We start from the raw sequence: 72,089 nt of genomic DNA on the forward strand, positions 1-72,089 counted from the left end.
GTGGTAGTGCTCAGAAGTGGTTCAGCACGTGCTTGGGGGAAAGAGACCATTCTGAATCCTGTAATGTAAACTGAGGCAGTGCTGCAGAGTGAAGGTGTACAGAGGCAACGTGAAGGGGCAGTGAACCCCCTCTGCAGGAACATGCAGGAACCTTCTAGCTCCTGGCAGAGGCCCTACCCACAAACCAGGTACAGGAAACACCACTCACAGTTGCTGCTGATGTTGGATGTGGTACTGATTGTAATCCAGAGCCTCACCAGGTAAATTCTGAGCCTCCAAATCACAACCTAAGCCCCAGAATTTGATTGAGGTGGGTTGTTAATCACTTGTAGAAGCTCAGGAATGTGGCCAGAGAAGTATTCCAGGTTTTTAAAAGGGAAGGTAGAAAGTTGGGTGCATATAGGGGAATGTATTTGACTTTGTAGCTCTGGCTGTCCTGTAACTCACTATGTAGACCAGGCTGGCCTAGAATTCAAGAGTGCCACTTAACTCTGTCTCCCAAGAGTAAAGGCATGTACCACCTCCTCTAGCCTTTGAATTTTGAGACAGGTTTCACAAACTGCATAGCCCAGGCTGGCCCAGAGCTCCTCCTCATCCTGTCCTAGTCTCCCTCCTTGGTGTACTGTCAAGTCTGTCTTGGGGAAACGCTTTTTTGTTTAGTTTTGTTTTGGTTTTTTGAGACAGGGCTTATGTAGCCTTGGCTGTCCTGGACTCACTCTGTAGATAAGCCTGGGCTCGAACATCTGCCTGCCTCCCGAGTGCTGGGACCACAGGTATGCACCACAGGTGTGCACCGCCACGCCCAGCTTGGAGAAATGTTTTATCAGTTCAAGTCTGGCTGCATTTCTGATAAACACAGGGCTAGTCTTCCGATTTATCTACCTGATATATCACAATGCAAAAAAAAAAAAAAAAAAAAAAAATGTAGTTTTAACAATGAAGTCTGTGGTCAGGGGCAAGGGAAGGAAGGAAAGCAACAGGAGTGAGAAGATTCTGGAGAGCAGGTTAGTAAAACCCTCGGGGAACACATTAGGGTCACTACTGCTTAAAGTGGCTTCTAGGTAGTAGCCAAGCTGGGATATGAATTCTGCTACCAGAAGAGGTCTGTGAAAAATGACAACTGTGATTTGGCCCCAGAGTCAGTGTCTATCTTGTCTGTCTCTCACACCCACCCACGGTCAGGTTATATAGTTTATTCTGACAGCAACAAACAGACCACGGTGACCAGCAGTTTGGGGCTGCTAGCCTTACGGAAAGTGTTTTTCACCCCATGCTCCACCTTTACCACACTGGGGCAAGTACTCTCGGATTAAAGCGGAAGGCACCCCGGCCTTTGAGTGCCACGAGGGTCCAGTGAACACAGGATGTCCCCATACAGCCCAAGTCTGTGGTGGGGGGAAAAAAGACAGGGCAGCTGTTGTTTGTTCTGTTAAATTTTATTGGCATCACGTTCGTCTCTTTACAGAAGAACTCAGCCTACACCCTAGAATGTAGACCTTTGGAGAGGAAGTGCTCCGGGAAGCAAGCCATGATGCAGGGCAGGACCTCAGGAGGGGACAGACTGCCAGGGCTCAACCCAGGAGACAGGAGGGTTAGTGCTGGGCCACACTTGGGTGGGGTGGGAAAAGGAGGATGGGTCTGCTAACCTACAGGTACCACAACCCTGAAAGGAGCGCCTTCTAGAACAAAGGTAGAGTCACTAGGACAGGTCTGGTGGGTTCTCCTTTCCTCTTCGAGTAGGACAGATCTAAAGGGCATCATAAGGGGTTGAACAGAAGAAGAAGGGGGGAAAAAAAAGAAAAGGGGAAAAATGAGAAGTTTAATTTTTGAAGTAACAGCAATTTATCCATTGTATATACTACTGTATTATGCAAATCAACCTTTTGGAAAATTTAGACACAGAAGGGAACTGTCCAGTTCAGTTTCACCCTCTGGAGAGATGAAAAGCTTTTTTGGCTCTTAAGTCTGTGATAAAGGCGTACATAATTCTTGTGTCTACTGTACAGAATACTGCCACTAGCTGGACTTCCAGATCTGAGTCTCTAACACTCTGTATCCAGACAGGGTTCAACCCTCCACCTTGCACGCCTGCGTTAGAGGACTTAAACACACAATCCAGGAATTCCTTACACTAATTTATACATTTTAATTGGTTGCATATATTAACATGTACTATAAGATACTTTTCTAAGAAGCATTACATAATAAATGGATACTGTAAAAAGATCTGATTAGTTAAAAGTAACAAGCATTAACAGATACATACAAAACAGCCTGTTCAGAATGGAGCGTGGGCACCAGCCTTCCCACAGGACCTTCAAAGAGGGGCAGGGGCAAAAGACCACAAGACCGTTAAAAAAAAAAAAATCAGATAATTAGACACAGATGAACTGTGAACAGTTCTCTCACTTTCCAGTGGACAAAAAGAGTACGTTTTCCATGCCCACTGCACCCCAGAGCACCCAGGGTCTTCGCCATATGCCATACACAGGGCTCGTGGTGGGCAGCTACCCGGGAGTCCTGACTGGCACAGGCTGGAGTTTGCTTGCTGTGTGTGTGTGTGTGGGTGTGTGTGGTGGATAGCTGTGTTTGGTGAAGTTTCTTTTGGCAGCTGGATGTGAGAGATCACGTTGTTCTGTTTAGAGGAATAGGGACGCATATTGAAGGCCTACGTGTGTGTTCTTGGTCTGCGAAGGACTCTGTGCTCTGTGCTCACTGCCCCCTCAACAACTGCAGCTCTCTGCGGAAGCCTTGGCCCGGTCATTCTTGTCCAGTTTGATGGGCTCAGGGAATTCATTGTACAGCTCCACTTCTGTTTCCTGGACAGGGAGGGGGAGAGAGAGGTTGATGACGTGGGCCACAGAAACAGAACCTGACGATCGGTCAGCAGGAGCCACAGCTACATCGGGTCCTGCTCATGGCTCCATGGCCCCAAGAAGCTCCCCATGCCACACCTCCCACTGAGCTTTCTGGGCCATTGTCCTGGAGCTTGATTCTTTTTCTTTCCCACATTTTGCAGGCTGAGGGGCAGAACTGAGGGTGATACCATCGCTGTGTTGCATGAACAGGTAAGATGGACTTTGGTTGGCCACTGTCATCACTTCCTGGATTAGCCCTTCTGTGAGGAGTAACTGAGTGCATACACCCCAAGCCCTAGGGTCCACCCCTTACTTAGGAAACAGTATTTTATTTTATTCACAACAGCTTAAAAAAAAATCTGTTGACTACATCCTAAACACAATGAAGAGCTTTACTGGCACATGCCTGTGAGCCCAACACTCAGGAGGCAGAGGCAAGTGGATCTCTGAGTTTGAGGCCAGTTTGAGGCCAGTCTCGTCTACAAAGCGGCGAGTCCAGGACACTAACAGTATATAGAGAACCCTGTCTCAAACAGATACACTTTCTTTACTGGGGATCCTACATACCAAGTGTGCAATGTGGTGGTCTTAGTGCACTTACAAAACTGTACCACTACCACATATGCTCACAACACTCATCACCCCTAAAAGAAACCCTGTGCTAAGTAAGCAGAAGCTCTTTCCCTAGAAACCAACCTTTTTTCTCTCCCTTCCCCTCTAAAGGCAGCAGTGGAAACCCAGGTAAGCACTCTGCAGTGAGCCATACTTCACCCTACACCTGTCTTGTGGTTTTTGCTGTTGTGCTAAACGCAGGTCTTCCTCCCGCAATCCTCCTGCCTCTACAAGGGTGACGGTATGTGTACCATGTCCCACTTTAGCAAAGTCTCCTTTTAATGGACTTCTAAGATAGCAGGTCTCAATTTGAAACAGGCTTCATTTCAGACTCTGTGTTACAGCCTTGACCTACTCCTCAGCTGAATGGCATCTGTAGTAGATGAACCACCCAACTTTTGTTTAGACACATCCGTTTGTGAACATTTGTGTTGTTTTGACATTTTGGATATTGTAAGCAGAATAAATTTATATTCCTGTCAGCACTAAGACATATATTTAACACAAAAACCAAAGAATATGGATGCCAGCCTTGGACAGAATGGGTGTCAACCCCGGAAGCCGCTATGCTGAAGCCCTAACCTTCAGTGCGCCCATGCTAGAGAATTCAGATTAGATCAGGATTATACGTGGCATCTGCTCTCACAGGCCTTTCTATTTTCCTCTTTAGACATGGTCTTATAGTATCCTAGGCTGGCCTTGAACTCCTAAATCCTGCCTCCACCTACTGCTGGGATGACAAGGCATGCGTTACCTTGTGGTCCTGGAGGTGGATCCCAGGGTCTCATGCATATCAGGGGAGCTCTCTATCCACCTGAGCTCAAGCTCCAAGGCTTATTGTGTATGTTGTTACTGAGACACCCAGAGGGCTTAGCACATTTGCTCTTTGAGCAGAGCAGCCCTGTGTGGACATAGCAAGATGACAGACATATATGTGCCAAGAGTCCTCCATTCCAAACCCTCTCGTAAAACTGTGACAACAAAATAAAAAGTCTTGTGTATATAAGCTGTCTGATCTGTGGTATTTTGTTATGGCCCACCCAAGAAGTAAATACAATCCCAGCAAAAAATCTCAACAGGCTTTTCAGCTAGGCTGGGAGGGGGTGGTGCAGTATCAGAACTAAAGACACTGAAATAAAGACAGCCAGGTAAAACTGTGTTCTCAACACCCTTGGGATCACACATCTGACATATCTGAAGAGGAACACGAATGCAATTAAACCAGAGTCACACTTCATGGGGACAAAGGCTATCCCAACACGCACACTCACTCAAGGTTATAGCCAGACCTTTAGAATGCATCTGTCAGATAAACTTCTGTTGTTAGACACAAGGTCTTATACATCCCATAGTGGCCTCCACCTCCCAAGTGTTGGGATTATATATTCCATGTTCTACCACATCTAGTCTTCTTTCCTGTATAGCCCAGGATGTCCTGGGACTGGCCATTCTCCTTCTTACCTCAGCTCCCTCCGTGCTGAGATTATAGGCAGGTACCACCATGCCCAGCTAAGATGGCCTTTTCTTCCTATAGCCAAAGGCTATCAAAGATGAGAGTTGGGGAGGGGGAAAAGCAGAAAGGGAGGAGACTCAGCAAGAGAACATAAGGTCACTCTGGGCACACTGCCAAGGGCTGCCTCTGAAAGGACCGCATGTGCTGTCAGGATCCTTGGTGAGTCAGTGACCTAAGGAGCCCCATTCTAAAGGCATCCTGGTCTGGAGAACTCAAAAGGACACCTAGTTTCTCTTTCTAGTAAAGAAAAGATGAACTATTAAAATGTACAACAAACCTCATGAGCACATGCTGGCCATTCAGAGAGGAGCACAGTAGCCAGCTGAGGAGGAGAGGCTCAAAGTGACAGTGCTATGAATGTGAAGGTGGCAACTGAAAGAGCAGGCAGAGCTGACATCCACAGATCACTTTTTAAATTCCCCCTAATATGTACCCCAGCTCTGCCGTGGGCCCCCGTGGGACTGGGGCAGAATCTGCCATGACCTATCTGCCCCGAGAAGCACCCCAGCTAGGGAAGAGCATCAGACATCACTCGAGGGCCCTGGAGACCCACCTGTTTAAGGGCATTCCGAGCAATTGTCTGGAAGGCCTGCTCCACATTGATGGCCTCCTTGGCACTGGTCTCAAAGTAAGGAATGTTGTTTTTGCTGTAGCACCAAGCCTGTGCCCTCTTTGTGGCCACCTACAGAGGGAGGAGAACACTAATGACGAACAGCAGACAACGACGCAGCAGTCCTCCCCAGAACAGGTACACAGTTGTGAAGAGGTCTGGGAATGAGGAGGTTGTGGCCTATACACCTGCCAGTGAGAGGGGTCCAACCTGGAGCTGCCTCTGTCCGCAGCCAGACCTTGCGGCCCTTGTGGCACAGGCTAATCCTGGGAGGAGGAGAGTGATTCTCCTGGGTCCATAGCCCATCTTGGCCCCCGTTCCCTCATTCATCTAAGCTCACCTATGCAGAAGTAACAAGTGGCACAGACTTTGCAGTGCTCACCCCTTAGCTCTTTCCTTCCCTTGCCCCAGCCAAGAAAGAGACAAACTTTGGAAAGGGAAAGAGATGTCAGAAATAAGCCGAGCTATAATTAACAATGCTATGTTCCAACTGAGATGCTGTGCAGAATTACAGCAGAGCAAGACAGGCCCACAGCACCCTCTACCCTTGAAATGAGAACAATTCCTTCCTCTAAGGTACAGCAGGGGAACAAAGGCTCTGAGAATAAACATAGCCCTGCATCAGAGCTGACTCGGGGCAGCTGAGGGCCAGGCACTCCCGCCTCACCTTCCCAGTTCTCTGAACCTAGCAGAGAGGCCTCCACACTCCTGGGCAGAGGAGCAGGCTGTGCTGGGTTGCCACTCTTACTCAGTGCTTACTTGTCTGTTCTCGAGGTCGATCTTGTTTCCCAATACAACAAAAGGGAAGTTCTCGGGATCCCGGGGGCTGGCCTGGATGAGAAACTCGTCTCTCCAGCTGTCGAGGGTCTTGAATGTGTTGGGGGCAGTCACATCAAACACGAGAACACAGCAATCTGCACCTCTGTAGAAGGCCACACCAAGAGACTGGAACCGTTCTTGTCCTGCTGTGTCCCAGATCTGCAAGAAACAAAACCCCTGGTTTTCAGGCTGTGCTGGTGTGTGCATGTGTGTGCACACATGTTTTGGGGGAGGAGAGTTGGCATGAGTCTCCTCTCTTCTCCCAGGTATGTACAAAGAGCATGAAGCTACAGCCTCAAAACTTACGTATTCCAGAAACTGTCTACAGGCTTGTTCACTGTGCTTTATTTGAGTGCTGTATATAGCCTAGGCAGGCCTTGAACTTGCAGTGCTGCCTCAGCTTCCAGGGTGTTGAGATTATAGGCATGCACTACCACAAGCCTCTAAGTGCTAGGATTAAAAGCGTGTGCCACCACGCACAATGTCATTTCTTTAATCAAAAAGCAGTGTTTTTTTTTTGTTTGTAACTCAAAACAAAACCAAAACTAAACAAAAATCCTGAGAAAAAGGTCTGGAGTAGAAGCTAGCAGCAGGTCCCACTGGTTAAGGCCTTGTCTCCTGGGCTTTCTGAGTGCCTGTACTAATGCCACCGGTTCAGTCACAGTATTGCACCCTGACCTGGCTTCTTCCGTGACAGTGTCAGAAATGTGACTGGCACAACACAGCTGTCACTATTCCACTTGCCGTTACAATGTATAACTCCAACCCTGGTTTCCTTAAGGTAGGACCCAATGTGGAGCCACACCTGAGGCCTCAACTAGCAGCAGGCCATGACTCTAAAAGGCATTTATGGATTTCCTTCCTTAGTGACTATTCCTAGACAGTCTAATAACTGCTCACATGGGATTAGGTATTGTAAGGAATTCGGAGATTACCTAAAGTTATACACAGGGATTTCCTTACATTCAATGTACACATGACAAATCAATTTTATTTACAACATTTGTTTTCATTTTTTTTTTCTTTTTTCTTCTTTTGGTTTTTCAAGACAGGGTTTCTCTGGCTGTCCTGGAACTCACTCTGTAGACCAGGCTGGCCAGATCGTACTGCCTCTTCCAAGTCCTGGGATTAAAGGCCTGTGCCTCCACTGCCTGGCTTAATTTAAAATTTCTAATTATTATTTTATTCTATGAGTGTTTTGCCTGCAAGTATGTCTGTGCACCAGGTGCATGCTTGGTATTCAAGGATGGCAGAGAAGGGTGTCAAATTCCCTGGGACCGTAGTTACCGATAGCTGTGAGTCCCTGGAATTCAAACCAGGGTCCACTGGAAGAGAGTAGCCAGTGTTATTAAACATGGAGCCATCTTTCCAGCCCTTATGTTTACCTTTTTAAAAATGGGATCTAAAGTAGCCCAATACTGACCTTGAACTCACTCTATAGCTGTTGACCACCTCAAGGACAAACCTGAAGCTCTGGACAGGACATAAAGGTTGCACCTCAGTGAGGAAGTGCTTCAGATGAGTCCTGAGTAGACACACTTGCTCCACACTGCTGGAGATGGAACCCAGGGCCTCATGTATCATAGCAACCATTTGAAACGACTCTTTTAACTCTATAAACTTAGTTTTGTTTTGTTTGTTTGTTTTTTTAATCTTTTTATCTGCCTGTGGTGGGGTGCTTGTGGAGGCCAGAGGAGAAAGAACCTGTGCTTTCAGTATCAGAGCTCTAATTCTAAAAACGATCTGCTCACTACACCATTTGTTTTTTGAAGGGTTTTTCAAGACAGGTTTTCTTCTGTGTAGCCTTGGCTGTCCTGGACTCACTTTGTAGACCAGGCTAGCCTCGAACGCAGAGTGATGGGCCTACCTCTGCTCCCCAGTGCCGGGATTAAAGGCGTGCGTCACCATGCCCAGCTGGCTATGCCTTTTGGACACTCCCCCACTGCAGCCATTGCAGTGGTGCTACGGTTAGCTGGCAACCTCAGGGCCATGCCTTTCTTGTCCCCTCTTTGGTCTTTTGAGGGTGGGTTTCACTGTCGCTCATGTACATTTCTTATTTATCCTTCCTGGAAGTTGAGCTTTCTGGATCTCTGAATTGGTGCAATGTCAGTTCTGGGAAATTCTTGGCAAATTTTATCTTTATTCTGCCTGTAACTGTGTGTGGGCCTGTGCTGGAAGTATATATAACTCAATGGAAGAGTGCTTGCTGCATATGTGTAAAACCCTAGGACAAAAATAAAAAGCAAGTGAGTGAGACCTCACTGAGCCTGCTTTTCCCGGTTTCCCTGTTTCTTTGTTGCAGATCTTTTCTGCTATGTCCAATCTACTGGTAACTGAAATTTCCAAAGTTTTAGAAGCTCTATTCATTTTCTCAAGTTTCTATTGCCTGTTTGCTTTCTTCTCTGCAGATGTAAGATTATGCTTTTGTTTTCAATTAGAATCAGTGAACAGGGGGCTGGAGAGATGGCTCAGAGGTTGAGAACACTGTCTGTTTTTCCAAGTGTCATGAGTTCAGTTCCCAACAACCACATGGTGGCTCACAACCATCCATAATGAGATCTGGTGCCCTCTTCTGGCCTGCAGGTGCACATGTGGGCAGACTACTGTATAAATAGTAAATAAATAAATCTTTCTTTAAAAAAAAAATCAGTGAACAGGGCTATAGTCAAGAGCTCTGTGGCAGAGTGCTTTCTTATCATGTGGGAGGTTCTGGGCTCAGTCCCTAACACTGCCCACCCCCCAATGAGAGGAGGAGCTCTAGTTAGCTGGGTCTGATAGTTAAAACCTGTAGTCCTAGCACTTGGAAAACAAAACAAAACAAAACAAAAAAAGCAAGAGTTTGAGGGCAGCCTAGACTAGACAGTGAATCTCCACTAAAAATAAATCAGTTATCCTTGATGGCCCTGAACTGCTGGGATTATAGCCAGTGAACCAGACCTGACTCCTTCATCTAAGTAAAAGGCACTCTTAGAGACCAAGGGGCTCAGCACTGGGTTCTTCTTTTGTGCTGCCGCCTTCTCTTTTCTCAGTAAATTTGTTAGGCTCACTGCAGGCTCTGCCCCATCACTCAGAAGCTGCCACCTCATCCCAGGCTCTCCTGGATGCTTCTGGGTCTCCAGGGAGGCTCACTTGAATCTACCTGGTGGGATGCACTGCAGCAGTGAGCGTGGCTGGATTCTCACTTCCCAACCATGTGACTGATGCACAGAACCACAGTGCAGTTCCTGTGTTGTGGCCAGCCCCTGTTCCCTCCCTCCTCTGCTGTTGTGGACCTCACCAGCCTAGCTGCCCATCCTGCAAGTCACCTGTTCTTTAGGAGCTCTCAGAGCTGCTGTGTGGTTTCGTGCAGTCTCAAGCTCCTTTGTGTTTGTCTGTCTGGTTTTGTTGTTTTTTCTAAGACAGGGTCTCACTACGTAGCTCTGCATGTCTTTTACTATATAGACTAGGCTGGCCTCATAGAGATCCACAGAACCCACAAGATGGGTACCACTAAGCCAGTACCAGGTTGTTTTTGCAACCCTGCCCAACCCCTGCAGCTTACTGTGCTTCTACAGTTTAACAGTGCCTTCATTTATTTTGGTTGGTTTTGTTTTGCTTTTTTTTTTTTTTTTTTTTTTGGTTTTTCAAGACAGGGTTTCTCTGTGTAGCCTTGGCTGTCCTGGACTCGCTTTGTAGACAGGGCTGGCCCCAAACTCACAGTGATCCGCCTGCCTCTGCCTCCCGAGTGCTGGGATTAAAGGTGTGCGCCACCACCGCCCGGCTGCCTTCATTTATTTTGATTATTATTATTATTTTTTTAGGTTTTTGAACTTCTAAATTTTCCATATCCTCATTTTTAAAATAGCAACTTTTTCCATTTTGGTTTCAATCCCCTCTGCCCTTTTTTAAAAAAAAAGGTAGTCACTGTGAAGATAAGATTTCCTCAAGTGGCCAGAAACACCCTCACTCCAATTTTAAGTGTACCACAGACTAATCTTGGTTTTTGTTAAGAATGATAGACATTAAGAAAGACAGATAGTTTCTGTTAAATTCTTCAAGATAGATTCCTGTTCTTTGAAGAGTATAAACTTCGCTATTACACACATGAAGCTGTATCTGGGTACAAACATCTTTAATTTCAGTTATTAGGGAGGCTGAGACAGATTTTGCAACTTCAAGGTCAGTGCCTGGGCAGCAAAAAAAAAAAAAAAAACCAATACCTTGTCTCAAGATACTAGTTTTAAAAGGCCTGGGGACAAAGCCCAACAGCACAGCACTTAAGAGATCCTAGGTTCATGTCCAAGTTCTCCATCCCCCACACACACCAAAGCAAGCACCATACAAGAGGACAATGCAAGGGGGACAACGCCAAGGGGGCAATGTCTCAAGCCCATGAATCTTACAAGCATTGCCTTTGGCCTGTCTTCCTGGAGACTGGACATGTGTGGAGTGTGGGGGTTGCAGGGAGGTGCTTCTCAACTTTAGCTCCCCATATGGGCAGTAGCTTACATCTCCTGTCTTTTCAAAGCTGAAACTTAAAAAACCATCCCATCCCACTGGGTGCCGTGGCACACACCTGTAAACCCAGCACTCGGGAGGCAGAGGCGGACGCAGACAGATCTCTGTGAGTTCAAGGACAGCCTGGTCTACAGAGTGAGTCCAGGACAGGTAAGGCTACACAGAAACCTTGTCTAAAAAAAAAAAAAAAAAAAAAACCAAAATGAAACAAAGAAACCATCCCATCCATGGTAGGAGTCTCTGAGCCTATCACAAATTTCACTTCCTCTCTGCTCTGGAAATTTCCTTTTCTCAAATCTGGTGTCAGTAACTTCCACTCAGGTACTCTGAAAATCTTCAGATGTATGTGCATATGTGTAGGTGTGCAGGAGAAGCTGACTTATATTACATCCATCCTAAAATGTGAGCCAATTAAGAGTTCTTACCAGAGCCGGGTGTGGTGGCGCACGCCTTTAATCCCAGCACTCGGGAAGCAGAGGCAGACAGATCACTGTGTGAGGCCAGCCTGGTCTACAAAGTGTGTCTAGGACAGCCAAGGCTATACAGAGAGACCCTGTCTTGAAAAACCAAGAGTTCTTACCTTTGTGCTAGGTGTGATGCAGAAGCCTATAATCCCAGCACTCAGGAGGCAGAGGCAGAGGCAGAGGCAGAGGCAGAGGCAGGAGGATCAGACATTCAAGGCCACCATCCTCTGCTACAAAGTTTTAGGCCAGCCTGGCCTGCACCTGTTGTCTCCCCAGACCCACAAAGAGTAAATGAAATGCTACACACATTTTGTTTTTCAAGACAGGGTTTTTCTGTGTAGCTGTGGCTGTCCTGGAACTCACTCTTTAGACCAGGCTGGCCTTGAACTCAGAGATCAGCCTGCCTCTCCTGGAATTAAAGGCGTGTGCCACCACTGCTCTGCTGAAACACTAACTTTAAAAAAGAAAAAGAAAAAAGGGGTTTTAAGTATAAGGACCTGAATTCTGATCCTTACCACCTATATAAAAGCCAGGTACAATAAAATACCTGTAATCCCAACCCAGAGGAAGCAAAGAGGGGAGCACTGAGGCCTACTAGTCAGCTACTGGCTCATAAACAGCTTTAACTCCTGTTCAGAGGACCTGACAACCACGTTCTCTGGCCGCCACAGGCAAACGCCCATACACAGAAAACACATTTAAAACAATAAGGCAGGTAGGGGTAGAAAGAAAAAGGTAGTACTGGGAGAAAGCAAGCACAAGGACAGAATGTGGATCCCTAGCACCCAGGTAAAATGCGGAGTGGGTATGGCAGGCCTCCTGGAGTTCTGTACATGAGCAGCATTGACAGAAGATCCCTGGGACAAGCTACCACCCAGACTAGACGAATGCGTACAGTCTGGTCAGGTGGGAGCCTCTGCCTGAATGTGTAAGGCAGAGAATAACAAAGGAGCCAGGCCTGCTGGCACACACTTGTTATCCAAACAGAGGCAGGAGGATCACTATGAGTTCAAGGCCAGCCTGGTCTACAAATCAAGTCCAGGACAGCCAAGGCTACACAGAGAAACCATGTCTTGGGGTGCGTGGAAAGAAAGAAACAAAGGAAGACACCAGACAGCAACCTTTGGCCTTCATACACATGTATGTACACTTGAGTCGCCATACTCAAGCATGCACACACACACACCCTCACCCCTTACCACTGCTTGAAGGCTACATGTGCAAACATTAACTTTTGTTGTCAAGGAGATTAAACTCTAAGCCTTGTACATGTTAGGTCACTCATCTACCACTGAGCCACGTCCTGAACCTAAAAACATTACTTTCAGTCTCCTCCACACACACATTTTCCTGAGCCTTCCTACTTGCCAGGGGCTGCCAGGACTGCAATGGGAAACACTCAATCTGCCTCTAGAGGTAAAAGTGTCAACAGACACTTGAGCTGTGTAAGTTTAAGACTTCCAGATGGATGTGGACATGACTCAAGGGTCCTGCTGGCACCACACACACGTAAGCAGGTCAGTAAGCACATCACATTGAGTGAAGGACTAGCGGGAGACAAAAAGGAAACAATGGTTCTTTCTTCCATCTTTCTGGGATACCATGGTCATATTATACATAAATAGATAAAGTGACGGCTGCAGGAACCCCGACAAGGCTGAAGTAGAGAAGCGAATTATTTCTATTAATCATAGCACCTACCCACACAAAGCGTGCACATAACAACAAAAACAAAAGTGGGGCTAGAGAAATGGCTCTGTGGATAAAGTCCCTGCTATACAAATATGAGGGACCCATGCCCAAATTCCCAGAACCCATCATGTAAAAGCCAGACATTCAAGGGGAGCGTCTATACTTCCAGCACTACAGCAGGAGCATGGAAGATAGAGACAGGGAAATCCCTGTAAGCTCAGAGACAACTAGCCTGGCATACACAGTGGAAAACAAGAACAGAACAAGTCTCAAAACAAGATGGAAGCCGGATATGAGGCTGTACACCTTTAACGCTAGTCATTAGGAGCCAGAGGCAGATGAATGTTTGAGTTCAAGGCCAGCCTGGTATATGCTGATAGTTTTGAGAAACGGTATAAGAAAGCAGGCAGATGTGAAAAACATTTTAGAGTGAATCAACTGGGCCTGCATGAGGGTTCAGCAGATAAAGTGCTTGCCATGTAAGCCTGGTGACCTGTGCTCAACCCTAGAGCCCACGTCAAAGTAGAAAGAGAACCAACTACACAGGCTGTCCTCTCACACATAAGGGAGACTCAATAAGCTAGAGTGTGGCTGCATGGCGGCTTACCTGCATGGTAACGAGCCTGTCATCCACCATCACCTCCTTGGTCAGAAAGTCTGCTCCTATTGTGGCTTTGTACTGGTTACTGAACTTCTTATTCACATACTGGTTCATGAGAGATGTCTTTCCAACACTGAAATTGGAGAAAAACCATAAGTCTAAATAAGGGACTGGAACCAACTTGTGTCTACAATTTTTAAAGCAACCTATCTGGGCTAGGGAGATAGTTTAGTTGGTATAGTACTTGCTTGACACACACAAGGCCCTGGGTTCAACCCCTAGTACTGTAACAGTTAAAAAAAAAAACAAAAACAAAAAACCAAAGCATTTTATCAAAGGAACCTGCCTGTCATAATTGAGAACAGGCGTCTCCCTCTCAGCCAAGGGTAGCACCAACAGTAACAGCACTAACATCACAGACTAGAAGGTTTGTGTTTTCCTGGGAGTGCAGAGGAGGGGCTGACAGGATGGCTTGGCAGGGGTGGTAGTTTGAATGCGATGGCCCCCACAGGCTCATATATTTGAATATGTGATCTCCAGGTGTGTCCCACTGGGGGTGGGCTGTAAGGTTTCAAAACACTCTTTTGAATATTTCAAACTATCCATTTCCAGTGCTTCTGTGTATCTGTCTACCCTCTGCTCTCTCTCAGCCTAGTGCTTGTGAATTAGCTCTTGGCTACTGCTCCAGCACCATGCCCATGCTCCCTACCATGACAGTTAAGGACTCACCCTCCGAAACTGGAGGCCCCATTAAACTCTTCTGTGAGTTGCGTTTGTCATTGTGTCTCATCCCAGAAGTAGAAAAGTGACTAAGACAGCAAGCCCAACAACATGAGTTCAATCCCCAGAATTCACTGCCGGTGGAGGGTTCTTGCAAATTATACTCTGACCTCCACACATGTACCAAGGCATGTGCAACCTCCACATATACACAAACACAAAATACTCCCACACACATGCAAAATAAATAAGTGCAGTTTTTAAAAAAAGTACAGGGAGAGGGGGTTGCACCTAGAGAGATGGCTCAGAGGGTGAGTGCTAACTGCTCTTCCAGAGGTCCTGAGTTCAATTCCCAGCAACCACATGGTGGTTATCATCTGTAATGGGGTCTAATGCCCTCTTCTGGCCTGCAGGTACCTGGTACATGCAGGCAGAACACTGTATGCACAATAAATAAATAAATCTTAAAAAAGAAAAAGTACAGGGGAAGAGGGATTAGCTCTGTAGGAGAGCGCCTTGGATTACAGCACAGCAGTACAAAACAAAAACATAAGCAAAGCCACAGTGCAGATGTCCATCACACACAGAACACAGGTTATAAGTTTCAGTACAGGCAGCTCAAGTGTAGAATTTTGTGAAGAGATCTTGCTGCCATTCCAAACCATCACTGTCATCTCAGGTGTTTAGCAGGAAGAAGCAGGATGTGAAGCTGTTGGTCTTGACATCAGTGAAGATGAGGCTCCAAGCTGATCTGTGAGGTCAAATTCATGAGAAACACTTACCCAGAATCTCCCAGGATGATGACCTTCAGCAACACTTTCTTCCTAGAGGTCATCCTTTAAGCTGTAGAAAGGAGAAGAGCATAGGTGAGCTGAGGCAACACCAAGGCAAACTCTGCCACTACTCCAAGAACAGAACCCCAGCAACCTTAGCAGAACTGTGAGCCCTTGAGCTAGCCTAGACTGCACGAGCCGCAGGGTGAAGGTGCTGCTGTCTTTCAAGTGCTGGATCCATCACTGGCATCAGCAGTTGGGATCAATACTCCAAACAGACTTAAGAGTTCCACAAAGGAGATCTACACTACTTTCTCAGCGAAAGAATTTCCTTCACTCCTTCCTTCCTTCTGTGTGTGGTGCCATCCCTGGGCTGCTGGTCCTGGGTCCAGGCTGCCTTGGCTTCTGCATCAGCTCCTGCTTCCGTGTTCTCACCTTGGCTTCCCTCAATGAGCTTATGACCTGGCATGTGTAGGCCAAATAAACCCTTTCTTCCCCTAGGTACTTCATCACAGCAACTGTAACCCAACTTAGAGACACCCTCCTCTCCCCTCCCCAACTACTGTTTGCTGCTTTAAAACACCTATATACATCTGTATATGTGCTATCTGTAGTCTCTCTTTTCTAACAGTGTGTCTGGTGCAAGTAAAAATTATCAAGCATGGTGTTACAGGATGAACAATACTTTGAAGTGCAACTCTAAGGACACCCCTTTTTAAAAAAACTTAGGCAGCCTTTATTTCCCCTTACCATCCAGTATGTAAAATGCAGAACCTCGGCTCACTCTTCCAGCACTTGTCAAACCTGACAAGGTCTCCTAAGTCAATGACTTATCAGAAAATGAGTGGATTTCAAAAACACTACTCGCCAGCTGAGTACTGTATGTAAACTGGTAAATACTGGTTGCTATTATTTTAATGTGACTAACAGAAAAGAGTCCAGCAGGCAAGAAGAAGAGCAGCAGGCCACAGTGTCAGGGCCAGGTGCTGCCAAATGTCTTTTCAGCGGGTGATAGTACACCCAAGAGCACACAGAAGACACTGTACTGACTGGCCCACAAGCAGTGGAGTCCTATGCCTATGCCCCTTCAAAGTGACTGTTTTCCATTGTCTCTGGCTATAGGGACAGTGTAGAAATGGGAGCGGTATCTTGCCAACTAACGGAGATAAGCTATTTGCTGTGATAAAAATGGAGAACGCTTTGAAATGATTTTTTATGGATCACATTTTGAGGAGGGCGTGGCGTGAAACTGGTGACTTCGTAATACCCAGAAAACATACAGCAAAAACAAAACAAAACTTGTACCACTGAGCTTCCTCCTTGCCCCTCTCAGTCCACTCTGCCCCCAAAGTATGGGCTGGTACCACCCGTATTTAAACAATGTCTCTTTATTTAACGTCCCTGGGGTCAGCAGGTAAGGCACAAGCCTGATGGCCTGAGTGCAATCCCTGGTCCTAAGGCTGGAAGGACAGAACCAACTCCTCTGACCCTCAAATGAATGTTGAGACATGCATATACATACACACAATAAAACAAATGTAATAACAACAAGCCTTTCCTATCTTAGTGTCTTTCAATCAAGATCAACCATCAGAAAAGGTCTGGCTTATTTTCACTGCCCAAAGCTATGTTTGAGGCTAGCCTGGTCTACAAAGAAAGTTCCAGGACAGCTAGGGCTATTACACAGAGAAATTCTGTGGGGGGGGGGGGGGGGGGTGGAAGGCGGAACACACACCCACACACCTGGCTGTGGAGTTACGGAGACCAACAACATCATATCTGCAGAAAGGATACTGACTATTCCATGACTCCAAAGTCACAGAAGCCCTGACTAGGTGACTTAGCAACCAAGCACACCTCCTTCAGGACAAGTGAGACCACATTAAATTCTGTTTACTTTCTTGAATTTATTGTTCAGCTACTTATGTAAAAATAAATTTACACCCAGGAAAACTGTACACAGAAAAGGAAAGGGAACAGAATGGCAGATGCAGGCTGGCAAGATAGCTCATCAGCTAAGAGCCTGACAAGACTGAGCTCAGTGCCTGAGACCCATATGATGCAGTGAACCCATCCCATGACCTCCACAAATCACATGAATGCCTCCCAGGCCTCCAAAATACACTCCAGACAATAAATATAAATGGAATAAACAACCGGAGGCTAAGGGACTGAAGTTGAGTGGAACTAACCACCCGGTGGCGGTGGTGGTGGCGCATGCCTTTAATGCCAGCACTTGAGAGGCAGAGGCAGGTGGATCTCTGTGAGTTCCAGGCCAGTGTGGTCTACAAAGTGAGTCAAGGTCAGCCAGGGCTACACAGAGACACCCTGTCTTGAAAAAATAAAATAGAACAGAACTAGGAATGGTAGTAAAAACTTTTCACTGATTCAAACAAACAAAAAAAGATCACACTAGTGGCTCAGCTACATTTTCTTTCTTTTTTGTGGGTGGAGGGGCGGTCAAGACAACGTTTTTCTGTGTAGGCTTGGCTGTCCTGGACTCGCTTTGTAGACCAAGCCGGCCTTAAACTCAGAGATCTGCCTGCTTCTGCCTCCTGAGTGCTGGGATAATAGGCACACGCCACCACCATCGGCCAGAATCAGCTACACTTTCTAGACTGCTCAGAAAAATTGAAAAACCGAGTGAGAACTGGTTCTGAGAGGGCAGGAATGAAACAACAGCAGCCAGGGGAGAAAGAAGGAAGGGAATGAGCGGGTGGCTTTGGCTACGTCACTGCCTTAAAAATAAGTCATTTTGTGAAGAGAGCTTGAAAGGCGGAACTCAGCCATTGGTCTGAGTTTGTGTACCTCTTCTATGACTGTGCAATTTACCCACTAACTCTGAACCCAAGTTCCATGCTCCCAGGGCACCAGGACCTGCCCATAGTTTTCCTTCAGGTCAAAGTGTGTGCCTTCTGAGGGGTCTTGGTAATTCTGAGATGTTTAAAAAGCCAAGCTAGCTTCCAACCTCCAACCCTCCGGTGCCCATTACTCTTTCTGTACCACCCGGGCAACTGAGGTTCCACATATGCTGTGGCACTCTGCTAGCTTGACAGGGGAGGTGGAACAGCACAAAGCTCAAGAGTCTGCCTGAAAGATAGCCATGTTGCCACTCTCTTAATGAAGCTGTTGCCTCCACCTCCACGATTATGTTTTTTCACTTGTTTTTGAGACGCTAAAATGTATGAAGACTTATAATACACAGTACAATGGTCATGCCTAATTTGTATATTCCAGGAATTTTATGTATCTGTAGTTTAATTTAGAATTATCATCTCTGAAGAAATTCAAGAGGAAAACACTACTTAAAAGCTTCAAAAGAAAGTCAGGCATGGTGGTACACACCTGTAATCCAAACACACAGGGAGGCAGAGGCAGGTCTCTGTGAGTTCAAAGGCCAACCTGGTCTATAAATTGAGTCCAGGACAGACAAGCCTACACGGAGAAACCCTGTCTTGCAGGGGTGGGGGGGGGGGGGGGTGGGGAGGGGCAGAAAAACAAAAAACAAAAACAAAAAAGAAAGAAAAGAAAAAAGCAAAAACAGAAACAAAGCTTCAAAAGGAACTTGAATGAGTCTAGGAGGAAGCGATGAGAACAATGAGTCCCTTAATATTTTGCTCTTTTCCTGGGATTTATTTACAAATACTAGTGTTTTGTTCACATGAATGTCTGTGCACCAAATGTGTGCCAGATGCCTGTAGAGGTCAAAGAGGCTGTTGGACCCCCTGGAACTAAAGCTATAGATAGTGTGAACCACCTCATGGGTGCTAGGTCTCAAGCCTGGGCCCTCTGCAAAAGCATCAAGTACTCTTAACCTCTGACCTTCTCTGCAGCCCCATTTTAGTCCTGTTCTCCTGAGATGGGTTCTGGAAGCTCTACACTAATATTTATTTTATGTGTATGAGTGTTCTGCCTGCATATGTACATGTGCACCACATGAAAGCTCTACTATGTGACTTCTGAATCATGCTACTGACAGAACTCTTCTGCCCAGGGCCATCAATCCGTGCCATAATAATCTTACTACATACACTAACAATAGCAAAAGCAAAAATTGATACTAGACTACAGGCAGAAATCGTATTAAACACAAGAAGTAAATACTAGGGGTAAAAAAGAGACACCAAACAAAACAATATAGCAGAGTGTTACTCTGTACGCTAACTGTATGTTCATGTGTAGAATACTACTAAGATCAAGCTATGTTGAAGGTAGTTATGACAGCTTCAAGAACTGGGAACAATTCCTGTAGAACTAGCTGAGCCTGGGTCTGAAGTGGAAAAAGATTGCAATGAGTTTCAGACAGAGAGAACAGCATGTTCACAGGCCTCAAAAATCAGGCAGTCTGATTTTTGTCACATCATTTGGAGCCTTGCAGGCCATGACCAAGTCCTAAAACCAGAGTGTAGAGGAGCCCACCCCATGAAGACCTAATGCAGGTGAATGCTGCAGCTATCAAAGCAAGAAATGATGGCACCAGAGTAGAGGTGAGGCTGGGAGGAAACAGCAGAAGAGATTTGGCCAGTACCCTGATGCTGAGCTGGACACAAGAGCACCGGAAGCGTAGGATTCGGCTAGCAGGGCGGCTAGTTCAATTCCCAACACAGGAGAAGGTGACGCAAAGATCATGAGGCTGAGGTCAGCCTGGGCACAAGGGATGTAAAGCCAGGGCTGCCTAGGCTGTGCTATTATAAGATCACGTCTCAGAATAAAATAACATTATTTGGGACTTAAATTTCACCCAGCAGAATGCTTATTTGTGCTGGGATATCACCACCTTACACTAAGATGGAAACACCAGCATTCCTCAAACACACAATGCAATCTGAAAGGAAACGATGGAAAGAGGTGCCTTCTGGAGGCCCATCGCCACATCGGGCAGTACAAACAGAACACGGCAAAGGTGGGGACATGCCAGCAGAGACAAACTCAACACTAAATGTGCAATGCCTGAAAAGAAGCATTCCTTCCTCGACACTGTCAGAAATGAATTTTAGAGGCTCAGTGGGTAAATGCTGTGGGAGTTGGTCTGATGTATTTTGATGCTAATTAATAAAAAGGCATCACACTTGGGTAGGGCAAATGAGATAGGCGTGGCTAAAGTTCCTGGGCTTGGGGAGACAGGGTATCTTGGGAAGAAGAGAGATCAGAGGGGAGAGACAGAGATGGGGGTGGGGGTGGGGTGTGGGGTAAGTTGCACTACCATGGGTTAGATGAAGAAGCAGCATGTGGCCGGCATGGATGGAGACTTGACCCAGATGAAGAACATTAGCAAGTATATGGGCCTATGGGTGGGAGGTAGCTTGACAGAAATTCTTAGAAGCAGATGGCATGGGACTGGGGCAGATATGAGAAGTGGTCTAGAGGATTAATGTCTGCCCTGCACCAGGTTAACTAAAGTTATTTAAAAATAACATGTCTGTGTCTTGATTGATTGCTAGCTGGTTATACTGTCATAATAATAATAATAACTATAGGCCTGATAATAAACATTAGGCCGTACTGGTCATTTAGCAACAACAGCTGTGGAGACCTGAGTATAAATCCCCCCAGCCAGCGTGAAGCCAAATATGGTAGCTAGTGTTCATCTGTGATCCCACGTCCCTATGGTGAGCTGGGAGGCAGAGACAGGAGCATCTCAGAGCACTCTCTAATAGGCTACCCCAATCTATGCAAGCATGGAGTATGAACAACACCCCAGGTTGTTCTCTGGCCTCTCCACCATGCATCATAGTTTTGTTTTGTTTTTTAATGGGTGGTGGCTTTAAGGCATTTTACTTGTCATTAATCCACCCCAAGCATTAGGAAGTTGCCAGAAAGTAAGACAGAAAATGTGAAATAAAAGAGGGGGTAGGGAGCTGGGGTCTGGAATGAAAACAAGCAGGACTGAAGTGTCCAGAGACTAGCTGACTGTGAGGAGGGTGAGGGACAGCTGGAGATGGAGAAGAGCTCGAGACTGCAGATTCATCTGCTTGCCGTGCACAGGAAAGCGGCCGTTTTGAGAGAAATAGTCAAACTCCCTTCTCAACTAAGCTCACGCTCAACTGTCAAGAAAGCATGCCACACTTCCCTAACCCTACATGCCCTGGAACAAGCCTGCTCTCCTGAGGGTAGCAATGTTCTTTTGGACACCAAGCCACTCTACCTTTTATCATGTTGGATTCATGGCCACTTGTCATGAGGGGCAGGGGACGGGCACACACTATCCTACAGTAATCCATTCTTTCACGCTAGCTTTCAAGTCCAGCGTGCTAGGGGAAGAGAGCGTGGTGACTCCTGAGGATAGCGTGTCCACTATCTTCCTTTAGAAGAACCTTTTCCCTGTAGACACCCCCCCCCCTTTTTTTTTTCTTCCAGCTCTATTAGGGACTGTGATGCTGTTTACCCTTATTCAAATGAAAAGCTTAAGCCTATAAGTCATCATGAGAAAAGTCTAGCTGATAAGTCTGGATAAAAAAAAAAAAGGTGGGGGTGGGTGGGTGGGGGGCTGGTATCAGGTTGTAAAGTGATGAAATTTTTAAAAAAGAAAGAAAAAGGGTCTCTGAAGCAGCAAGATAACATTAGAAAGTGTTCCCTGTGCTCTCCTTTAAAAATCAGGAGCAATTTTCTTTCTGGAGATGCTAGAGATTAAACATGTTAGCAATACTTCCACACATGCTAAGCAGGCGCTCCAACACCAACTGACTAAATCCCCCAGTTGGAAAGAGTATTTCTTTTGCTCAGTGGTCTATGATCCTTAAAGAACTGGTTGAAGAACAAAGCAAAAATCTTGGAAGATTATATGATTTCTAAAAACTATCTGACAACCCCTCCCCAACAAATTTCAACAAACTGTTGTGCCCATGGTTCTGTATCCTAGTGCCGTGATGGACAACAGTGGCAAGGGGCCATGCACTTAGCAGACAAGAACGCTAAGTGCTAGGAGGCTTTTGCTGCTAATTTCCACAAGCCAGACTTGGTGCCCTTAAACACTACTATCCCTTTGCAGGCCCAGGGAGCTTGTGTGGTGCTATCAGGTAGCCTGTGGCACGATGCCTGTAAGGTGGGTAATGGGAGCACACTTCCCTAGGCGTGCGGAATCAGCGCACACCACCAGGGGAACTGCTCTGACCCTCATGTACACATCACACCCTCTCAGCTACCTCCTAAGTGGCCTTTGCTGCTTAAAATGTAAGGCCTACAGAGACCAGGAAGAGAGTAGCTAGAGACCAGGAAGCCTGTGTGTGACCTCAGACGTTATTCAACAAGTATCGGCTTTAATCCCAGCACTCGGGAGGCAGAGGCAGGCGGATCGCTGTGAGTTCGAGGCCAGCCTGGTCTACAAAGTGAGTCCAGGATGGCCAAGGCTACACAGAGAAACCCTGTCTCAAAAAACAAAAACAAACAAACAAACAAACAAACAACAACAACAAAAACCAAGCCTCATATTTGAACTAAGTGAAGAAACATTCAATTTTCATGAGTATCAAATGCCCAATACCAGGCCAGGCTCTATATTAGAGTTCTACGTAAATGTTCATGTGGTTTTTTTGTTTTTTTTTTTGTTTGTTTGTTTGTATATTCATGTATCCCAAGCTGACCTTAAATTCCTTATGGATTTCAGGCTGGAGGCCTTGAATTTTTCCTGTTTTGCCAAATACCTGACTTTACAGTCTTCTTTGGCTGCCCTGTTCAAAGAAGAACTTCAGATCACATCCCATGCTACAGACAAGCAGCAGAGGCTCCCGAACTCTGAGGGAAATGACAATATATAATTGATCACTGGGGAAAGACCATAGTCTATTACCCTGTGAGGATGCTGGATATATAAATACTTGCTGCACACACCTGAGAGATGCATAGAGAATCTATTCTACACAGTTCCCCTCTGACTTCCATGCATATTACAGCAAGCACATGCATAGACACACCTCTGCCCTGTGTGCAGACACATGCAAAGAACAAATAACATTATAGAAAGAATGAAAAAAAAAAAAAGGACAAATGAACAAAGAAACCAGGGCTAGCCAATGGCGAGACAAGACAAGCCTTGAAGGGAAGCACTACAGCAAGGGGGAAACCCTCTTCAACACACTCCACTGCACGCACTCAAACATGCACGTGTGCTTTCATGTGAGAAACAAAGACCCTAAGTAAGATAATGAAGGGAACACAGCCATTGTGTCACCTGGCATAAGAAACAGACCTCATGAATGGCCTTATCAGCCATTTACCTAACCCACAAGTGTGGTCTCCACCAGCTTTATGGTTTTTGCTCTATCTGCATTCACTGCCTATGTCTACTGACTGGCATCTTCATTCTGACGTGTACTGCACATGCATCTGTGTGCTTCCCATTGTAACAACATGCTTTTAACACTCTGCAGAGGGTTCTTTTCCATCAGAAAAGCTAGAGAGATCTTTATGAATCTATCTGGCTAACATCAATAGGGAAAAAGAAAGCAATACTGAGACCCTGGACTCTTGTCTCCAACTGACTCACTCCCACAGCCCAACCTGAATTCTTGCTATATGTTCCTGGCTCCTTAAGGGCAAGCTTACCACTGTACATATGATCCTTCTCATGCCAGGCAAAAACAGCCTATCCTCTAACACTCTCCTCTAGGCCCAACTAATCAGACTTCCAAATGACCAATCCCATGCCCCCATTATAAATTCTAGACAAGTAATCACTGACCATGAGCTAGTAGTAGTAAGCTTCGTTCAGTTCAGATAACCCTGCAATTCCAGCCCTGACAGGAACCAAAAGGGGCTGTCTGAGCTTCCTACCAGATAGCAGCACAGCACTGAGCTCTGGCTTCGCAGATGTCAAAGTAGAAAGTAGAAACCCCAAAGGCCAAAGATAAGGATTACTTCACAGCTTCTTACTAGATCAAGGAATCAAGGCCAGTCATAAAACAGAATCAAAGTTCCTTAAACTCAGCCATAAAGGATCCTTTTTTTTTTTTTTTTTTTTTTTTTGGTTTTTTTTCGAGACAGGGTTTCTCTGTGTAGCCTTGGCCATCCTGGACTCACTTTGTAGACCAGGCTGGCCTCGAACTCACAGCGATCCGCCTGCCTCTGCCTCCCGAGTGCTGGGATTAAAGGCGTGCGCCACCACCGCCCGGCCATAAAGGATCCTTAAAAGTCACTTACGTCAAGGCCGGAGAAATGGCTCAGTAAATAAGGACAGCTGTTGTGTAAGCATGGGAACCTGAGCTCAGATTCCAGCACCCACATACAGTGCTAGGAGTAGCCGGGCATATGCCTTTAACTTCAGTGCTATGGGAATCCACCTAGCTCCAGGAGTGACAGGTCCTGTGTCATGGAAGTAAGGTAGAGTGCGAGAGCAAGATATCTAATGTCTTCCTCTGGCCCGTGTGTGCACTTCCTCATACACATGCTCCCGCAACCCCCAACACACATGACGTCATCTAAACTCTCCCCCAACCGAGACCCACAACATCCCACCACCTCCTGGGCAGTTTCTAATGAACTGAAACTACCTGTTACTCTTCCACTGCCTTCCTTTGTGAGGCCAGCTTGGTACCATGATCACTCTTCACCACATGACACAACATGGCTCTCTCCAGAGCCAAGCAAGCGGAACACTCTCCCTTCTTCCAACTCCTCATGAAAATTAGTCTAGACTCCTAGTGCCCAGGGTGTCCACCTTTAGTCAGATAGAAGTAGTATGTCTCTTCAAAGGTGCGTACACACAACTACTTGCTACCTATCAGAACAGATTGCTAGGCATAGCAGCTCACACCTTTAATGCCAGCACCAAGGAGGCAGAGGCAGGCAGATTTCATTGAGTTTGAGGACACTCAGGTCCACATAGTGAGCTTCAAGCCAGTCAGGGTTACATAATGAGACCCTTCCTAAAAAAACAAAAAACAAAACAAACAAAAAAACCCCCCCCCCAAACAAAAAACAAAAACAAAACAACAAAAACAGATTGAAGAGTGTTACCTAAAGACAAAGGATGACTGAGAATTTTACAGCTCCTCCAAAACTTAGCTTTCAAATTCTGAACTGTACAAGTCATGAGTATGACCAGCCTTAACAGTCACAGGAGCAGCCACTCTGGCACTTGGTTAGTCTTCATTATAAGACCACCCTTCCCAAAGGATGCTAATCAATGACCAACGGGCACAGGACACACATTAGGACATCCATGGAATTGACATCTTCACTGGGTGCTGGTGAATGTTGCTAGGTTGAGTGCTGGCCTGGGGAGATGCTGTGGGAAACGTCTAGAGACACAGTAGGAAGAAAGAAAAATAATGGGGAAAGCTTGAGGAACGCTGGTTAAGATCTGAATCCACAATAGTCATCACTAGCCACAGCTGGCTACATTTAATGAAATCAATTCAATAAATTAAACACCTCTTCAGCAACACTCACCCCATTTTAAGTGCTTAATAGTCACCAACAATAAAAAGCAGATATGGACATTTCCACCATGACAGAAAGTTCTGCTGCACAGTGGAGATCTAAGCATTTGAGGGCATTTTACTACGATTACTATATAGCCTGCAACTTCAAATCTCAATCTATAATCACTTCTTATTTCCTTACTCGATATCTAACCCATTTCTCTTGCGCCTGAAGGCACAGCGTAAATCTTGGCTTTGCTTTTCTTTCTTTCCGTTGGTTTTTCGAGACAGGGTTTCTCTGTGTAGGTTTGGCTGTCCTGGACTCGCTGTCCTGGAACTCACAGCGATCCGCCTGCCTCTGCCTCTCCGAGTGCTGGGATTAAAGGTGTGGCTCCTAATTCTTTAATTGAGGCATATGGGTTGCATATCTCAGTTTCATTCTCTAGTTTGATTCTTTTTTCTGTTAATAGTTTCACATCCTGAGTTTTTTACTTGATAATAAGCTATTTGTGACCTTACAAAATGGCATAACATTCCTTAAGAGGCTTTTCTACTGTCTGTCCAGACTTCTCTGTGGTGACATTTTTAAGAATTCTGGAATTTTGGTTTCTTTAAAAACACACACACACACACACACACACACACACACACACACACACACACACACACAGACACACACAGACACAGAAATATTGTAAGAATGTTTTCTTCTCTAATCCCAGGTGTAGGCTACACAGAGAAACCCTGTCTCAAAAAACCCCACCACCCCCTCTGGCGGGGGAGGGAGGCGGAGAAAGGAAAAGAATTAGGAGCCAGAACATAGAAACAACTCATAAGATGAAAACAATCCAATCAAAAGTAGGCAAAGATGGGCTGGAAGATGGTTCATACACTGCTCTGTCAGAGGACCCAAGTTCAATTCCCAGCACTCACGTCATAACCACATCTGATTACAGTCCAGGAGATCTAACACCCTTTACCTTTGTGAGTACCTGCACTCACCTGTGAGCATGCGTACATTTAGAAACCCACCCCCACACACAAACACTTATAAGAATTTTCACCACACCAGCACACACCAAAGGGACACCTGCATATCCATGTTCAACATGGCACTATAGCTGGGACATGAAATCAGCTAGGTATCTACCAAGAGACCAGGCATGGTAGAGCACCTGGGAGGTAGAAGCTTAAGGTCATAAACTTATAGAGGATCAGGAGCTTGAAGTCATCTTCAGCTGAGACTGCCTCAAAAAATTAAAACACACACACACACACCCCAGAAAAGGCGCCTATGAGATGGCTCACTGTATGAAAAAGCACTTGCAGAGCAAGAGCTGAGTTCAACTCTTAAAACCCATATGAAGGCAGAACTGATTCCAAAAGATGATTTCCAACAGTGTGCATGGTGTGTACACATGCATTCACAGTCATTTTTTAAAGACAGAAAAAAGAGAGAAAAGGCGAAGAAATACATCTATACAAAATTACCTGGCCATAAAACAAAATAAAAGCTGTCATTTGCTGCAATCTGAGTGGGACTTGATGATAGTACATTAAGTTCAGTAAATTAGACATAAACAAATGTAAATGAGGTTTAAAAAGGCACATGCCCCTTAATCCCAGCACCGAGAGGCAGAGGCAGGCGGATCTCTGTGAGTTCGAGGCCAGCCTGGTCTACAAAGTGAGTCCAGGACAGCCACGGCTACACAGACCCTTGTCTTGAAAAGAAAAACAGAAAAAAATTTTTTTCTTAAAATTCTAAATCTGCACTTCAAAACCGTTAGAATGTCAAGAGGAAGAAAGGACATCAACCACATACCAGACAAAAGGCGTAATTAAAACATACAAAAACTCTCAAACTCTGCAAGAAAAAGTTTAAATAAATGGTAAAAAGATTTAAGATATTTCACTAGAAAAGTACAAGCTCAGAACTGGAGAGGTGGCTGAGGGGATTGTCCTGTACCTTGTTGCTCTTACAGAGGACCTGGGATTCAGTTTCCAATAGGCACATGGTGGGGCTCAAAACCCCCAGCAACTGCAGTGTGAGGGACCCATGACCTCTTTTGGCATCTGTATCAGGTACACACATACATGCAAGCAAAATACCCGTACACATAAAAACTAAAAATAAAATTTTTATTTTCTTGCTTCTTTACTTTGTTCTGTTTTCTTGGTGACAAGGTTTCACCATGTCACTTTGGCTGTCTTGGAACTCATTATGTAAAACAGGCTGGCCTCAAACTCAGAGATCTGCCTGCTTCTGTCTCTCAGGTGCCCAGATTAAAGGAGTACACCACTATACCCCACTTCTGCTTTTGTTTTGTTAAAGCAGTTTATGTAGTCTTAGCTGTCCTGGAACTCATTTTGTAAACCAAGCTAGCCTCCAACTCCTCCACTGGTGAGTAAAAACACCTGCCTGAAGGGAAAAAAAAAAAAAAAAAAATCAGGGCTAGTCTCTGTCTTTGTTACAATAAAACCCCTTAGATTTGGTTAAATGATAAACAAAATTACTGTGCATAGTCCAAAGACTAGGAAGTTACAATCAAACTGCAGTAGATTCCGTGTATGCTGGGGGCTGTTCCCGGTGGACAGCATGTTTTGTGTCCTGGCGTGGAGGAAGACAGCGCCTCAATCTCTTAAAAGAGACTCAAATCCCATTCATGATCCTCTTGGCTTAGTCTTATCATCATCACAGCACGTTATCTAGGTTGCAGCCTGAATTGGGGAGAACACCACTATTGAGACTGCAGCAACCCCTCTACCCACACCTAAACAGATGTACAACAGTTACTCAGCGACGTGATCCACTGAAAACACTCAGCACAGGGCTCAAGACATTACTCTTGTATATAAGGCAAATCATGTGTATGTAACAATGCTTATCATTGCTCCAGATGACAGGCTGTTCCAGTTGTTTAAATGGCAAGTTCTAAACCAACAAGAGTGACTGCCTGCTCCTCAACACAAACAGGACAGCCCCTCAAGAACTACCATGGAGAGAGGATATGGGTCTCTCTTATCAGAGCCCACAGGGCTTGACTCTATGTGCTATGTGATTTTATCCTGGCTTCACAATTGTAAAATCAGCTGCCAAAAAGGTTTAAAGATACAAATCAAAAGTTGAGGGGGCTGGAGACAGAACTCAATAGTTAAGAGCACCTCCTGCTCTATCAGAGGACCCAAGTTAGGATCTCAGCACCACATCAAGTGGCTTACAAAATGACTGTGACACTAGGGACATACAGTCCCTTTCTGGTATCTGAAGGCACACACATAAATAAAACAAATCTTTAAAAAGAGAAAAATATCAAAAGCTGACCCAATGGCCTCTCTAGAAGGATGAACCAAAACTTATTCTATATTTACAAGACATAAATTCAAATAAAAAGAACAATTTTCTCTCAGAAAATGAGAAACTTTCATCTTGCCTTTAAGATAGAACATAGAAGCCAGGCATGCTGGTGCACGCCTTTAGTCCCAGCACTCGGGAGGCAGAGGCAGGCAGGTCGCTGTGAGTTTGAGGCCAGCCTGGTCTACAAACCGACTCCAGGACAGCCAAGGCTAACACAGAGAGACTCTGTCTTGAAAAACAAAAGAAGATAGAACATAAAAATAAAAGGAATGGAAATTTTTAACAAATGACTACCAGTAGAAAAAATAATATTATGAAGAACAGAAGAGATAATTTTGCAATACTTAAAACCGCAGGAGATTCAGGCAGATCATTAATGGTGCTGATCATTGATGGGTGCAGGGGAGAGCTGAGAATGCACACGGCACCAAGGGATCACATCGCAGAAGAATTCCTTGCCAGAGGCTGGCAGAAGGACCAGGGCTCCCCAGAACAGTGCATAACCAGGTCAGGACCCTCAACTAGAGCTCATTATTCACCACCACTAATAGTCCAACAATCAGGCATTATTTGTAAGTAAATTCATAACATATCTTTGAGATAGTCTTGTCAAAAGCAAACACACCTAGGTGTGGTGGTCATACCTTTAATCCCAGGACTTGGATCTCTCTGAGATCTAGGCCAGCCTAGTCTACTCAGTGAGACCCTGTACCAAAACCAAGCAAGCTCATTTTAAAGTGGCGCACAAAATGGGAGAAGCTTAAATTTAAACACAGAGCCAAGTGAGGATGAAAAATGCTACAGTTCAGTGCTTTCTGCATAATGCACACACTACCTGTCTGTTGGTGGGAAAGGTGCTACAGGTTGGGAGGCGCAGACATAAATGGGAGTATTAAATACTCAAGTGCCTTTCAGCAATGCCCAAAACTGCCTTTTATAGACATCAGCACTTCAACACATTGATCAGACCTTGTCCCTATGATTTAACTAAATTCCAGATACTTTTAATAACAAGACTAGCAGCTCCTGCTACAGTGGTGTGCCTCATTTAGAAATAAGTGTTAAGGGCTTACATGTAAGACTGCCCACTCAGAAGTCATGCTAACTTGAAGAAACAGGCCCCAACACAAAAAGCCTGCTGTGGTGGCTGGTAAGCCTAGAGTATGCAGGGATTCTCCCTGCTGGCGCAGCTTATTTTATTTATGTTTTGTTTCTTGACACAGGGTCTCTCTACATAACTCAGGCTGTGCTGTAACTCACTATGCAGACCTGGCTTGCCTTGACGTCCCTGAGATCTGCCTGCCTCTGCCTCCCAAGACGTGGGGTTAAAGGTGTGCCACAACAACTACCTTGAGCTCGTTGTTGTTGTTGTTTGTTTATTTTTCGAGACAGGGTTTCTCTGTGTTGCCTTGGCTGTCCTGGACTCACTTTGTAGACCAGGCTGGCCTCGAACTCACAGCGATCCGCCTGCCTCTGCCTCCCGAGTGCTGGGACTAAAGGCGTGCGCCACCACCGCACGGCCCTCGAGCTCTTTTAGTGAGACACTGCCTAAGCAATTGCGTCCATCTGCAGTTTGAAGGAATAGAGCCATGGACTCCTAGGAGTAAGATGTCCAACTATGAAGAACTGTCTTTAAAGCTGTAGAACTTCAACTGTGCTGAGATAGTTAATCTTGATTCAATTCAACCAGTTAGAACCACCTAAGAGACAAACCCTTGAGTGTATATGAGAGGGTATGTCTAAACACCAGCTGCTGTATTACTTACTTTTCCTATCACTGTAAACAAATATCGCACAAGCCGCAGCCTAATGGAGGCGTGGCTGTTTTGGCTCATGAGTTGAGAGCATAGTCAGTCCACCATGGCATCAGGAATGTGGGGGGCAGCTGGTCATAATACATCTGCTCAGAAATGAAAGGTAAATGCTAGGGCTCAACCCATTTTCTCCTTTTTTTTTTTTAAAGTTTTTCAAGACAGGGTTTCTCTGTGTTGCTTGGCCGTCCTGGACTCACTTTGTAGACCAGACTGGCCTCGAACTCACAGCGGTCCACCTGCCTCTGCCTCCAAGTGCTGGGACTACAGGTGTGCGCCACCATGCTCGGCTATCCATTTTCTTTTTAGTTAGTCTAGCATTCTAGTTTGTAGTGGAAGTTTTGATTTCTTTAAAACCCAGTTATCACATGTTTTTGTTTTAAACCCAAGTGTGTATATGGGGCTGCTTTTAGATAGCTGATAGGTGTCTCATGTGGCTCAGAGAAGGATGTGGTCTTTCACAGCTGCAGATAGTTGAATTCTGAGGACTCAGAGGGTATAAATACCAAAGCCCACTGAGAGGAAAAGGATGATCCTAGAGAGAGGAGGACCTTGGGGGGTAGGGGTGGGGCTTCAAGGAGAGGGTCAGAGAAGGAAGACTGCTACTGCTGGATATCTTCTTTTTTTTTAAAGATTTATTTATATATATGAATGTTCTGTCTGCATGTATATCTGAAAGTTAGTTGAGTGCATCAGACCCCATTACAGATGGTTGTGAGCCATGTAGTTGCTGGGGACTGAACTCAGGACCTCTGGATGAGCAGCCATCTTAACCACTGAGCCACCTCTCCAGCTCCCGATGCTGCTTATCTTGACAAATGAGATTAGTATTGCCCCAAAGAACCAAACCAGCTGGAAGTAGCTTTAGAAACCTACGCCCCTTTCTCCCTCTATCCTTCTTTCTCTCCTGCCTAGTGTTGGAAAGTTGATGGAAGGGAGGTGGTGGTGTAAGATAACCTCACTAAAATAGTTAAGAAAGAAGCACTTACACTGGTTCATGGGATCGCGCTGTCATTCCTCGGCGGAGCCTCTGGACACACCCTCTTACACACATTCAAGGCTACGTGATTCTAACTGGTTTTTATTGTTTTGGTTTGGTTTGGTTTGGTTTTGGTTTTGGTTTTTCGAGACAGGGTTTCTCTGTGTAGCCTTGGCTGTCCTGGACTTACTTTGTAGACCAGGCTGGCCTTGAACTCACAGTGATGATCTGTCTGCCTCTGCCTCCGGAGTGCTGGGATTAAAGGCGTGCACCACCACGCCCAGCCATCCTAACTGGTTAAAATGAGAATTAAGATCACCTATCTCAGAACAGTTAATGTTCTAAAATAACAAGCATGGTCAGTGAAATGGCTTAGGAGATAATTGAGTTTTCTGTGCAAGCCTGGGGGGATCTGAGTTCCAGTCCTAGAATCTAAAAAGTTGATCTCTGATCTCTATATGCATGGATACAGGCAGACACAGACACACACACCAAAATAAAATAACAAACAGCTACAATCAAGAGACCTTCTACATGAAACAGGGCTGCAAGTGGCCAAGTTATTTATTGGGGCTGGACAGATTGCTCAGAGGTTAGGACCACTGGCTGCTCTTGCAGAAGATCTGGGTTTGACTCTCAGCACCCCTACAGTGGCTTACAGTTGCCTGTAACTCCTATTCCAGGGGATCTGATGTTCTTTTCTGACTTTCATGGGGACCAGGTACACAGACACACCTGCAAGCAAACATTAATACAATAAAAATAAAGATATAAAACAGAAAAATAAAAAAGGATCTACATGCTGAACTCTCAGTTGGATTTACATGAGTGCTGGGGGCCCAAGCTCACTCAGTCCTCAGGCTGACCTGGCAAGTTCCTATCTTCTTAGCCCTTGTTATATTTATGTTTGAGTTTGCTCTGGCTAAGTGAACTTAAATTCCTCCTGCCTTACGTTCCCGGCCGGGTTCTGGCTCTATCTGTGAGGGTGCTTATGAGGGAAGCATTTGAATGGGACAGTATAAGCAAAGGACTAGATCTAGAGAGGATCAAGACCACCACTAGTCTAGTCTGTTTTTAGCAGAGTTGAATTGTGAGGTTGAATATTACACTGTGAAGCACTTGGGAGGCAAAGGCAGAGAGAGGTGATCTCTCTAAGTTCTAGACCAGCTGGGGTGCCACAGTGAAAAGGTCTCAAAACAAACAAAAGACAGAGTAACAGAAAGGCAGGAGTAGTGTGGTGAGGTTGCTGAATATGTTCCCTTCTGGTTAGGAGAATGAACATACCTTTTGGTCCAAGTACAGAAAAGATCCATGTAAGGATGCTCCAAAACAAACTAGACTCTGAGGAAAAGGGGCTCTATCACTGCCGAGTATGTGGGGCTCCCCCCCCCCCAAAGGATCAAGAGAAGATGATATAAAGAGGACTTTTTTTTTTTTTTTTTTTTTTTTGGTTTTTCGAGACAGGGTTTCTCTGTGTAGCCTTGGCCATCCTGGACTCACTTTGTAGACCAGGCTGGCCTCGAACTCACAGTGATCCGCCTGCCTCTGCCTCCCGAGTGCTGGGATTAAAGGCGTGCGCCACCACGCCCGGCTTAAGAGGACTTTTTTTTATTATTGTTTTTGTTGTTGTCCTGAAATAGTGTCTAATATATCCTTTGCTGGTCTCAAATTTACTCCGTTACCAAGAGTTAACACTAAATTCCTGGCCCTCTTGTCTCCACTTCGACAGTAGAGACAGATGCACTAACAAGCCATGTTCAATGTGGTACTCAGTAGAGTCTTGGGGGGGGGCCCTTGTTCATTCTAGACAAGCACTCTACTAGCTGAACTACAGCTGCAGTCCAAGAGATTTATTTTAAGGAATGGTTTATACAGTTATGGAGGTCAATAGGCTACCTGATCTTACAGTCAGCATGTCTAAGAAAGACACTCGGTACATGAACGGACAAACAGCTTATTTTCTTTCTCAGCCTGTGGTCAACACAGGCCTATAACTGACTCCCTCAAGTGTCCCATGCTGGCCTCACAGAGTAAGTTAGAAAGCACTGCCTCTTGTTATAAGTTTGTAAGACTTTTAAGAGTTTGAGAAGGGGGCTAGAGAGATGGCTCAAAGGTTAAGAGCACTGACTGCTCCTCCAGAGGTCCTGAGTTCGGTTCCCAGCAACCACATGGTGGCTTACAACCATCTATAATGAGATCTGATGCCCTTTTCTGACCTGCAGGCAGAGTCCTGTATATGTAATAAATAAATAAATATTTTAAAAAATAGTTTGACAAGGGTTAGTGCAAAGTTTTTTTTTCTTTCATTTGTTTTGTTTTTCTGTGCAGCTCTGGCTGTCCTCAAACTCAGAGATCCACCTGTCTCAGCCTCCCATGAGTGCTGGGATTAAAGGCATGAGCCACCATAACTGGCTGGTGTAAAGCCTTATGTACTTCAGTGCACTTCATCAATTAAGTTACCAGGTCCGTAGCTTTTCACTCTAAAGAGTCTGGAGACAACAGATTCAATTTCTTTACTGGTTATAAATATATTCAGATTTCCTATTTCTTTGTAATTCAGCCTTAGGTTTGGCAGTCCTAGGAATCTTTCCAGTCGCCTGGACAAATGGTTATCTGATTAACAGGCTATTGTTTGCAGCAATGCCTTACTAATTCTTTGATTTCTGCCTTTCGTGGTAATATCCGCAAAGTAGGGTAGCCCTGTGGTGAATGAGCATGCTGTACAGACTCCGTAGAGCTGTAAGAGCAGATACTGTCCAGAAAGTGTAAGATCCCATATTTTCATAGAACTGGAAAGTCTCATGAACAAACTTTAGCCCCGTGGCTGCCTATGTACATGGCATCTCTGAGCTCTACCATTAACACAAGCAGAGAGTTACACAAATACTTCTTCCTACCATGGATATATTTGCCCAATCAAGAAAATCCAGATGGGGAAGAAATCTCCAACCTACTTTAATACCTAGTACACATGAGGCAAGCTTAGATACATTATTAGAAAACACTCTAATTCATGTGTGTGCACACACATATGCACATATGTAAGTAATATGTGAAGTTATGTAATATATATTACTTCAGTACAGTACTCTGTTATACTATAAAGCCGTCATTCTGCAGGTAAAAAAAAATAACTCCTAACTATAATAACTATATAGTTCTACCTTGTTTCTTTACTTTCCTTTTTTTGAGACAGGGTCTCTTTATATTTTCCTGCTCTCAAATTTACAGAGATTCATCAGCCTCTGCCTCCCCGTGCTGAAATTAAAGGCCTGGGGCCTGGGCCACTGTACCTAGTTTAGCATTGTTTTTAACAGAATCTCAGTTGACAAAGAGTTTATTTTCAAGATTTCCTTCTGTGGCATGGCAATTCACACCTGTAATACCAGTACTAGCACAGTTAAGGCAGGAGGATTGCTCGAAGTTAGAGGTCAACCTGGGATATAAAGTGAGTGCTAGGCCAGCTAACCTCTCAAAAAAACAAGGGGCTGGAGAGATTGCTTAGCAGTTAAGAGCACCGATTGCTTTTCCAATGGACCCAGGTTCAATTCCCAGCACCAACATGGCAGATAATGACCATTTGTAACTCCAGTTTCAGGAAATCCAATACCCTCTTCTGGCCTTTGCAGGTACTGTACATATGTATACACACATACAGCCAAATCACTCATATACATAAAATTTTAAAAATAACAAAATAACAAAATAAAATAAAGCCAGGCAGTGGTGGTGCAGGTCTCTAATCCCAGGACTTGGGAGGCAGAGGCAGGCAGAGCTCTGTGAGTTCAAGTCCAGCCTGGTCTACAAAGTGAGTGGAGGATAGCCAGGGCTCTGTTATACAAAGAAAATCCCATCTCAAAAAACCTCACACATGTGGACTGCAAAGATGCTTCCTGGTTAAGAGCATTATCTGCTCTTCCAAAGGACCTAGCTTTGATGCCTAGCATCTGCATGGCAGCTGACAACTGTCTGTAACTCCAGTTCCAAGGGATCTGATACCCTCACACCAACCAATGCACATAAAGTAAAAATTAAAATTTAAACACACACAGACCTCAAACAAACCAAGACTTGTAGGTAATCTTAGCTGCATTCACTGCTCACCTGTACTCTATCTACCTTGAACTTTCACTTCTGAATAAATCCCTTGTATTTTTTTTGTACAACTACATCTATAAAAATAACCACTGTTGTCCAGGCATTGTAGCACAAGTCTCAGGAGGCAGAGGCAGGAAGATCTATGTGAGTTTGGTGTCAGCCTGGTCTACATAGCAAGTGTTAGGACAACTAGGACTACACAGAGACCCTGTTACAAAACAGCAACTAACAACAAAACTCTCGCCTGTTTGGGAAGGCGACACTGAGGCTGTGGCTTAGTGGTAGATGCTTGTCGACCTTGCAGAGCCATGGGTTCAGCAGCCTCAAACTACAAAAAGCCACTAATAATACTAAAGCCACTAAAATCTTAACTTTTAGCATATAGCATATATCTTCATACCATCCTCTTTTGTTGATGGTCCTTCTTTATTCTTAGTTCACACAGTTCGATTCTTTGGTGCAGAAGAACTGACCTCCTCCACAGCCTTTCTCTAGCACAGTAGGACTCATGCATCCTGAAGGTTGCCTGCATGTTGACTACACTTTCACTTCCCTGAGTCCCCAGGACAGAACTCAGTGTTCCTTACAGCAGCAATGAAAAACAGAAAAAGCAACTCACTGCTCAGTTTCTGACCAGCACTGTTTGAACGAGGTACTAATTAACTATGCATGCCTTCTGCCCATCACACACACTCACTCATTCTAACTACACACACTAAGAGCGAGTGGAATCTTTCTAAGCCAGCCTGCTTTAAAACTTTACTTGGCTACGGGACCATGAAGCTAGTTAAACATATAGATACGAGCCAGTCTTTTTGGAAATAAAAAATGTGCCAATTAATTAAGTAGTGTTGCCCAAAATAATGACTTCTGTAAATCATTATAACTAGAACAATATTGAATATGCCCTGTTTGACTTTATTATCATTAAACATTATCTGTGGATACTGAAAAAAAAGAATAAAACCTTACTTGGGGGAAAGAGGGGCGGGAGAGATGGCTCAGAGGTTAAGAGCACTGACTGCTCTTCCAGAAGTCCCAAGTTCAATTCCCAGCAACCACATGGTAGCCATCTATAATGTGATCGGATGCCCTCTTCTGGCCTGCAGGTGTATCTGCAGGCAGAGCACTGCATACATAATAAACAAAAAAAATTTTTTTTAAGTTCTGAAAAGAAAAACTGGACCAATGGTCTACTCTGTGAAGACTAATGAACTGTCGTCTCTTGCTTGAGCTGTGAAAACAAGAGGTGGCTTAGCAGTTAACAGCACTGACTGCTCAACCAAAAGACCTGAGTTTAAAATCAATCCCAGCACCTACATGATGACTCACAGCTATCTGTAACTCCAATTCCAGGAAATCAGACATCGTCTTCAGCCCTCTCAAAGGACTCAGACACAGGAGTGTTGCATAGACATACAGGTAAAATATCCATACACATAAAATCAAAAAAATATTTAATTAATAAAACAGAAAATCCATCATTAAACACTCCAAAGACAACAACTAACAAACAGTAAATAATCCACCTACAGTGTAGACTATGAAGTAACTGTACTTGTGAACTTGCTGTTGAATGGTACAAGTGCATGCTACCACGTAAAGAGATGTGTAAGCCAGAGGTTGACACTAGGTGTCTTCCCCTATTGCTCTCCAGCTTGTGTTTTCAAACTGAGTCTCTCACTGACCCTGTAGCTCACTGTTTCGGCTACACTTGCTAACCAGCAAGTCCCTGGGATCTATCTATCTTTGTCTCCCCAATTCCATACCTCCCTGCCTGTGCTGGAGTCACAGGAGTGTGCCACCATACCCAGCTTGCACAGCAAGCACCTCCTGGGAATGTTTTCAAATGCCTCAGGTAAAAAGGTGAGAAGGCAGGGTAGGAACCGCTTAGGAGCTTAAGAAACATAACTTACTGTAACATTTGATTCTTCCAGGGTAGGCCTTTACTCCGTTCCTTTCTGCCTCAGCAAACCCAGGGCTTCTACCACTGCACAGCTGTAACTAATAGACAACCATATGTCATCTGTCCACTAACAGGGACACTTAAAAGTATTTAGTCTCTTAACTCTTTGAGGACACCTTAGAAAAGCTTCCTCTCAATGTCTAGATGGCTGAGTCAGTTAGTCAAACTGACGAGTATTTGAACTTCAATAAAGCGCTATGAAGAAACTGCCTGGCTTACCAAAACCTAACATAAAGCAGAAAACTGCCCCAAAGACAGAGGAAAGGCATGTGAGCAGAAGGGCGAGGAGTGGAGAGGGGGGAAGACATGTGTAGGTGGGAATACATGTGATAAATCTTGTGAATGAGAAGCAGACATACAATTAAGCATTGAACACCAGGCATCTGGAGAAAGATCCTGCCCCACCACCCACCCCCACCCCGGGAAATCACTCAAGGGCCAAAAGCTACAAGAGCTGGGAGGCTTTTGATCCTGGCACTTGGGAAGCAGAGGCAGGTGGATCTGAGTTCAAGCCCAGCCTAATCTACAGGGTGAGTTCCAGGACAGCCAGGACTACACAAAGAAACCCTGTTTTGAAAAACCTAAATAAATAAATAAATAAGTGGCTAAGTATGACATAAAACCTAAAGAAGAAAACAAACTGGCAGATCTGACACAGAAAACTTTGTTTCATTCTATTAAAAGATTTATTAATTCTTTGTACAGTATTCTGTCAGCATGTGTGTGCCAGAAAAGGGCACCAGATTTCATTATGTATAGTTGTGATCCACTATGTGGTTGCTGGGAATTGAACTCAGGACCTTCAGAAGAATAGACAGTGTACTTAACCTCTGAGCCATCTCTCCAGCCAAACAAGTTTGTTTCCACAAAAAACACATCACCAGCCAAATTTTACCAAGAAAACAATGAGAAGAATCAAAACTCTGTTATCTTAGCCACGTATAGATAGAAGAGAGGAGAAGGTCACTTGAGCTTTGGTACATAAGAGCAAATATACAGAACATAAATAACTAATAAATGTATCATTTAAACTATTTAAACTAATAGTTACTTTCCTATTGCCGTGATAAAATGCCAAACTTAGAACTCGGAGGGATAAAAGCCCATCACCATCAGAACAGGAAGTATGGTATCACGCAGGCATGGCAACTGGAGCAGCAAGCTGAGAGCTCACAAGCAGGAAATGGAGAGCATAAACTCAGAATAGCAGAAGTCTTTAGTTTCCAAAGCCAGATCCTGGTGACCGTACTTCCTCCAGCAAGGCCACATCTCCCAGAGCAGCAGCAGTTTGCCTAAGCACCAAATGCCTAAGACACACGGAGACTTATGGAGACATCTCATTCAAACTACTACGCTTAATCTATCAAAACTCAAAGCTTAAAATAGCATTTAACACTTTGCCTATCTGTTAAGTGGGCAAAATTTTAAAAACTGAAAATTGAGAGCCGGGCGTGGTGGTGCATGCCTTTAATCCCAGCACTCGGGAGGCAGAGGCAGGCAGATCACTTTGAGTTCGAGGCCAGCCTGGTCTACAAAGCGAGTCCAGGATAGCCAAGTCTACACAGAGAAACCCTGTCTCGAAAAAAGAAAAAAAAAATTTTGACACCTATGAAAACACAATTCTCAAACTATAAATGTTAAGTACAAACCTTCCTTGGCAATGAATAAAAAAAGAATTCAAGGCAGGTTTTCTTTGTGTAGCCCTGGCTATCCTAGAACTCAGAGAGATCAGCTTGCCTCTGCCTCCCAAGTGCTGTGATCAAAGGTGTGTGCCACCATAGCACAGCTTGGAATCAATTTTTTTGTTTGTTTGTTTTGGTTTTGGTTTTCGAGACAGGTTTCTCTGTGTATCCCTGGTTGTCCTGGAACTTGCTCTATTGACCAGGCTAGTCTTGAACTCAGAGATCTGCCTGCCTCCGCCTCTGAAGTACTGGGATTAAAGGCATGCACCTCTGTCGCTGCCAGCAGCAGCAGCAGCACTACCAGCACCAGTACTCCCGTATGAAAATGAAATTTTAAGTGTATATAACCACCTTTTCTTATGGAAATGGTTGGGTAAGTGGCAAAAGATAAACACTGAATTATTTATGTGTATGTGTGTTTTTCTGCATAGATGTCTATGCACCACACCTGGTGCCTGCAGAGGCCAGAAGTGGATGTCAGATCACCTGGGACTAGAGTTACAGGCCACTTCATAAACAAAGTCCTAAACCAGGCCTGGTGGCATCTGCAATCCCAGCACTCGGAAGCATGAGGAGTGCCAAGCCTGGGACACACAATGCACACATACATGCTACAGAACTAAGCTCTTTTTAGCTTTTAAGTTAACTACCTGCCTGGAACAAGAATCTCTAAAGAGGACTTGTTTCCCTCAGCCACTTCAACTGACATTAATGCTTCCAGTCCTGGGCCTACTGGGTATACAGTAGGACACACTTCAGAATGCCTTCTAGGATGTGACTTATTCTAGCCAATGAGCCATAAGCATATGTGATGAGTCATTTCTGGCCTGGAACAATTCCCTCTAGGCCCAAGAGCCTTTAGTGGTTTGTTTCTCCTTTTCAGTATCATGATGCTCCTTCAGGAGCAGTAAGGACGCAGGCCCAAGCTTTACTCAGTGTGCACAGCTCTGGGTTCTACCTGAAGAACTAAAGGGGAAGTGTGCGAGGGTGTAGGCTCAAGTTTCTTAACCAATGTATTTTATTAACAACTTAGTGACCGAGCATCTGTCCCTTATAACCCGACTAACCAAAACAATAGGAAATAAGGATTAATGGACACAATAACAAAACCTTAAGGATATCAGTTCCGAGGAACAATTCTCCTGCGTGAGCAGCAGGAATTCTTCTGCTGGAACCTGAGGTAACCAGAACCCAGAACCTCAGCAGGAGCCCCGAAGCCTTCCCTTGAGCGGTTCTCTCTAGGAGCGTCTTGAAGTGCAGCGATGAACAGCCAAAACTATCCCAAGTCTCCAAAAAGCCCCCACCTCCAGTTCTGGGCTCATTTATATATCTCCTCCCAGAGTCTGTTCACAGGATCTTTTCAGCTGGCAACAATCAAGCTCCTGCACAAGGTGGTTGCTCTTCTAGTGGATTAACCTCACCTGTTCTCTCAGAGACTGTTCCGATCTCACACTTGGAATCCTAAAAAACAGGTTTATCTCTCCTTCGGGAGGGGAGTGGGGAAAGGGTGCTGCTACATCTCAAGTTCAAGGCCAGTCTGGGTTAACACTGGCAAGCCTCCTCTCAAAACAAAATAAACAACAGGCAGCCTAGCAGCAAGCCAAGAACCTCATGCTCTTGTGCCCATTCAGAGGTTGTTACAAAGCACAGCCTCGCCTGTTATGTCTGATAATGCTTCAAAGGTCACTACCTGGAAATGTACACACCATGGATAGATATAGGGCAGCAAGGATATCTAACTTTTAAATAATGCTGAAACACAGCATGAAATTAAGGAAGGTGTGTCTTGACTGAAGATGCTATTCTCATTAGGATCACAGAACTCTGCAAACTTGGACACAGTGCTAGTTCCAGCCCCTCCATGTGGTGGCTTCACAATACCGAGGGTATCTTCGCTTCCTCACTGGAAGAAGAAAGTGACATGTCAAGAAGTTTCATTTGATTTGTGAAGCTTAAAAGATACAACGCACAGACTGTTCACACACTGTTTCAGGTAACTAACATTCCCAGAGAGGTGGGAGGGGGGAATGACTTTCAAAAAGTAGTTCCTTGAAAATCAATTCAGCTTTTTTTATTATTATTATTACTTTATTATTATTATTATTTTTTTTTTTGGGTGGTGGTGGTGGTGAGAGCTGGGAAGGGAGGAGTTGGCCGATCTCTACTACGCAGCTGTACCTCCAAAGCTGTTCTAAGTGTTCTAGGACTAAAGAAGAGACAAGGTGATAGTGCCTTTTTTGCTTTTTAGTTAAGCAGATAGCTAGTAATACAGGCAGCTTTGTACAAACTATTTTCAACAGCTCCAAGTCCAGATATCATAGACAGTTCAATCAATGACAGCCGGGCCATAAACTCCTCAGAGGAACCTACATGGCCCGCTTGTTGAAGAGGAAAATCAAATTAAGTCTCTTGTTCCTCCCCTATTGTTCCCACTTTAACCTACTGTAAAGGCAGCTCTGGAGTGGGAGCACACCTCAGTGACTGAGTACCTCCCTAGCTCCTGTGAGGGTCTGAATCCAATTGTGATAATAAACTAGCAGAGACATGTCTACCTGACACAGCATTAACAAAAGTGACATTAACAACAGTGGCACCTCAACAGGAGGCAGAGGCTGCAGATCTCTGTGAGAAGCCAGCCTGGTCTACAGGGCAAGTTCAGGACAGCCAGGGGTACATGAAGAAACCCTGACTTGAAAAACCAAAAAACTAATAGTGGCGCCTTAGCTGCCAAGCCTGCCTCCCCACTAGTCACAATTCCATGCCAAAGTTACCCAAATATCTACTAAGGCCCTCTCTCCCTATTTTAGTCATCAAAGAACTTGAACATTTTATTTAACCTATATTTAGGACTGTCACCTTCCTGGGTTCTACAAATAGTCCTGAATGTGCAGGACTCTTAATTTTACATGCCCCACAGCTGCTGGCAGCTTTTTCTTATAGTAGACAGTAAAAATCTAGTAAATTAACTACAGGTCCAGACATTACTCACAGGAAGTGACACTGCAGAGTTACAGGTGCAGAATTTTAAAACTTTAAAAGGGGCTACGATGTGGGAAGAAGCAAAGCCATATAAGACTTCAAACTAATATCTGATGTTCAAAGCTCAAGTTCATCCAGCCAAAAAGCTGGTCGTCTGATGCCAGCGAATACTCACTGAACACCAATGAGAAGAGCAAGAGACCAGCTCCAACATGCGCATCAGGAACTCCAGCACTTTAAGGATGCAGCATCAGGTCAAAAGCATCTGAACGCAAGCACCCTCTGCCAAGGTGAGCTGTGGATTCCACAGGTGACTCTTTGAGCCAAGCCCATCAGAGATGGTCAAGATCAAAGACAGTACAAGCAGAGAGACCACAGGGGTGGCCATGAAAAGCCTCTCTTCACTCACCACACTGACGTCATTCCGCCTCTCTAATTTCAGAACATTCGTGCCTTGTTTCCCTTCTGAGGAAGGAGCTAAGGTCCCAGCACACACTAATCAAGCGCTCCTCAGCCTTTGCCTCGAACAGTAACCTAGTATTGGTAGTAGTCTCAAACTAGAGCATACTTTGCTCTAGAACTACCTCTTGCCCACTCCACATCTCTCTGCACTGGTAAAGAGTCAGGTTCTGTGAGCAGAGGCCCTGTCCATTGAAGTGAAACAGATTGCTTGTGACCCACCCCCAGCCCTCCCACCCCTGCCCATTCATGCCCTGCAAAGATGGGACTTACTGCAGGGTAGGACCTTTAATGAGGTTACAGGTGGGATGAGGTCATTAGAGTTGGCCCTTATTCAGCGTGACTAAAAGGAGACAGTCAGGACAGCACACAAATGAGGACGGTGATGTGAGGGCAGAAAGAGTGTTCACAAGCCCCCCTGAACGGCGTAGCTGTGCTGTATAGCCTCCAGAGCCACCAGAGAACACACTGCCACTGTTTAAACCACTGGGCTCACTGCACACAAGCATCCACACAACCTTACTATTTTTATTTATTCGTTTCTATTTTGAAACAAATGTCTTCCTATGTTTCCAGGCTGATCTTGAACTCCTGGACTCAAGAGATTGTCCTGCATCAGCATCCAGACTAACAGGGTCTACAAATGCATACCACATCACCAATTCTAATTAACTTTAAACATTACAGCCACAGAATCGAGTATTATGTGCAATGAAAATTAGATTTAAACTGAGACATCATACTAGGTTTCAAAAAACTTAAGGAAAGCAGATACAGAGGAGTGACTGCACAGCGGATAATTCCATTTACACAAAGGAATCCAAGCCAAGCAAAATTAGTCACTGTGTTAGAAATCAGCTGCAGTTGGTTTCATGTCCTGAACGTGGGAGTGGGCTGCGAATAGGGCTAGAGGAGATGTTCAATAAATAGCTTTACAAAGATAGGGGAAAAAAAAAAGAAAGAAATCCACATGAGTTAACAGCAGCAGCAGGGAGAAAATGGCTTGAAAGAGGCACAAGGAGTCTTAAGTTTGTGAAAATTCATTAAATTGCTCATCTATTTATACATTTATTTCCATATAGATATGTACCTATTTAAATAGTAGGGCATACTGCCGGGCAGGAAGCAGTGGCACACACCTTTAATCCCAGCACTTGGAATGCAGAGGCAAGCGGATCTCTAGCAAAGACAGCCTGGTCTACAAAGTAAGTTCCAGGACAGCCAAGGACACACAGAGAAAGCCTGCCTCAGAAACAATCAGGAGGAGGGCATATCTGGTGGCTCATGCCTTTAATCCCAGCAATTGGGAGGCAGAGGCAGGCAGAACTCTTTCTATTTCCTACCTTTTTTTTTTTATTTTAAACATTTGATTAGTTTAATAATCTAGCAAAAAGACAGAGGTGACTTCAAGTAAATTAGTGGAAGAAAGACCCATTTGCATAAGGAGTCAACTACTGAGGCCTTGAGGGAACACATGTGATAGAAAAGGCAGGACAGCACTCCACTCCAGGTGGGCCACCAAAACTAGTTACAACCAGCTCAACAAGAAACACCAGGCTGTGAGCATAAAATTACATTCCTTGGAACCAAAAGTAACACACAAGTAGGAGAAGCACTTGTGGGAAATGCTGGGTTCCTTATAAGACAACAATGTTCTTCCTGCAGTCCTTGACTGAATGACACAAGCCAAAGCTTTTGTTGTTTCTTAGACAGGGTCTCTTTTATTTAACTCTGGCTGTCCTAGAACAGTGTAGACCAGGCTGGCCTCACTCACAGAGATCCACATGCTGGGATTAAAGGTGTGCGCCAACACATCTGGCCTGCATCTTTTTTTAAAGGCAGGGTCTCACTCTGTTGTTCTGGCTGGTCTGTAAGTCACTACATAGACCAAGTGGGCCTCAAACTCAGAGCTCCATCTGTCTCTGCCTCCCAAAAGGTGTATACTACCATACCCTAGAAACCGCTCTACTAGGGACTGCAAAGATGACCTAGGGCTTCTTCAAGGTTGGGAGATCTACAAGTATATAGAGAATTTTTGGCAGTATGGGCTACAAAAGACCCTATTTCAAAAGAAGGAGGTGTGTGTGTGTACATGTGACGGTCCACTATTTTTCATAAAGCCCAGGATGAGGTTTTTAAAGATGACTTTATTGTAGTTTGTCCTAGTGTTCTCAGCTCAAACTAAATTTTTACTAAATTGAAATCAATTTTAAAAATTGCACTGATACAAGAACCTCCTTCACAACCACCTTCAGTCTGCCTGGCAGCACCATAAGCAAGGCTGACCAAGAAGCAGGCCAGGCTGTGTAATCCAATCCCTACAGCCTGCTCAGGTCCCAGGCAGCCTCAAATCTGCTCTGTGCCAACACAGGCAATCCAAGGAGACCAGGAAATGGACAACAGAATCAAAGAGATCTCCAAAGCAGTGATGACATCACCAAAACAAGAGCTCTGGCTGGACTCCCACCCTGTGTATTAATTTCTGCATCTTCAAGCAGTTGAACAAGGCTAATACTGCCTGTAACATCACCATTGAAGTCAAATCCCAAGCTTTCTTCCTACCCAAAGGTGACATTTTGCAAGTAGCTATTCTTAAACTTGGTTTGGAATCAAAGTCTGCCTTACTAAAACTGAAACTGGACATGATTTTACCCATCACGTCAATTTTACTTTTGATTTACAAATCACTGCTCACAACCATATTTAAATCCTGGGTTTGTTTTTGTTTTTTCACTTAAACTTTAAAACATGAATGCAAATGATCTCCAATCTTTCATGTCATCTACAAAATGTTTTTGCAGCGAGCCTGGCGTGGTGGCGCAAACCTGGTCTACAAAGCGAGTCCAGGACAGCCAAGGCTACAAAGAGAAACCCTCTCTCAAAAGACTAAAAAAAAAAAGTCTTTGCAGCAAATGCAGGCAGTGCAGTACCCAGACCAGCAAAACACGGGCTGGGTCTTGGTAACACAGTAAGAAGCCAGAATGGAGCAGAAAGCAGGAGCCACGGAGTGGCCAGGGCTAGTGACACACACCTGTGATCCCAGCACTCAGGAGGCAGGGGAAGGTGGATCTCTGTGAGTTTGAGGCATTCTGGTCTACAAAATGAGTCCAGGACAGCCAGGGCTGTCTTGGAAAAAAACAGAAAACAAAACCAAACAAGAAAACATAAGGGAGTTTCAGAATTCTTTAAAGAGGACCGCAGCTCCAAGAGGAGCGGCTGTTCAGCCGAGACTGAGAGGTTACCTCCTAGTTACTTCCCCTGGGACGCTGTCATCTATCTCAGCCACATGTGCCAACTTGGATGGAAAGTTAGATAACTAATCACAGAGAAAAAAATGAAAGATTGATGTCAGACCCCAGTTAGGATTGATGCAAAAGGCAATTATTAAACCTTGAGGTCTGGGTATGTATGTACCATGTTTTCATAGAACAGTTAGTGACAGATGTACGGTAAAGGTGTTATTAGTGCAGATCTCTTTGAAGACAGAGTAACAGCAAATCCAATGACCAAACTTTCTTGCTTCACTTGGTGGTGGAGCCAGAAACTGATTCACAAATCCTTTCTTACAAGGACTGCTCTCTTACAGGGTTAGGACCTCTGAATATGAGGCACAACTGACACCAAAAAAAGAAAACCAGAAAAGTCACCCATGTGGTTGCCAACAATTACCTGGAAGATTACACTAATAAAACTATCTTTGGAGGGCCTTCTCGGTTCCACCCTCCTCTGTTTACCCATGCAGTTCTACCTTCAGTGTAGAACTTTAAAGTAGGGAAGCCAAAAAGCCAAGAGAACCACTAGAATGCATCACTGAATCTAGCAGGAGCAACAGGAAGCTTTCTTGCCAGCTGAAAAGGAAAATCCAGCATGCCCAATGTGCCTTTGCTCACACATTACAGTATACTGTGCCAAGTGGCATCTATTTCTCCCGGAGGAGGACAAAAATATCTCTTACAACGAAGAGGGAATCAGCTGGTGTGGTGGTGCACGCCTTTAATCCCAGCACTCAAGAGGCAGAGGCAGGTGGATCTCTGTGAGTTCAAGGCCAGCCTGAATTACAAAGAGAGTTCTAGAACAGCCAGGTCTACACAGAGAAACTATGTCTCAAAACAAACAAACAAAACAAAAGAAGAATCAAGTTTAGTGTAGATGGTTACTCTTCAAAAGCGGTCATCAGTCATAAATTGTAATATGATCCCCTCTTTCAGGCGCAAACCATACAAATACTGTTCCTAAAGCTGAGAAGATGGGCACTGAGGATGGTTTGGTCACATGAGGACTTGAGTTCAGATGCCCAGGACCTATATTTAAATAAAAAAAGGGAAAGCCTAGGTACAAAGAGGCATCTGTTACACCTGTGTGTTTGTGGGAGGTGGGGAGGGGGTTGGAGCTAACTAGCTAGCCTGCTTAGCACTGGAGCTCCAGGTTCAGTGAAGAAACCCTCTCTTAAAAAAAAAAAAAAAAAGTGATCAATTAAGACAGACACCCAAGAGCCGGGGGGGGGGGGGGGGGGGGGGGGGCCCAGTGGTGCATGCCTATAATCCCAGTGCTCAAGGAGGCAGAGGCAGAGGCAAGTGGATCTCTGTGAGTTCGAGAACAGCTTGGTCTACAGAGCAAATCCAGGACAGCCAAGGCTACAGAGAAACCCTGTCTCCAGAGAAACCCTGTCTCAAAACAAAACAAAAAGACAGACACCCAATACCCATCTCCAGCCTATACCCATGCACACATGCATACACCACACACAAAAAGTTAGCCAATGCTTCAAGGAGTTATATAGAACACTATACATGTGGATGTCTGATTCACTTGAGATTAAAAAAGGAAAAAAAAAAAAAAAAAAAACCTTTTTGCAGAAGCCTCACATTACTTCTGAGTTCCTGGCTGTGAGGCTCACCACTGTACACTTCCTTGAGGACAGGACCCATTCCTGTCCCCCTGAGTCAGGACCCAGTAATGCCTGACACATACATGAATGAAGGTGCCAGTCACTGCTGTCCTCTAAACTCACACATTACATAAAGTTCCCGTAGTCTATCAGGCTGGGGAGCCAAGTAAACAACAGACAATCGAGGGCACCCCAGGGCTCTGAACAAACTTTCCAAGCTCCAAGAGACACATACCAATAGGAGATTTTTATTAACCCAATCATGCGGGTAATCAGCTGCTTAAGTCACAAGGAAGACACAAGAGTTTATTCTTTGGGAAGCCAAAGACACAGTATCTTCAACAGTGAAGAGCCGACAACCTAGGCACCCATCAACTCTTGTAGAAAGGAAACTGTGCACAACGAAGACCAGACTCAAAAGAAAGGAGGTGGATAGCAAACTATTCAAATCCACACATACCTTGCCAGAATTCAACATCTGATTCCGTGACCCTACACTACTGTAATGTGCCTTAAGTCACAACTGCAAATGCAACAGGGCTTTAAGGTAGGACCAAGAGACTCTCAAATGACATCACTAGACAGGAGGTGGAGGGGGGGTGCTGATGGACAGATAACAGGTGGCAAGCTTTGGGAGCATCTAGAGCAAAAGAGGCCAGAGGCCAGAGGCCAGGAGAGTGCTCAGAGTCTGCCTACGCTTCGATTTCTCGCTCTGAAACTTATCAGCGGTGTGACCTTGGTTGAGTGACTTAAGCTCTGTTCTTCGATTTTTTTTTTTCGCACTGCCTCGGTGCTTCGGAGGGCTGTTGTGACAACGGGGCAACCCGTACCGTATTGCCACGCAGCCCAGGAAACGAGAAATCTCAAATCTTCACAACGTTACTCTCAACATAAACACACGATTACGAGCCATGGGGGGGGGGGGGCAACAGGCCATCCGAAAGGCACTCAAGGGGGTCTATCCTCCTGGAACTTCGGAAATAGGATCTGCCGTGCAAGAGCCTGAAAGCTCCTGTCTCCCGGTGTCCGCGGCAGGCCGGGGCATGTGACGTGCCCGGCAGCGCTGCTTCGGCGGCCGGCCGGTACCTCTTCCCACCCAGCGGGCTGCCGCCCGGGACGCGCCCAACCCGAGGATCCCCGTACCCGCCACCCGACAGGTCACCCCGCGCCCTCCGACCTCCGCCCGCTGGGCGCCGCCCCGCCTGGCTCGGCCCGGCCCGGCGCTCGCCGAGGACGCCAGGCCCGGAGCTCCGGGCCGCGGCGGGGGAAGGGCGGCCGGGCCCCGACGCTCACCGCGGGGGCAGCCGAGAAGAAGACACAGAAGAAGACACAACGCAGGCCGCGACAGAGAGGTCCGACTCCGGCTCCACCAGGCTCCTCGCAGCTGCCCAGCCCCAAACACCGTAGTCAACGTCGCCGCCTCGGGCTTTATGGCTAAAAGCTCCGGCCTTGCTTCCACTTCCGCCACTGCCGCCGCCCCGAGCGGAAGTGCCTGTCACGAGAGTCTCGACGCCTAGATTGGGGGAGGAGGAGCCCCGCCTCCACCTTGCGTCACGTTCCGGTCGCGTCCAACGCTAGCTGGGCGTCTGGTGGGGTTAACATGGCGGGTTCCATATAGGAGCTGCCATCTTTGAGGGCTGTGCAGAAGCTAGAGCGCGCCATATTGGGCCAAGAACTGATAATGCAGTTGTCCCCTAATTACTCCCACCCCCTTCCCCCCCCCCCAAAAAAAGAATGCTCAGAGAGAGCCTCTTGGTCTTTCCGAGAATGTGCCCCTCCAAAACACACTGGTCAGTCATCCATGTGTCAGGCAGGGAGTGATCCAGGGTCTTCTGATACCACTGGGTGCAGTCTCTAAGGTGGATGGAAATGATCAGTTAGTTACAGTGTCCTCAGTGATGGAGACCCAGAGGTGAACTAGACTACTGACTACCTGGACAGGGTAGAGGATCCAGGAAAATGGAAAGAGAACTAAAAAGTTGTTAAACTGAAAAGAGAGACACAAAAGGCAGTACAGGCATGGAATCCAGCCCAGGGAGATAGAGGCAAAAGGATGAAAAGGCTAGGTCTAAAAAGCAATCAATAAATTAAAAAGATCCAGAAAGGCAGACCAGAGAGCCAGGGGTAGTGACTTAGGAGGCAGAGGCAGGCAGATCTCTGTGAGTTGAAGGCCAGCCTAGTCTACAAATTGAGTCCTGGCCAGCCAGGACTATAAGAGAAGCCCTGTCTCAAGAAAAGAAGAAGGAGAAGAAGAACCAAAGAGATAGATCTCTAGCTAGTACCAAACACCCTCCTAAGAACTGATGGCCAGCACTACTCTTTCTTTTATTTTCTTCTTTGGAGAAATGGGCCTCAACTAAAGTTCCTGAACTCCAATTAGCCTCCAGTCTTCAGAATTCTAGGATTATAGACTCTGCCACTGAATTTTTCTAGTAACTATTATAATAATTTGCTTCTAGGGGACTGCTAAGGAGCACTGTGCAGGGCCAGGGCCAATGGCTCCTGTGGCTTGCCCTCCCTGCTTTGTGCATTCTTCTTTTTCCCATTTTTTACCCCCTCCTCCATCTCACCCCTATCACTACTAAATAGGAGTGAAAGGAGAGGGGAGAAAGGGAATGAGAGAGATCCTTGAATCTAATTTCTTCTTGAGCCTGGAGTGATGGCGCACACCTTTAATCCCAGCAGTTGGGAAGCAGAGGCAGACAGATCTCTGTGAGTTTCAGGGCCATCCTGGTCTACAAAATCAAGTCCAGGATACCCAGGACTACAAAAGAACTTCTACCTTAAAAAAAAAAAAAAAAAAAAAAAAGCAAAACAAACCAAAAACATAACAGGTTCTAAGAGCCAGCTGGGAACAAGAGTAAGCTAAGCCCTAACAATATTATAAATAAGTCTCTATTACTCAGAGCTGGGGCAGACATAGAAAGTCCTTACAGTTTTAGGGAATGACAACTAATAAACCACAACCAACCCTCCAAGCAACCACCAGCCACCAACTCTGCCTATGGGGCTCTAGCACTTATATAGCCTCTAAAAGGTTCTTAGAATTTCAGATCTGCAGCTGGTAAAACCATACCTCTGCCAGAACATGAGGCAAATCATAGTCAGCTGCTATGGACAGTCCAAAGCAGCTCCATATCCCCATGCCTGGAGTTAAAATGGAAAACATTTTCTAATATTTCTGTGTTTTTATAAAATAAACCATAACCGGGCATGGTGGTGCACGCCTTTAATCTCAGCACTGGGGAGGCAGAGGCAGGCGGATCGCTGTGAGTTCGAGGCCAGCCTGGTCTACAAAGTGAGTCCAGGATGGCCAAGGCTACACAGAGAAACCTTGTCTCGAAAAAAAAAAAAAAACAACCATATTTCAAAAATTATTACTACAAGAACCCTTTGTGCTAAGCTAACCTCTCAAAGGTGGTGTCATTTTCCAGTGTCTCTAGGCTGAGGAGAGAGCCTCCAACACATGGATTCACCAAGCCATACTGGCTACCTCATTAGGTACCAGCAGACAGGGCAGGACATAGACACAGGAAGGAAGAGTTGTTTTGCATTTGCTTGTTTGTGGGATTTTTTTTTTTTATTTGTTGTTGTTGTTTTGTTTTGAGACAAGGTTTCTTTGGCTGTCCTGGACTCGCTTTGTAGACCTGGCTGGACCTGAACACACAGTGATTCACCTGCCTCTGCCTCCCAAGTGCTGGAATTAAAGGTGTGCGCCACCACCGCCCGGCTGAGAGAGAAAGACCTTTCTTGTGGGAATAAAAGCCAGGGTAGAATGAACACGTACTTCAGCGACTGGTAAAAGTGGTTACCTAGCTTGTCTATTAACTTTGACAGGGAAGCAGGACCCTTATGAACGTGGTGGTAGAGTCAGACTTCCCACAGCTGTAGGGACGTGGAAAGTTGGTGCAGGCCCCTGTGATGTTGGGCATCACATCAGCCTTCACACGGCAGTCAGATCAGCAGCCAGGAAGCAAAGCTGGATGTGGCTAAGAGCAGTGACATGTTTGACACAAAGAGGACAGTCCGAGACAACCGTGTGTCTGTTTTTCCTTTCCTCCGACTTTAGTCCCCTGGAGTATCTTGCAGGAGAGCGAACGCCCTCTTCTAACCTCCGCGGGCACTGCATGCACATGCCGTACTCACATACATGCAGGCAAAGCAATTCATCTATGTAAAACATTATTTTTAAAATTAGGTAGGCAGTGGCCAGGTGTGGTGGTGTACACCTTTAATTCTAGCACTTGGGAGGCAGAGGCTGGTAGATCTCTGTGAGTTTGAGGCCAGCCTGGTCTGGTCTACAGAGTGAGAGCCAGAACGACATAATAGAGAGACCCTGTCAACAAAAAAAAAAACCAGAACAAACAATGCCGGCAAGTGGTGGCACATGACTTTAATTCCAGCACTCATGAATAACCAGACAAAGCCTGCCTCAAAAAACAAATAAACAGCTGGGCGTAGTGGCACACACCTGAAATCCCAGCACTCGGGAGGCAGAGGCGGGTGGATCGCTGTGAGTTTTAGTCCAGCCTGGTCTACAAAGTGAGTCCGGGACAACCAAGGCTACACAGAGAAACCCTGTCTCGAAAAACCAAAACCAAAACAAACAAACAAACAAAAAACCCCAAAAACAAACAAACAAAAATAGGTGGAAATAACTGAAGACCATACATTGACCTCTGCCCTTCCTATAGATGCACAAACACACACCACATAAGCATAAAGAAAGTAAACAAACCCAGTAAGCGATTAGTGAGATGCAGGTGACTAAATGGTGCTATGCAGCCAGAAATGCAGGCATAGCCTGTAACCCTAGCAATCAGCAAACTGACAGCAGAGGTTAACCAAGTGTTGGGGGCCACTGGGCTACATATAGAAAAGCTAGCTCAATAAACAAACGAAATGCCAAGGAACAGTGATGGGAAATAGGTGATCCCAGGCATGGGTGTCCAAAAGCCGTCTCTGTGGAGGTAACATCTGAGCAAGGCCAACTGGCATGGTCAGCCGATGTGAGCAGAAAAGGCTGTGTGTAACGAATGACAAGAGAGCCTAAGTTCCGCACTGGAGAGAGCATCTTGTTCAGGGACCAGCAGCCAGTGAGAGGGGAGAAAAAACTGGAAGGGAGGGGCAGAGCCAGGTCTACACTGCGTTCTGAGTCACTGCCTTTGTACCGTGTGTGAAAGAATCCCTGAAGGTATAGGTGAGGCTTATGTGTGTGTCAGAGAGAGACACAGACACAAGACGAGACAGAGAGAGGTGTCTGCATAGGTCACTTGCACAGCAGAGCCTGTCCCGGCCACCACCCTTTCCTCCTCTTTCCTTTAAAGTTTGACTTTGTCTGAGCTGGCTCCTCCTGTTCTGCCTCCTTTCATGTGCCACCGTCTCTGTTTTATGAAGTGCCAGGATTGCATCCAGGCAAGCGCTCTATCAGCTGAGCTATACCCTAGGCCCTGGTTTTGATTTTGGTTTTTTGTTTTTGTTTTTGTTTTTCTTGAGATAGGGTCTCTCTACGTCGTCCTTGCTCCCCAATGTCCTAGATTTCTCTTTGTAGACCAGGCAGGCCTGCATCTAAATAAATAATAAATAAACACACACACACTAATAAAACAAACAAACACACAATAATGAAACAAACACACACACACACACACACACACACACACACACTAATGAAAAGTTAAAGGAGAGAGAGAATTACTATATTATCATGCCCACTTTTGCCCAGGATTCTTCCCTGGATTGTTCTTATGGGTCCAAGCTGTGTGCACATGCCCAGCTGCACCCTCCTCTTCCATCCTTGGTCATCCCACCTCTTCTCGAACTTCCATGCTGGCCCTGTTCTCCTGCAGCAGTTCTGAGCTCCCTGGCCCTCTGTGCAATGGTTTGCCACTTACAGTGCGGTGGGTACTTATCACCAACCGCACTGTGGGAGATGATGTGTGAAGACGATGAGCTTGCTACATCTCACAAGGTGCAGTGAGGGATGCCGGTCAGTTGCCAGGCCAGGGAAAGTGTGAGCGAGGCCTGTGAGCAGCAGCTTATGGCAATTGTCTGCTGGGTTCTAAGGAAATGAAGGGTTTGCTCATCCATTCATTCCAAAGCCACTAATCCGACCATGGATGACCCCCTTATTCCTATGCGCACAGGGGGCAGCACTAATTGGATGCCTTGAGTTTCAAATTAAACAACAAACCAATGAAAGTGGATGCTAAGTTGGAAGATGTGTTGAAGAAATGGGGCCTAGGGTTTGGTCCTCAGCACCACGTACACTAAGCTAATCTCTAGCCCCTGGTTTTGATACTTTAAATGATCACCATAGCCAAGTGCGGTGACACACACCTGCAATTCCAGCATTCAGGAGGAGGAGGAGGAGAAGGAGGAGGAGGAAAAGGAGGAGAAGGAGGAGGAGGAGGAGAAGGAGGAGAAGGAGGAGGAGGAGGAGAAGGAAGAGAAGGAGGAGGAGGAGGAGGAGGAGGAGGAGGAGGAGGCAGGAGGATCAAAAGTTCAAGGCCATCCTCGTCCTCCACTACATAGAGAGTTCAAAGATAAGCCTGTGCTTCAGAAGACTGCATCTTTAAAACAGCAACATTCGAGGCCAGCCTGGTCTACAAAGTGAGTCCAGGACAGCCAAGGCTGTCTCAAAAAACCCTGTCTCAAAAAACAAAAAATAAAAATAAACCAGCAACAAACTGCTGGGCATGGTGGCGTACATCTGTAATCCCAGCACTCAGGAGGCACAGGCAGGTGGATTGCTGTGAATTAGAGGGCCTGGTCTACAAATTGAGTCCAGAACAGCCAAGGCTACACAGAGAGACCTGTCTCAGAAAAAAAAAAAAAAAAAAAAAAAAAAAAAAAAAAAAAAAAAAAAACCCACCTTGCCTAGGGAAATATATGAGACAATACATCTTTCTTTCTTTCTTTCTTAGTTTTTCAAGACAGGGTTTCTCTGTGTAACCTTGGCTGTCCTGGACTCACTTTGTAAACCAGCCTGGCCTGAAACTCACAGTGATCCGCCTGACTCTGTCTCCCGAGTGCTGGGATTAAAGGTGTGTGCCACCACGTCTGGCTTAGAAGTTTATTTCTTGATGCTCTGGAGGTTAGGAAGTCCAAGTTCAAGGCATCAGCATAGTTAGTGTCTGGTGAGGGCTGTAGCTCTCTGCTTCCAACATGGCGCCTTCTTGCTGTGTGTTCACTTGGCAGAAGCAGGCCAAAAGAGTGACCAGGCTCCCTGAGCCATGATCTAAGGCCAGTAATTCCATTCGTGACTGTGGGGCCCTCATTAATAAATCCATCACCTCCCAAGACTCAGCACTTAAAACCTGTTGTGAAATGCCCTCTCTAGACCAGACTGGCCTCAAGCTCAGAGACTGGCTTGCCTCCGCTTCCTATGTACTGGCATTAAAGGTATGTGCCACCTCTGCCTGGATGCTCTTTTTAAATTAATTTTATTTTTTGTTTTTTGAGACAGGATTTCTCTGTGCAAGAGCTCTAGCTGTCCTGGAACTTGCTCTGTAGACGAGGCTGGCCTTGAACTCACAGAGATCCACCTGCCTTTGCCCCCCAAGTGCCACCACCGCTGGCTTAAATTTAATTTTTATTTTATGTGTTTGGATGTTTTTATTCCTGCGTGTATGTCTGTGTACCACTTGCATGCCTGGTAATCTTGAAGGTCAGAAGAGGACATCAGATCCCATGGAAAAGGAGTGAGGGATGGTTTTGAACAGCCATGTGGGTCCTGGGAAATTAACTCTGATCCTTTGATGTGTTTTAAGCTCATGTTGAACTTTCTTATACTTTCCAGAGCCAGCTTCCTAAGGTGACACTGCCCACAGTGGGTGGAGCCTTCCCACATCAATCATTAATCAAGAAAATGCCCCACAGACATGCCCACAAGCCAATCTGACGGAGGCAAGTTCTCAGTTGAAATGCCCTCTTGTCAGATGGCCCTAGCTTGTGTCAAGTTGACAAAAACTTAATTAGCACAGACAGAAACCTCTAAACCGTTTGTGTGTGTGTGTGTGTGTGTGTGTGTGTGTATTGGGGCTGTTTGCCTAAGTTACTAGTGTATATGTGTACATATCTGCCTGCAGGTGTGTGTGCCTGGAGGGGGTGCCTGTGAAGTGTGTGTGTGTGTGTGTGTGTGTGTGTGTGTGTGTGTACAGGCACTTGGTTTAGACCTTCCAAAACCATAAGCCAAAATAAGCCTTTTTTTTCCCCCCTTCAAACTGTACTTGATCTTAGCCAAAAGATGATCCTATTTTCTTCATTAAATGTTGTCAGGCATTTGTTACAGATCTAACTAACATAGCTCCCCAGGGAAAACGGAGGAACTATACACTCAGACTCTGGACAGGGGCTGAGAGGTAAAGCCTTCACACTTCTCTAGAGGGGGCTCCTGGCTGTTGGAATTAGCAGAAAGCATTCTCCATAGCCAGCTACAGTTCCTGCCTAACTGTGCACCCTGCTTTTGCTCTGGCAGTCCTCTGTGGATGGCTGGAGCGCCGTGCTGCTGGGAACAGTTCACGATCACACCTCTCCTCTTCTCCTCTCTTTTTCTGCGAAGGTCTTGCTGCCCGGAACAGAGAGCCACCCTCGGCAATATCAGGACGAGCTTTGCTCTCAGGCTCTGTCTTAGGCTGCCAAGAAACACATGCCACTTCAAGCAGGAGTGTTCCACCTCTTGCCTCTGAGAGCCGTAAACGTGACACTTAACCTCGGTTCCTTCTTTTATGGGCTGAGGATGACAATTACTGCCCCGGAGGCAGGATGGCCACTCCAGAGTCACTAGGCTACTGTAGTCATACGTGTTAGTCATTTTCTAGTATCTTTAACTAAGTACCTGAGATAAATATGATGAAGGGGATTAGAATAAATGTTGGCTGACAGCCAGGGGGGTGTTCAGTCCACAGTGTGCTGGAACATTATGGCAGAAGGGGCCTAGGGCAGAAGGGAATATTATGGCGTGATGGTGGATGAATGCTCACCTGATGGTTGGCAGCGAGAGACCATAGACAAGGTCTTGAGGCACCTCCACCCAGCGATCCCTCCAACCAAGCCACACTTCCTACCAACCTGCCACCTGTGTTCACTCCTAACAGCACCCTGAAAATGAGCTGTCCAAAGGATCGACCCACTGAGTCAGCTGAGATCTGATCACCTCTGCTGACTGACCAGCTGGGGACCAAACCTTCGACACCCCAGAAGGCATGCAAGAGTCCCAGAGCTACCCCTGCCGCACTGAGCTAATGTGGCTCAGGACTATGGGATGCTTTCAGCATCTCACACAGATCATGCATCCTTAACTTGACTTCAGCACCTGTTTCCAGCCTTTCACTTCCGATTCATAAACAACAGAGTTGCTTCCACTTACCCATTATGTCTACACTGAAGGTGGGAGGCCTGCTATGGCTGTATGCTGACCAGGCTGAGGTTCTCTCTGTAAGCATCTCAGGATATTCTTTGCCTAGGAAGACCCTGGAGCCTTGAGGACTCTATTCCGATCCAGCTTGTGTGCATCATTCATTTATTCATCCAGCAAGCATAGTTTGAATATTACTGCGTGGCAGGCACGGACAGCTCAAGGTAGTGCCTGTTAGGAGACCATTAAAGACCCATGCCCTACTGGAACGTATATTCTTGTGGAAGAGACAGAAAACAAAACAGATTAAGTGTACATATACAGGGCTGGAGAGATGGCTCAGTGGTTAAGAGCGCCACCTGCTCTTCCAGAGGTCCTGAGTTCAATTCCTAGCAACCACATGGTGGTTCATGACCTTCTGTAATGTGATCTGATGCCCTCTTCTGGCCTATAGGTTTACATGCAGGCAGAACACTATATACATAACAATAAAATAAATCTTTTTTTTTTTTTTAAATAAAGTGTACATATATAGTTCTACTGAACATGCAGAGGGCCCAGAGTTCAATTTGCAGGAGTACAAAATAAAACTGAAAGCGGGTGAACGAGGGAGATGTGCACTGAAAGCGGGTGAACGAGGGAGATGTGCACTGAAAGCGGGTGAACGAGGGAGATGTGCACTGAAAGCGGGTGAACGAGGGAGCTGTGCACTGAAAGCGGGTGAACGAGGGAGATGTGCAGCATGTTACACAGCGGTGAGTGATGTCAGTCAAACGAGGAAGCAGAGAGGAGCCACCTGCCTAGTCTGGCCTCATCCTCCACTCTTCTCGCGAATCACCACTCAGAAATAACTCTACACCAAAGGGTCCACGTGACCAGTGATTCTCTCTCCCCTAAAACTCATGTCTCATTCAGTGGTAGAACTCCCATGCTTGGAGCAGTGCCTGGGACCTACCAGTGAGAGTCACTGCGTCACATGTATGTCCAATGCTCCTTTGTCTTCACTTCCCTTCATTGAAATAGAACAAAAATCCCTATTCTCCTTTAAGGCCAGCAAGGAGTAAACAAGAACATTAAGGTGTGTTCTGAGGCAGGTAACACTAGAAGCTATAACAATATATCTGGTCTCTACCCTTGATGCACCCAACCTTATCTAATCTCGGAAGCTAAGGACTTAGAGCCGTTTGGTACTTGGATGTGAGACAGACACATCTCTATAGAAATGCCATGTCAAGCAAAATAAAAGCAGGAGTCTTCCCTCTGTCAACAGATCCAAGGGACTGTGCCATACCACTCCATAGCCCCATTCCAAAGGGACTTGTCATTGTCTAAATACAGCTGATCACAGGACAAGCGCGTCAAGAGGCGCACCCACTTAAAAGCCTCAGTGCAGTAGTGACACATCGCTTCTGCTCACACAGCTGTGGCAGGAGCGACTCGTATGACCACTCCCACCAGCCAGGGGAGCTATGACTTGGGTTCCAGTTTGGATAGATGCTTTCTAGCAACAGTCAGATGCTGTGGACAGAGATCATCGCTGGTGGACAGTGTTTTTGGCCTCTGCCATTAGCCGGTGGAATAAATGCTATCCAAAGAAAGCCAAGGTGCTGGCATGACCCAAGAGAGGCACCTAATGTTACAAAGCAGGACTTCCTAAGGACGAAGCTGTCAGGTGACTCAGGAAGGCAAAACTTACTCTGCCAGTAAAGGAACAGGAAGGTGATTGTCAGCAGAGAGACAAGCAGAAGCGAGGTATAGAAAGGAGATAAGGTGTCGTAACTCACCCTGGAAACTGCTGATGGGAACATTGCTGAGCTGCACCGTCACAGAGAAGAAAACTGGACCCAGGAACCCAAGCACAGAGCAGATTATGGTGGGTCCCTGGCTGTGATGTGAGTGTAATTTTGAGGCCAGGCTGGTCTACAAAGCAAGTTCCAGGAGATCCCAGACTGCATAGAAAAACTCTGTCTCAATAACCTCAAAACAACAAAGTGAGACGCTTACTTTAAAATTTCTATTTTAGAGCCAGGCATTGGTGGCACATGCCTTTAATCCCAGCACTCTGGAGGCAGAGGCAGGAGGATTGCTGTGAGTTCCAGGCCAGCCTGGTCTACAAAGCAAGTCTAGGACAGCCAAGGCTATACACAGAGAAACCCTGTCTCGAAAAACCAAAAAAATAAACAAATAAAATTTCTACTTTAAAGTAAAGTTTTGTGGTTCACATCTGTCCTGATCCCCTCCACTGACAAGTCAGAGGCAGGCAGGTCCCTGGGGGTCACTGGGCAGACAGCTTAGCCTACTTGCAAATTTTCTGGCTACTGATCCAAAGACAAACAGGTTTTTCTCTGACCCTCACATGCACTCAATGTGGGCCTGCACACACACACACATGTTGCAGTTATTTTACCAGTATGGCCTAATACTGTTTATTATCAGGCCTATAATTATTATTATGGCAGTATTTTTCTAACCCGCTAACAATCAATCAAGACACAGACACCTGTTATATTTTATTGTTTTTTTTTTGTTTGTTTTTCGAGACAGGGTTTCTCTACTATAGCTTTGTAGACCAGGCTGGCCTCGAACTCACAGTGATCCGCTGGCCTCTGCCTCCCAAGTGCTGGGATTAAAGACGCGCGCCACCACCGCCTGGCAACACCTGCTATATTTTAAAATAGCCTTAGCTAACCTGGGGCAGGGCAGCTAGTAATCTCCTAAAGTACTTCCCATTGTGAGGCAGGTATGGGACACGTGCTCCAAATCCATGCCATCTGCTTCTAATGATTTCTATCATGTTACCTCCCATCCACAATCCCAAATACTTGCTAATTATCATCATCTGGGCCAAGTCTCCATCCACACCGGCCATGTGCTTCTCCTCCACCTAACTCACGACACAGCCCCCTTCTTCCTCCTTTCCTCTTCTCTGGTCTCTCCCCCTCCCAAGATTCTCTGTCTCCCCAAGCCCTGGAATCTTAGCCATGCCTATCCCATTTGCCCTGCCCAGGTGTGATGACCTTTTATTGGTCAAGGCTCTTAGGCAAGGTACAAGGTGCGGCACAGAGACAGCAAGTAGTAATTAGCATAACAATACATCAGACCAACCTCCAACACATATGCACACAAACCTGAACTAAAAAGCCTCCTCCTGTCTTTATAGATGGTTGTGAGCCACCATGTGGTTGCTGGGAATTGAACTCAAGACCTCTAGGAAGAGCAGACAGTGCTCTTAACCTCTGGGCCATCTCTCCAGCCCAAGCCTTTTATCTTTAATCCCAGAACTTGGAAGGCAGAGGCAGATGGATCTCTCTAAGTTTGAGGCCAGCCTGGTCGACGGAGTGAATCCCAGGCCAGCCAAGGGTACATAGAGAAACACTGTCATAAATAAACAAATAAATAAATAAATAGATAAATAAATAAGGTCTGTGTTAACTTGAACATGCTCTAGCTGCTTAATTCTTACCCCAGCGCATAAAGGAAGAGGGTTCTGCTGATTTGCCAGGACATCCAGTGTACACCACCACACCCAGCTTTGCAATTTGATTTTAAAAATAACTTTAAAAGTTTTCAATTTAGTCTATTTCAATCTGTGCTGCTAAGGCTCCAATTCAGAACTTTGTGCATGCTAGGCAAGTGCTTTTTGTTTCTACAAGTTTTATTTACTTTTTTTTTTTTTTTTTAAAGTTTAAAGTCACATTTAGTGTGGGAGGGGAGGGTGTGACTGTCAAAGAGTGCATGTGGAGGTCAGAGGGCAACTTGGCAGAGTCAGGTCACTCCTTTCACCACTGGGTCCTGGGAATCCCACTCAGGTTACCAGTCCCCAGGCTTACCTACTGAACCATCTTGACAGCCCAAAGGTGGCTCCAGGCTGGCTTTGATCCTCCTGCCTCAGCCTCTTCAGTACATCTCAGTGGTATGTACCATCACAACATGATTAACTACTTAAAGAAAAAAAGATTTGTTTTTTAAAGTCATGTGTACATGTGTGTATTCATGTATGGGTGTGTGCAGGTGAATGTTAACATCCATGGGGGTCAGAAGTGTTGGATCCTCAAGAGCTGGAATTCCAGGCGGGTTTGGGGTTCTCAGGGCCTCTGGAAGAGCGATATATGCTCTTAACTGCTGAGCCATCTCTCCAGCATTTTATTTACTTTTTAAAGTCAAAGTACATACATATGGTTAAAAAAAAAAACAAAAAACAACAAAAAAACTAGCCGGGCGGTGGTGGCGTACACTTTTAATTCCAGCACTTGGGAGGCAGAGGCAGGTGGATCTCTGTGAGTCTACAAAGTGAGTCCAGGACAGTCAAGGCTACACAGAGAAACCCTGTCTCAAAAAAAAAAAAAACCAAACAAACAAAAAAACAAAAACAAAAAACCTAACAGCACTAAATAGTTTTAGTACAGACACCTGCCCCACATCTTCCTGTCCCAGGATTGCTATAAGCAACAACCCCTCTTTTTTTTTTTTTTTTTTTTTTTGTTATTTTATCTCTAGTTGCTGGCTGGCTTCAAACTTCATATGTAGGCAAGGATGCCCTTGAACTCCTGGTACTTTCCAAGTGTTGGACTCAGACATGCATCGCCACACCTCACTGCAGCCAGCAACTCTTAGGCTGTTTTGTTTTTGTGCCAGTTGCCCCAGTAATTGTTTCTCCAGCTCTGAACAATGTGCATTTCTTGCTAATTCTGGGCAACATCAAATTAAGATTGGCTCCCTGTTCTGTGTGTGCGAGTTTAATTCACCTATAGCTTGTCCTCCCATTCTCCAATGAGTTTTTGTCCTTGTAGTTTGAGCCTTTCCATTTGATGTCAGGCAGCTTCAGCTAGCATGAGCCCCCCCAGGTTTGTAAGCTATCCCAGATACCACTTTTCATTTCTGGAGGGGTGGGAAGCAGTGGAGGCGGTGGCTCAGAACATGGTACCCCAACGCATGAGCATTTGGTGTGCTTAATTAGTGTGAACTGGAGGACATAGGAAGGGGTGTGCTTGATTAGTGTGAACTGACAGACAAAGGAAGGGATGTGCTTGGTTAGTGTGAACTGACAGACATAGGAAGGGACGTGCTTGGTTAGTGTGAACTGACAGACATAGGAAGGGACGTGCTTGGTTAGTGTGAACTGACAGACATAGGAAGAGGTGTGCTTGATTAGTGTGAGCTGATAGACATAGGAAGAGGTGTGCTTGATTAGTGTGAACTGATAGACATAGGAAGGGTCTTAGACACAAAGTCTTTCTGGTCCTCCGTCCCCTTTCCTGCTGCTCTCTCTCCTCCTAGGCTAGACTCCACTTCCTAGTGAGTTCTCACGGTGCGGGGCCAGGAGCTGAAAACTTCTTCCTCAGAGTTTGGTTCAGTCAGGCATTGTAAGATGTGGGTGGCAGACTGGTCACAGGAGTCATGCCTGTGGAGGGGATTATGAGGCCCTGATCTCTGTTGCTGTCTCCTCTGCCTCTGCTTGTGCCTACATGACACTTCCATCCTGACTCATCTCTTCCCAGAGGCCAAACCATTGGAGTCATTTGATCTTCGACCCTGATGTTTCACAACATATGCTCACCCAAACTCTCTTTACTTCCCCAGTCACTAGTGTAAGTATGTGGAGGTGTTTTGAATGAGTTATGTCCTCCGTAGGCCCACGTATCTGAACACTTAGTGCTGGCTGGTAGTGCTGTTTTGGGGAAGTTAGGGACACTTTAAGAGGGAGAGCCTTCTTGTAGGTTTCTGGATCCTTCTATTTGCCTGGTGCCACTCAGAGAAAGGATAAGCAGGCTACCAAAATGGGACTTGATAGCCTATGATCATATAGTGGGGGAGGAGACAGACCTAGGGGAGGGGGAAAGGGTGAAAGCAGGAGAGAGGGAGGAACAGGAGGATACAAGTGATTGGGTGACAATTGAGATGTAATCTGAATAAATTAATTAAATAAAAAAATCAAGCTAAAAGAAAGCGAGAGAGAGCCTTGTGGAACTGGGTATTGACTGTCCCCCTACATACACACACACACACACACACACACACACACACACACACTTCCAGTTCGTTCTCTCCGATTCCTTCCTGTGGGTGGGGCGTAATCTTCCAGCTTCCAACTCTGGCCATGTGCTGTCATGTCTCTCTCCCCTGCCATAATCAACTCTCTCTGGATCTATAAGCCAAAATAAATTCTTCCAAGCCAGGCATGGTGGCACATGCCTTTAATTCTAGCACTCAGGGAGGCAGAGGCAGGGGGATCTGGAGTTGGTTTACAGGAGTAAGTTCCAGGGCCAGGACTACATAGAGAAACCCTGTTTTAAAAAAAAGAAAGAAAGAAAGAAAAAGAAAAAGAAAGAAGGAGACAGACAGAAAGAAGACAACCACTCTGTTGCAGGATATTTGATTATTGTGCACAGAAAACCTACTTGTTATTAAAATATAAACACATAAATGGATGTCAGATGCCGTTCCATAGATAAGAATGCTAAAGAATTGAAAGTTCCTTCCTGCCTATTTGAAGTTGCTTGGGAGAGGTCTTGTGGTCTTTTCTCTATGACCCGAAGCAAAGTCAGCTGGGTGGCCTTCAGCTGCCTCACCTTAAAGATGAAATGGTTCAGGCCCCTCCTGACTTGGCTTAGAGCTCCCCCATCACAGTGACATGATTCAGCCTGCTAAGGGGGTAGGGGAGGAGCTAGAGACTTCTTTTATAGCAACTGGGCCTCCTTTACTTTTGTCTTGGAAGAGCTCGCGTGGAAGGAGCTCCAGATAAGAAATAGGCATTTTTCTTTCTGGGTTTGCAGGGCCAGCAGAGGAGCAGCTGGCAGGACACAGGTAAAAGAGAATTCTAGGAAAGAGCTAAGGAGCTATCATGGGTTTCGAGGCCCTCAAAAGAAGGTTGACTAATTCTGTAGAAAGACACAGTGCTTTCTAAAGAACTAGCAGTTTAGTTGTAGAATCAAGCTTGGAAATAGGTAACTTGTATATAGTTCAAAAAATAAAGTTACTGCGCTGAGCTAGCAGGTTTTTACTTCACTTTAAACTTCCTGTGTCTTTATGGTAGCAATATTAGAATACTTTAAAAATATAAATATTACGCTGGACATGGTGGCACATGTATTTAATCCCAGCACTTGGGAGGCAGAGGCAGGCAGAGTTCAAGGCCAGCCTAGTCTACAAAAAACCAAGTCCAGGACAGCCAAAGCTACACAGAGAAACCCTGTCTCAAAAAACAAACAAACAAACAAACAGAGAAACTTGTCTTGAAAAACCAAAAACAAACAAAAACCAAAACAACAACAACAACAACAAATATATATATATATATATATATATATATATATATATATATATATATATATATATAGTCTTACTGTGTTTGTCTTTCATGTCACAGCATGAGTTCTTATGTATCTGGCTGGCCTGGAACTCATCAAGATCCTCCTGCTTCTGTTTCCTGGGTGCGGAGATTAAACACATGTGCCACCATACCTGGCTTTCTTTCTTTCTTTCTTTTTTTAAGATTTATTTATTATATATACTGTGTTCTGCCTCCATGTGTGCCTGCAGGCCAGAAGAGGACACCAGATCTCATTATAGATGGTTGTGAGCCACCATGTGGATGGTGGGAATTGAACTCAGGATCTTAGAAGAGCAACCTCTAAGCCATCTCTCCAGCCCATACCTGGCTCTTTTTTTTTTTTCCAGGTTTTTTTGTTGTTGTTGTTGTTGTTTGTTTGTTTTTAGACAAGGTCTCATGTATTCCATGCTGGCCTTGACCTCATTATGTAGTCAAGAGTGACCCTGAACTCCTGATCTTCCTGCCTTCATCTCTCCAGTACAGAGATTACAGGTGTATGTCATATGTCACCATTTTGGTTTACACAGTGCTGGGGACTGAACTCTGGCCTTGTGCATGCTAGGTAAGCACTCTACAAACTGAGTGCCTCAAAACTTCCTTCCTTTAAAAAAAAAAAAAAAAAAAGACTTTAAAAACAAAAAATGGGAGTTGGGACTGGAAAATGAGACAGAATTTCTTGCAGTCTCGGCTAGACTCGAATTCACTGAGGTACACCAGGCTGGCCTCCATGTTGTAGAGATGACCCTGCACCACCTAGCCATCTACACACTGGGGTTATGATGAGGTAGACCAGGCTAGCCTCCATGTTGTTTGGGGAGATGACCCTGCACCACCAACCATCTACACGCTGGGGTTACCAGCATGTGCCATCACTCTCAACTAAGGCTTCCTCATGTTTGGTAAATATGCTGGTTTGTTTAGCTCTTCATCTACTGGTGGACATTTGGGTTTTACCTTTTCGCTACTATGGAGTTTTGTAACCTGCTCAAAAGTGTAGCTCCTCTGTTAACACTGGCTTTTGTCTTTAGCATAACAGAGGCCATTTTGTTTTTAAGTCTTCATTTTGATCATAGGTGAAATTAAGTTCAGGTTCTCAGCTCCGCCTGCCTGGAGCTTGAACAGCCTTTTGCAATACAATTCCGTACTTGAACATTCTGCTTGAATTAATGATATATGTTCTACTTAAACAAAACCACAATACCCTGCTGTGTTTCTTTTTCCAGGATCAGTGAGGAACTGGAAAGTCCCCAAACCTATGTTCTAGCCAATCAGCTTAAACTGCTTTGTCTAGCTACCTGGATACAAAGTACTCAGAACAAAATTGATACTTCTTGTGTTTAGCTAGTCAAAATGATGTAATGCTGCTCTATCCCCCCCCCCCCCCCCCCCCCCCCCCCCCCCCGCCCCCTTGCTTCTTGCCTGGTTATGAGTACCTGGCTTTTCTCTTTCTTTCTTTCTTTCTTTCTTTCTTTCTTTCTTTCTTTCTTTCTTTCTTTCTTTCTTTCTTTCTTTCTTTCTTTCTTTCTTTCTTTCTTTCCAAGACAGAGTTTCTCTGTGTGGACTTGGCTGTCCTGGACTCACTTTGTAGACCAGGCTGGCCTCGAACTCACAGCGATCCGCTTGCCTCTGCCTCCCGAGTGCTGGGATTAAAGGCGTGCACTACCACACCCAGCTCTTACCTGGTTTTTCTTATGAAACACCTACCTTAGAAACAGACCGGCATCACAGTCAGGCTCCCGAGCCCTTTCTGCGGCCCTGATTACAATTTGTCTTGGGTGTGTGTTCACTCAATAAATCATCAACATCTCACTGAGTGTCTGTGTGCAGTTCTTGTACGACAACAGAACAGTGCTGCATGGGTTTGCTTTACTAGTTATCTTTCCAAGTCACAGTTGTACTTAAAAAATGTGGTGCTGGGTTAGACTCAGAGCCTTGTACATCCTGGGTAAACACACCGAGCTACAGCCTCAGCTCAAGTACATTGTTCTTTTTGGTTAGGTTTTTCCTGTTAAAATGATCTTTTAAAAAAAAAATTTTTTTTTTTTAAGTTACAACCAATGTGTTTTTTTTTTTTTTTCCCAATGTGTTTTATTGACTTGGGCCTCACATCTCTACTTACACAAATGTACACGTATATAACAACATCTTCCTTTTATCGATTCAAATATTGCCTATGAACATGATAAGCAGCTTTTATAAACACTAAAAGATTGGGACAAACACCATTTGATTCAATGATCATTTTAAAAGAGAAAAACAAAAATTCATTTGTCAATTTAGAGTTCATTTACTATGAATTGGTCCATTTTATTTTAGGATGAGAAAACAAGACTTGATTCCCAAACATTTCTTGTACTTTTCTCTGTTAGAAACAAGGAAGTTTTTTCTATGACAAACTTGTTCCAATGAAATAAAAGAAATGAGTCTCCCAGCTAGGGCATAGGTCTTTTGGAAGTACTAGCGTGTGATAAAATAGCAATGTTCTGCTGTCTTGGCTTTATTTTTGGCAAGGTCTTGACATTAGCACAAGCTAGCTTCCAACTTTCGATCCTGCTGCCTCAGCCTCTGAAGTAGCTGGAATTACACATGTACAACAGCTCACTCAACTTAGTAGCAGTCTTAACTTCATAAAAACTATTGTTAAGATGTTGGTTTGGGTCGCTTTGCAGATGGTCCATCTGAGTTAGTTCTGCTACCAATGTTATTTTCATCTTCTGCATCATCTTCTTCATCACCATCCAAAGTGTCGTCCGGATCTACCGCCATGCCCTGAGCATCCCGCTCCACTAGGGACCCGAAGAACTCGGCTACCAACTCCTTCATCTGGGCCGTGTCCGCCACCAAGCTCTGGAGAGGGTCCCAGTCGCCCGACGCCTCACAGGACACTTGAAGCAGTTGCGATTCCCATCACAGCCGACGTACTCACCCGAAAGCTCCATGGTGACCTCTCAGCTTCAACAGCGCGCCAGACTGATCTTTAAATTTTTTATTTGTTGATTTGCTTATTGAGATTTTCTTCAATGTGTATGAGTGTTTTGCCTATACGTCTGTATGTGCACCCGCTGTATTTCTGGCACACCTGCAAGGATCTGAAGAGTGTGTGGTGGAGACCAGAGCCCTAGAACTAAAGCTACAGATGCTTATAAACCATTGTGGGTGCTGGGAATCCAAACTTGGTCCTCTGCAAGAACAGCAAGTGCTCTTAACCGTAAAGCCATCTCTCCATCTTCACCCACCTTTTAAATAGCTCATATGTGTGGGGTTATCCCTTGGACTGGGGTCACCTACAAGGGGTCACACTCTTGAGGAAAACTCTCTTTTTTTTTCCCCCTGAAAAGCCATCAACAGTCAGGGGCAGGAGCTCATTACCCCCTTACCCCGCCCGCCATGTTGGAATCTTAGTTGTTTTTATCTTGTGTTGAGGGGACAACCACAGCGGCTGTGGCTTCATGTGCACCGTAGTCCAGTCAGGTCTAGATGACACTGCCTCTCTCTGGACCTCCCTGACCTCTGGCTCTTAAAATCTTCCAATTCCTTCACACAGCGTAGTCCTGTGGACACATCCCATTTATGGCTGAACACCCCACTGATATTCTCTGAACTTTGGCCAACTGTTTCTTCAAGTAAAGTTTTAATTGTTTTTGTTTGTTTGTTTTTGAGAATTGACACAGACTTGGGAGAGCAATACTACGTGATGATTCTTCCCCAGCTTTGGTGAGGTGTTATTGGCAGATAAACGTTGCACGTCAGCAGCACACCTATAACCCCAGCACTTGAGAGGTACAGACAGAAGGATCTCTGTGAATTAAAGACCAGCTTGCTCTAGTTCCATGACTACATAGAAAGACATTGTGTCAAAAAAAACAAACAGAAAGTCGCATATATATGGTAGAGTTTTATATGTATGTATATTTACATATTTATATATACATACATATACATTTATATTTATGATAATTCTACTTAGGTTTTCTTGTTTTGCTTTTTAGGAACCATCTTCTTTTTCATACTAGCTACACGATTTTTCCTTTTTCCATCATCCTTCCAACACTTATTTTCCAGTTTAGTTTTTTTTTTTTTTTAACTATTGTTTTTGTTTGCTTTAGTAATGATTAATGAAATGATTGTGATGTGATCCAATTGTGGTTTTTGACTCTTATTTCTCTCATTCTATCAACACTGAAGATCATTTTATGTGTTTATTGGCTCTCCATAGTAGACTTCTTATTTAAATCCTTTGTTCAGGACCATGAGCCATGTATGAAGCATCCCTGTATGAAGGCTCACATGTGGGAGCTTGGTCCCCAGCTGGTGGTACCATGGAGAAGTGTATTTCATCATGGACTAGCCCCCTGATGGGCTTATACTGAATGGGCTTTTAAGGGTGAGGCCTGCTTAGAGAAAGTGTTTCTTGTGTGCTGTTGAAGAGACTATCTGGTCCCTGGCTCTTGCCCCATCTTCTGCTTCCTGGCCACCTCACGGGACTGTCTCAACCTGCCAGCCACCAAAATAATGACATGGGGGCTTTTTAATCTATATGGAAGCTTGGCCTTAGCTAGTTCCCAACTAGTTTATATCACTTAACCCACCTATACTAATCTGCGTTGGGCCGTGTGGCTCAGTACTGCTCCTCACTGCCCGCACCTGTTTCTTCCTCTGAGCCTGGCTGCTGAATCCGGGCCACTTTTCTTATTTTTTTTCTTTTGCATTTCCTGATTAATGTGCATCAGGATAGGATGCAGGGGCTTCAGAAATTGGTGTCCCTTTTATTATATGAGGGAGAATCCAATTAGTTCTTTTTACAAACTAAAGTCTCTTGCTTTTTGGGAATGTTTGTTGCAAATCTCTCCCCAAAAAATTACTGCAAGCTCGTTGCCAATGTTCATTTTCTGCCCAAAATAAAGCAATTTAAGCATTACCAAAGGGTACCACAATGTATGCTGGGTCTACACCGGCTAATTGATGAAGTCTCATTTTTCCTTTCAGAATCAATTCAGACATCTTTTCTATATAGATCTAATTTTTTACTCTGTGTGCTAAAAATATCCATTCTAAGATATTATCTTCTCTCTGCATAAGAATTCCTGTGGGAGAATTAGGAGAAAGCCAAATGACGGAAACACAATCCAGCTTTGGCTCCAAACAGTCCACATGTGTATCCTGTAATTTCTTTTCTACCAGAGTCAATTTTCTCTCAGCTTCAGATGATCCTTTTCTTGGACTGTAAAAAGTCCAAATCACCTTGTGAGTTTTGAAATAAATTACTCAGTTGTGGGCCATATTATATTGTGGGCCAGTTAATAGTTCCCTGTAATTTTGGAAAATCATTAGGTAATCATTTGTGTTGTACTATCTGTGGCTGAACTTTCTGTAGACCTATCTTATACCCTAGGTAATTAATAGAATGTCCTCTTTGTATTTTTTTTTTTCAGGAACAATTTGTAATCCCCAACAAGGCAAAATTCTCTTCATCAAATATTCTTTCTAAGGTATCTGTGCCTGCATCAGCCTTGTCAGTTAGCCATTTTAAAAGTAGGGTGGTTGGTACATCTGAAAGACCAACACCTGTCATGTCCTGCTTATGGACAACCTGCACAGTCTATGACTTGTTTTGTTTCCGAGATGGCGGTTTCTCTGTATAATAGCCCTGGCTGTCCTGGACTCATTTTGTAGATCAGACTGGTCTTGAACTCATGGAGCTGCCTGCCTCTGTCTCCTGAGTGCTGGGATTACAAGGGTGTGCCACGGCACCAGGCCTGTGACTGTTCTTAATAACACCTTGAGCTGTGGTGATACACACCTGTAATCCCAGGCTAGCCTGGCCTCCAAAGCAAGTCCAGGACAGCTGAGGCTACACAAAGAAACCATGTCTTGTAAAACAAAAACAAAACAAAAAGACAAACAAGCAAACAAAAACAAGTACCACTTTTCAATGTTTTTCTCAGATGCATTTTTATTTTATGGTTTATTTCTGAGATTGAAGGAATGTCTGTTTTTGTTTTTGTTGTTCAAGACAGGGTTTCTCGTAGCCTTGGCTGTCCTGGACTCACTTTGTAGACCAGGCTGGCCTCGAACTCACATCGATCCACCTGCTTCTGCCTCCCAAGCGCTGGGATTAAAGACCCACTCTACCACTGCCCGATTTGTCTTTTGTTATTTTGGTTTTTCGAGACAGGGTTTCTCTCTGTAGCCTTGGCTGGCCTAGACTGGCTTTGTAGACCACGCTGGCCTCGAACTCACAGTGATCTGCCTGCTTCTGCCTTCCGAGCGTGCGCCTCCACACCCAGCTCTCTTTTGTGTGTTTTTAAATTTTTATTAGCAAATAAAATAGACCCGGTAGCAGCTGGAGGCAGAGGCATGCGCATCTCTGTGAGTTTGAGACCAACCTGGTCTACAGAGCAAGTTCCAGGACAGCCAATGCTACATAGAGAAACCCTGTCTTGAAAAAATAAAATGAAGAAATAATTAAAAGCGCTCTCCTCCAGCCCAGCAAGACACCCAAGGGAAAGAAGGCCAAGGGGAAGAAGGTGGCCCCGGCCCCCGCCGTGGTGAAGAAACAGGAGGCCAAAGAGGTGGTCAATCCTTTGTTTGAGAAGAGGCCCATGAACTTCAGCATTGGGCAGGACATCTGGCCCAAAAGAGATCTCCCTCGCTTTGTCAAATGGCCCCGCCACACCAGGCTGCAGTGGCAAAGGGCCATCCTCTATAAGTGGCTCAAGGTGCCTCCCGCCATTAACCAGCTCACCCAGGCCCTGGACCAGCAAACAGCCACCCAGCTGCTTAAGCTTGTGCACAAGTACAGACCAGAGACAAAGCAGGAGATGTAGATAAGGCTGCTGACGCGAGCTGAGAAGAAAGCTGCTGGGGACGTCCCAACTGAGAGACCAGCTGTCCTTCGAGCAGGATTGATACAGTCACCACCTTGGTGGAGAACAAGAAGGCTCAGCTGGTGGTGACTGCCCATGACGTAGACCCCATTGAGCTGGTGGTCTTCCTACCTGCCCTGTGCTGAAAGATGGGGGTCCCCTACTGCATCATCAAGGGAAAGGCCAGGCTGGGGCGGCTGGTCCACAGGAGGACTTGCACCATGGTTGCCTTCACACAGGTTAACTCGGAAGACAAGGGTGCTCTGCTAAGCTGGTGGAAGCTATTAGGACCAATTAAACGGCAGATAGGATGATGAGATCCGTCGCCACTGGGGAGACAACATCCTGGGTCCTAAATCTGTGGTTCACATTGCCAAGCTGGAAAAGGAAAAGGCTAAAGAACTTGCTACTAAATTGGGTTAAATGTACACTGTTAAGTTTTGTATACATAAATATAAATACAAATTTAAAAGAAATAATAAAAAAATAATGGAAGCAAGAGGATGAGGAATACAGGGAAAGCCTGAGATGCACGAGACAGCTTAAAACAGATAATCAAACTGAAATAAAGAAAGAAAACCCCAAATAAAGAATTATACTATAGCTGGGCATGGTGGCGCATGCCTTTAATCCCAGAATTCTGGAGGCAGAAGCAGGCGGATCTCTATAAGTTGGAGGCCAGCCTGGTCTACAAAGAGAGTCTAGGACACAGAGAAGCCCTATCTTGAAAAAAAAAAAAAAAAAAAAGAACAAAAAAAATTATAGTATAAAAAATAAAAATTTCGCATTTGAACTATTTTG

General features: G+C 45.2%; 1 protein-coding gene and 2 pseudogenes across 1 annotated transcript; 1 reads left to right on the plus strand and 2 right to left on the minus strand.

The window, feature by feature from the left end:
* Positions 1-1,920: 1,920 nt before the first annotated feature.
* Positions 1,921-49,221, minus strand: Rab7a (RAB7A, member RAS oncogene family). The gene is made up of 6 exons (XM_051154871.1): positions 49,028-49,221; positions 15,169-15,229; positions 13,673-13,799; positions 6,353-6,571; positions 5,537-5,665; positions 1,921-2,819 (listed from the first exon to the last, which is right to left on the minus strand). The coding sequence occupies exons 2-6, from the start codon at positions 15,219-15,221 to the stop codon at positions 2,724-2,726; spliced, it is 624 nt and encodes a 207-aa protein (XP_051010828.1). The 5' UTR covers positions 15,222-15,229; positions 49,028-49,221; the 3' UTR covers positions 1,921-2,723.
* A 17,670-nt stretch (positions 49,222-66,891) lies between these two features.
* On the minus strand, positions 66,892-67,361 carry LOC127196823 (EKC/KEOPS complex subunit GON7-like; annotated as a pseudogene).
* A 2,683-nt stretch (positions 67,362-70,044) lies between these two features.
* On the plus strand, positions 70,045-71,711 carry LOC127196976 (60S ribosomal protein L7a-like; annotated as a pseudogene).
* Positions 71,712-72,089: the final 378 nt, after the last annotated feature.

Source organism: Acomys russatus, chromosome 13 (genome assembly GCF_903995435.1).
Source record: "Acomys russatus chromosome 13, mAcoRus1.1, whole genome shotgun sequence".
Taxonomy (NCBI): domain Eukaryota; kingdom Metazoa; phylum Chordata; class Mammalia; order Rodentia; family Muridae; genus Acomys; species Acomys russatus.

Excerpts from the sequence above, each read along its gene's own strand:
- Rab7a (XM_051154871.1), bottom strand. The coding sequence starts at position 15,221 with ATGACCTCTAGGAAGAAAGTGTTGCTGAAGGTCATCATCCTGGGAGAT. Across the intron at positions 13,800-15,168 it reads ATCATCCTGGGAGATTCTGG|TGTTGGAAAGACATCTCTCA; the intron begins GTAAGTGTTTCT and ends CTCCAATTTCAG. Across the intron at positions 2,820-5,536 it reads CTCGGAATGCCCTTAAACAG|GAAACAGAAGTGGAGCTGTA; the intron begins GTGGGTCTCCAG and ends CTCCCTGTCCAG.